General features: G+C 47.7%; 1 protein-coding gene across 2 annotated transcripts; it reads left to right on the top strand.

Annotated features, from left to right (window-relative positions):
• The first annotated feature begins 28,447 nt into the window (after positions 1 to 28,447).
• Ssuh2 (ssu-2 homolog) lies at positions 28,448 to 48,728 on the top strand. 2 transcript variants are annotated; one of them, XM_050148499.1, is made up of 12 exons: positions 28,448 to 28,530; positions 32,364 to 32,462; positions 32,908 to 32,989; positions 34,792 to 34,921; positions 36,063 to 36,123; positions 37,106 to 37,230; positions 38,553 to 38,615; positions 40,366 to 40,451; positions 41,540 to 41,632; positions 42,299 to 42,404; positions 43,113 to 43,223; positions 47,667 to 48,728. In XM_050148499.1, the coding sequence occupies exons 1-12, from the start codon at positions 28,470 to 28,472 to the stop codon at positions 47,811 to 47,813; spliced, it is 1,164 nt and encodes a 387-aa protein (XP_050004456.1). In that variant the 5' UTR covers positions 28,448 to 28,469; the 3' UTR covers positions 47,814 to 48,728. The 2 variants fall into 2 exon arrangements, with proteins under 2 accessions (XP_050004456.1, XP_050004455.1); XM_050148498.1 differs by having other exon boundaries at positions 34,789 to 34,921.
• Positions 48,729 to 66,615: the final 17,887 nt, after the last annotated feature.

Raw genomic sequence — 66,615 nt, 5'->3', positions numbered from 1 at the left:
CACAAAAAAAAAAAAAAAAAAAAAAAAAAAAAAAAAAAAAACTACGAGGAAACTTATTAATTATGAAAGTTAAGACTACAATTTAGGCTTCTCACATTAGCTCCTATAACAAATTAACCCATTTATATTAATCTACGTTTTGCCTCATGATTTTCTATCTCTTTTCCATCTTGCACCTCCTGTTCCCTCTCTGTTTTCTCTGGTGTCTCTGGTGTCTCTCTCGTGCTCCTTGATTCATTTCTCTTCTTCTCTCTCTCTCACCTGGAAGTCCTACCTAACCTCTTTCTGCCTATTGGACATTCTGATTTTTATTAAACCATTCAATAGGCACCTTGCCAAAGACACACCTTTACAGTGTACGAAAAGATTATTCTACCACATTTCACCCCTTTTGTCTATATAAGAAAGGTTTTTAACTCAAACACAGTAAAGCTATATACGAAGAAATCCCTTGTGGGTCACCTGTGTATCTTCACAGCAGCCTAGCTCTCTGTCCTTCACTAGCTGTGATACAGTGCTGTGTGGTATCAGATAATTATAACTTCACTCTGCTATGCCACATGCTCCCTGTGTGCTAATACTCCGTCGAACACTTTGTATGCAGGCTGCCTCTCTGAGCCTCATTCCTCATAAAACCAGAATAATCATGTTGTTTGTTTCAGAGTGTCCTTGTGCAGACAGCAAGCCTCTGGAGAGCAGAGTTGAGACAGTCCAAGTCTACAACAGAACTCCCTTTTAGTTCCGGCCAGCTGAACCACTGTGGATAGCAGCTACCTAACTTTCTGTGCTCTGAACACTTGAGGCAGGCCTGTGGGTGTGAGGCTGGAAATACAGTTGACGACTCATTCAAAATGTGCCATTCTGTCTTCCTTTTCAGTGCTTATGTAAAACACACAATTTTTCGTTTTTGTCAATTCCTTACAAAGAAGGAGCTGTTCAACTCAGTGGCTGCTTCATAAACACAGACTAAATCTAATTCATAGCCTATCTTTGGAATGTTGATTAGGTGTATCTGGAGAACAGTCCAGGCCCACCTGCAGCAGCTGTGAGAGCCTGCCTCACACGGATGGTGTTAGCTGCTTATGCAACAGAGCTGGGAGAATGAGCGCTGTCACGTCAATGACCTTGTCACAGCCCAAATCCATTCTCCTGCCAAAAACACACACACACTTGTGCATACGGTATACACACTGTGTCTTTGCTTTGCTTTAGTTTGGATCTGGAATGTTCTCCAGAAGCTTGGCTTGTTCAAGGCTTTGTTCCCAACCTTTAGTGATATTGGCAGGTGGTAGAAACGAGGTGGCGTCTACCGAGAAAGGTGAATCATTAGGAGTGTGCCCTCGGAGGGGACGCTGGCCTGCCTGTTTCTCTCCTTCCCACTTGTCTTTCACTCTCTATCTCTCTATTTCTCTGTCTCTCTTTCTCTCTGTCAAGTAGTGACCATTTTATTTGTCTAGACTCCCCTCCCCAAAGCAACAGGCCGTCCATGGGCTGCAACATGAGCAAAGGTCAGCTTTTTCCTCTTTTGAGGTTTGCCTCTCTCAGGTGTTTCGTCACCAGGACTGGGAGTTAATTATCATGTGTCATATTTATATTTGTCTGTTAAATGATCTGTGCAATTTATCAGTTTAGAATAGAGTTTTTTTTCAAATGCCAAACACATTCAGGCATTCTATTTTTTTAAATTTTCCATTAGATACATTTATAAGGAATATTATGACAATTTAATACCTGTATATAATCTGTGGTGATCAAATCAAAGTAGTTGTCATTCCCAGCTCTTAATTATTTCTTCATGTTTAAAGACTTTAAACTCCTCTAGTTGGTCCATAGTTTTGCTACAAATGACAGGACATCATTCCTCTTATGAATGAATAACATTTCATGGAGTAATTATGCCACATTTTCTTTGTCTACAGACTGATGAATGTATAGTCTGATCTCACATCTTGAATACTGCACATATTGCCGTAATATTCAGCAACAAGTGGATGTCTCTTTAGGAATCTGATGTCATTTCCTGTGGATGTACATCCAGGACTGGCACAGCTGGATCAGGTAGCAATCCTGTTCCTACCTTTTCAAGGAGTCTTTGTCCTTCACAATGGTTACACTAATCGGCATCCTCACCATTCATAAGACTTTCCTACCTTCACCTCACATCCTCACGTGCATTTGCTTTCTGCCCTTTTCTAAAATGCCAACTGACCAGGATGAGAGAATGTCTCAAGGTTCAATTGCAGCTCAAAGGCAAACATTTTTCATGCAGTTATCGATCAGTTCTATGTGTGTTGGTTGATTTTTATCAACTTGACACAAACCTCAACGTGTCTGAGAGGTGGGAATCTTAACTGAGACAATGCCTCTGTCAGACTGGCCCGCAAACAATGTGTAGGTCATTTTCTTGATTAGTGATTGAGGCAGGAGGGCTCAGCCCACTGTAGACATTGTCACCCCTGGGAAGATGTTCTTGGATGATATAAGAAACATGGCTGAGCAAGCCAAGAGGGGGAAGCCAGTGAGCAGTGTTGCTCTGAGGTTTCTGCTTCATTTACTGCCTTGAGTCCCTGCACCAACTTCCCTTGGTGATGGAGTATGACCCGAGTGAGGGCTGTAAGCTGAAATAAACTCTTTTGCCCCAAATTACTTTTGGTCATGGGTGCTTTATCACAGCAATAGAAACCGCAACTTTAAAGATGTATTTTTCTTTTGAGCAATCTAGTCAGACTATTTGCCCATTAAAAATGGATTTTTTTTAAAAAAAAACTTTTTTTGTACAGTGTGGCTATCAGTGTTTGTTCTATTATAGAGAGGTTTGTTGGCTTTATGAGATCACACTTGTCTCTTTTTGCTTGTGCCCAATGTGCTTTTCAGAGTCCTGTCTAGAATGCCATTATCACTCCTGGTGTCTCAATGTGTTCCCTGTTTCCATAGAGCCATTGCAGAGTGTCAGGTCAGACATTCAGACTTTGGACTCACTTTGAGTTGAAAGCTGTACAGAGTGGAAGAGGTATGAATCCACTCTTCTGCGTGTGGAGCTGTTCCTCCATTTGCGTCTGTCTGTTGTCTTCTCATGACTTAGTGGAGTGAGGTGCCAGATTCAGGGTAAGGGTGTTACACCGGTGACACACATGGTGGTGATGCTGGCCCTGATCACGTGGTGCAGATCCTGTCTGTCCGCTTACCTGTTGTCAAGCGTCTGGTTCCTCTTTTGTAAACAATAAATAACAGAGAAGGTAATTCTTCGAAACTATCAAGTAGCATCTCTCCCCTAAACTTTCACCGCTGAGTTGAGTCATGTTTGGTGGCTCCCGCAGCAGATATCTGTGTAGCGCTCTTGGAGGGGTTCCCAGTTTGCCTCGTTTCTCCCCCATTTGTTAATTGAAGTTTTTCTACAGAGAGGTCTTATCATGCCTCTCCCAGTTATTATCTATTCAATCTTTTTAATGTGTGTATGGCTTACGATTATTTATTTTATTCTCTGGGTTATACTCCATTATTAGTACTACTTGTTTTATTGCTCGGGCTGTTCCACTTTTGGCCACTGGGGGCTCTTTCAGGTTGGTCCTTGGGTCCTGTAGATGTAATATTTCTTTCGTAGTTTAAAAACACAATAAAGTACAGATCACTAAAATTGTTGCTTGCCCTTTATTAGGTTGGACTGGTATTTTCCTTTTACTACATTTATTTGTTTGCTTGTTTTTTTAGTGTGTGTGTATGTGTGTGTGATGTGGGAGTGTCATATATCAATCTGTTGATTTCATTGGTTAAGCAATAAAGAAACTGCTTGGCCCTGATAGGTTAAAACATAGGTGGGAGGAGTAAACAGAACAGAATGCTGGGAGGAAGAGGAAGTGAGCTCAGAGACGCCATGCTCCGCTCTTCCTGGCACACGCGATAGCTCTGCTCTCTGAAGCAGACACAATGAACTCCGACCCGGGATGGATGTAGGCTAGAATCTTCCTGGTAAGCGCACCTCATGGTGCTACATAGATGATTAGAAATGGGTTAAGAGGTTGAAACTAATGGGCTAAGCAGTGTTTAAATGAATACAGTTTGTGTGTTGTTATTTCAGGGCATAAGCTAGCCAGGCGGCCGGGGTGCTGGGGACGCAGCCCCGCTGCTCATATTACAACATGTGTGTGTGTGTACACATGTGCCAGGGGCCAGAGGACAATTTCTGAGAATCAGTCCTCTCTTCCAATATGTGAGTCACAGGGATTAAACACAGTCCAATAGCAATTGCTGAGGCACCTTGTCTGCTCCTAGTAATTCTTAATTCTTTTTTTTTTTTTGGAGAGTGTATTATTATTCCAACAACTTGAGTTTATCTGAGTTGCAAAAACTTTTAAAAGATAGTCTGCAGTTCCTGCCCTCCTTTCCTCCTTTCCTCTCTTTAATGACGTGCACTTTTTTTTTTGTGTATGAGGCTGATAAAGCTGGAAGAGTGAATGAAGAATCCACCCAGCTCATGGAAACAGTCTGAAAAAGTATTTTTTTTATCAGAAAAGTAATGAGAACTTGATGCTGCTGAGGAGATTTGTAAAGTCCGTGAACCTGTGTACTGCCAAAACTTCAACCTGGGGAGCGGGAATTATAAATTCAGAGCTTGTGGATCTCATTTTGCAGCTAAGGGCTGAAAAGATGGTTTTATGGAAAATATCACATTTCAAGGTTCATTTATCACCCGTGTGGGAAAATTGTGCTCATGGCTTTTGTTTATGCCTGCTGCACTGAAGGAGCAGCTGTGTCCCCAGAGCCCTGGAACCCACACCTGCCGATACTCTGAAGCACTGTCAAAATCTTTGGAATAATGAGCTCAAGGGGGGTGGGGGACTGGGTGGCTTCTAAGTCTGTCTGAGCAATGCTGGGTTCAAGATCAACACTTTGTGGGGAAAAAAACTAAGGAAAGATTTTAGGTGTCTTTTGACAGCAGTGGAGTGAAGAACATCCCTGGCAGAACCCTGTTCCTGTAGAGGTCATGTGTGGGAACCCCAGCCTCTTGATCCTGGATACTCGGGTGTTATTACCAGAAGAGCTCTGAACCTGGCTGGAGTCACTCTAATTCTGGAATGTCTGGGTGTTTAAGTCTGTGCCTTCTGGGGCTGGAGAGATGGCTCAGCAGTTCAGAGCATGCTCTGCTCTTGCGGATAACCAGACTTCAGTTCCCAGTACCCACAGACAGCTTGTCACTGCCTGTAGCTCCAGCTCTATGGGATCCCACCCAATTCTGCTGCCTTCCAAGGGCACTAAACCCATGTGCACAAACCCACACTCATACACAGTCATCACTTTGTGCCTGTTGGTCTAACATTTGTATATGATCGTAATTATTCCAGAAATTTTGTGTCGGTGTTGAACATATGTAACCCGTTTTCCTTGTCACTTTTTCCAGAGACAATATAGCAGGGTGACTCTTCTCACGCACTTACACTGAACTAGGTGTGAGAAGTAACATACAGGTGATTTAAAACTCAGCCTTTTGTGCCGTGAGTCACCACTCCGCAGACCTGAATGAGGGGGTTGTGAAAAATTGGGCAGCAGTGAAAGGTTTCTGAATGCTCAATGACCCAACTTAATCTGGAATCAAATGGGTAATAAGTTCCGGTTGCTTCTGGTGGGACTTGCTCATGTTGCATCATGAGACTCCATTGCACCTTGGTTCTGACCACACAGCATGTGCACTTTGTGTTTGGCATGCCACACATATATAGCACCAACAATAGCGCCTGATAACTTGGCTCAGAACTAAGACCATCATATGTCAAGAATTGCGGTGTTCTTACTGGACATACAAGCATTTTTCTCCTTATAAAAACATGATGGCTTAATCATAGAAAATATTTTAAAAATTCATGTCTGAGTCATTGGCTTGATTTCATAAAACATCACCAATTACATGAACTTTTGCTTAGGATTTGGCCAGAATTTCCAACAATTTCAATGGACTGCTACCCATGTCTGTCATTCAATACTAACACATTTGGTTTTGGTTGTTTTGGGTGAGAAACCACTCCCATATGCGCATGTGCTTGAAGACTTGGTTCCCAGTGGGTGAGGTTTCCTAAAAGAGATTATTGACTGAGGGTGCTCATACCCTTGCTTTCCTCCAGGACAATCCTGGGACTGTTGTTCACCATCACAGAGAGAAGTGACTTCTGGGAATTTGGATCACATGACTTCAGGACCTGGGCCTGAAGCCCCTGCAAAGCAGCTCCCATGGTGGGTGGGTGGGTGAGTCACCCTGCTTCACTTTCTGTCTTTATTTTCACTCTTCCACGTGGCTCCCAAACCCCTCACAGCTCTATTTTCTTCAAGTGTCTGCTGCTGGGGATCTTCACCCAGGAGAGCTGCTCTCCTGAGCAGAGCATTTGAAACTTCACATGCAGTGACCATGAGATTGTGACACGCGACCATCTCTTCCGTTTCTCAGAGTTGCATAGGGCGAGGAATTACAAGCCACCTTTAGCCATAGCTGCACTGCATGAGTTATAGACACGCACTGGCATTTAGAGTTGGTAATGTTTATGCTCCCTCTCCCAGTAATCCTGAGATGTGAGTGTGCTTCCAAGAGTTCCTAGGGTGGAATTGCCATCTCACAATGCGGCAGTATTGGGAGGGGGCCTAGTGAGAGAGAGGTATGGAGATCACGGAGCCTGAGGCCTGATGATCAGACCTGGTGGAGGTTCATCTCAATCCCTACAGGAATGCCTTCTCTTGCTTCCTGCTTCCGTTGTGTTATGAAGTAGCGCCTGTGCCCCTGCAGATGTGACTGCATACTCTTGTGTAACCATGACCCAACTAAACTTCTTTCTTTATAAATTTTGCAGCCTGGGGCATTGTGTCATAGCAGCCACAAACTACGTCAGTGTCTTGGCTGCAAAGCACGTTTGATTTCTTGTAGGGAATTCCTTCACATTTGCCCTCCTTCTTGGGCAGTTTCCTCAAAGGTTTTCTTAGAGTGAGGCCTGACCTAATCAAGAAAATGATAATAAGATTCACTTTTTAAAAGATTAGAAAAAACTTTAATACCAAAGATGTTGTAAATAACAAATAAAATAACTGAAACTAACCAGACCCTAAGACTATGCATCTCAGAGAACTTCTCTACAGTTAGAGTGGCCGTGTGGAAGGGAAGTCATGGAGTGTCACACTGGATGTTATACTTTCATGATCAACAAACACACACCCACAACAAAAATGAAAAGTCTATAACAGCGCTAGAACTGGGAACCAATTTGCTGTACAGACTGGGGAGGGTGGGGCGGGTAAGTAATTTATATTTAGATCTCCTGAATATAAAGAAGCATTTCCTGTTTGTTTCTCCTTTGTGTCGCCACAGAACAAACCACCAGCAGCCTCAATGTTGAAGGTGAATTCCGAGATACTTCCATTAAAGAAAGATTTAATTGTATTAGTTTTATTTATGTGTTTCTTTATCTCTCACCCCGCCCCTGTGTGTGTGTGTGTGTGCGCGCGCGCACGCGCACGCTTGTGCACGCGCATGTGTACCACATGTGTGCCGGTGCCTGTGGAGGCCAGATGAGGGTGGAACTGGAGTTAGAGGTGGTTGTGAGCTGCCTGGTATGGGTGCTGGGAACTGAACTCAGGTCATCTGGAAGAACGTCTCTCAGCTCTTCTCCCTCCCCCAGCCTCTCAGTGACCACGCTGACCAAAGAGAACAAACCCTGCTGCACAAGAAATCCCATCTCTCTTGCGGGGAGAGCAAGTGCTTTTCAATCGCCACAGCCTTGCGTTTCCTTACCTGGTGACATTTTGTCTGGATTTTCCCAGCGACATTAAAGGAGGCAGGTGTTGTTTGTTTGGTTTGGGCCCAGTGATTCAGGGAGCACTCTTTGTGATCTCTATAGTCTTTCCCAGATCATATGGTCTCTGATAATGAGATTCATTTCTTTTCTTATTTAGGATTCATCTCTGAGTCAGACTGTCCCTTCCCTAATTAAGGAGACTGGGCTAACTGTGTTCAATTTTGGTTTCTCTAACAGACTTTGATTTCAGCAGACTGTGCTACTATGGATCCTTGGGATGGAGAAATGATACATGACCCACCACCCTTTGCAGCCAGGCATTTTGATCTCTCCCATCCCTCCCTTCTTCTGTCCTTCATCCCCTGTTCCTTTCTTTATCTCTTGGTCATTTCATCTTTTACAATTTTGAGACACATTCTCGTGTATCTCAGGCTGGCCTCTAGCTTGCTATGCTGCATGGGATGACTTTGAACTCCTGATCTTCTTGCCTCTGCTGAGTGCTGAGTGCTGGGCTTTGGGTTTAGTTGCACATCACATATTCCTGGTTTATGTAGTACTGAGGATCAAACCCAGGGCCTTGTGCATGTTAAGTAAACCATTACCAATGAAGTTACATCCCCAGCCTTCATTTTTCTTATGCTTCCTCTTCTTTTTTTCCATTCTTTTGTGGCATCTGAAACACACTGGCTCTGAATAGTCACAATCAGCTTCTCTTTTTTTGATGCTCTGCTCCAGAGTATGGATGTGCACAGTGCCCCTTGCATGGCACCCCGCTCAGTAAACACTGCATTCACCTGGACCAGGAGTCTTCGCTGAAAGTCTTTAAGCCCTTCAATGAGAAGCTGTACTTTAGAGTTAAAAAAAAATCAAAAAATCCCTCCATTTATAACCAAGGAAAAACCATATTTCTTTCTTGGGTAGAAAGCAAATTTCTTATTTGTTCCAGTAAAATAAAGAAAACAAAATTTTTAGATGATGTACTATTAAGTTAAAGATATTAATAAGTTGGTATGATTTTATCATTGGCACCATGTAGGTCCTCAGTGGTACTCCTGGAAAATTCTGATCTTGAGACCCTTTGTGAGGAAAGGATGGCTTTGGATTGAGATAGCCTCCCAATCAGTGACTTCCCAGCACCCCCTGGTGGACAGCACTGCTTGTATTCCATCATGGAATTCTTGGCCTTGCCTGAATTGGAAATAGCATTCCCAGCCAGATACCACCAGACCCGTCTGGGACAGGCGGTTCTCACCGATGCCCTATTCCAACCACAACTCCTTAATTTTTTTCTGTGTTTTGTGTTTATTTCTCTCTCTCTGTTGTGTGTACATGAATCTTCATGGAATATATGCATTGTTCAGCAGTGTACATGTATGTGCAGGCCACAGGTCCACACAGGGATGTCTTTCCCTATCATGTTTCACCTTATTTTTCTCCCTCAATCTGGAGTTCATATTAACTGGTTAGGTTAGCTAGCCAGCAAGCCGCCCAGCATTGGGATCACAGCACATACCACCACACTGGATGTTTTCTTGGGTGCTGGAGGTCCCCATGATTGTGCGGCCATTTCTGCAGCCTGTTAGCTCCCACAGAGTCTCACTGAAGCTGTGAGTACAAAGACTGTAGGATGAAAGACTAAGCCTAGTGTTAGGAGTTTGGGTCCCATGCTGTTCCTGTACTTCTCCCAGTCTCTGCCCCCTGGAATGTCACCTGGCTGTTGAATGGGATGGTTGATGATCCCCAAGGCTCCTTGCAGCAGGGGCGTGTAGTGTTGTAAAACCTACCCTTTGGGGTTAGAGTTGGCTTGACATCTGTGCTTAGAACTTGAGACAAAATTGTCTTGCCTTTGTGAATTTCATTGTTAAACAGAGACAGTGCTTAACTGATGGTCCCTGTCCCTGGGGAAGATTAGGTAGGACTGAGCATGTAAATCCAGTCTTTGTGTTGGCATGTGAACTACTAAGCTAAGACACTGGAGAGGCTTCTTTCTTTCTTTCTTTCTTTCTTTCTTTCTTTCTTTCTTTCTTTCTTTCTTTCTTTCTTTCTTTCCTTCCTTCCTTCCTTCCTTCCTTCCTTCCTTCCTTCCTCTCTTTCTTTCTTTTTAGTGATGCTGCTTCTCAGAGAGCCTCCTCCATCTCTACCCCACAGCAGGAAGCAGGAATCATAGTCTGACAATGACCCTGATACTTATTTTCTATTTGGAAAGAAAGAATCCACAGTGACTCACTCATCTCGGTTTCTAGTGGACAATGATTAATCCCAACTGGAGCCTTGGGCCATATTCAGCCATGTGGATGTCACCTCATCCCTTCTATGACTTGGCATGGGGACCAGAGTCAGTGGTGCAGAAAATGACATCTGCCTATGTGGTCCATGCAGCTGGGGAGAAGGCGATGATGCCATCTGACTTCACATCTGGATTTCTGTTGGCCACCACTGAGCAGGGCAGGCCCTTCTGATCTGCACTCCCTTTCTGTCCTTCCCCATGTATGTTTTCTTTCCTTCTATTTTCTTTCTTTCTTCTCTGTCGCTCACATGCATAGTACTTGCTGTATGCTTGCTCAGTTACTCACAGGGGTGAACACAGAACACTTCCCTGACCACCTTATGTTAATGGCTCCTTCTATTGTCAGGGACAATAGTGTTACTGTGGGTGGTGGCAGCCTCTGGAAGGCAGACCTTAGGAGGGACTTCCCCTGGGTATCCTTCATTCTCACTGTTGATGCTGGGTTGTAGGAGGGCAGAGTTACCCATGGTGTCTTCCACCAAGTTCTGTCAGGAGGGCAGGGCCCCAGTGTCTTGTGAGGGAAGACACTCTCTGCTCTTTGTCCTACACGGTTCATAACAAACATCCTCGGGTGATGGTTTCAGACAGGGTAACCTCCAGTTAGGAAGCATTTGGGTTCCTGATGCTCAGCATTGCTTTCCAGCAGCATGAGGCACTGAACGTGCATTTGCTTCCTGGCCTTCTTCATGTGGTCCTATGGACTCAGGGAACCGGTGTCCAGATGCTGGTGATTTGGCTCCTGCTGTTTCCATGAGTGATAAAGTCCTCCATCTTGGATTGACGATATGTATTTACTTCCGGAAACTTGACTGGGAAACGTGTGAGCTTGCACTGGATGCAGTCACCCCTTCACAGGGCTGACAGGTTCTGTGACAGTGACTTAAGAGAGGAAGCTCCTCAGGCTTTTAAAGCTGTATCCACCAGCTTTAAACCCCTGTAAGATGACTTGGAGTAGAGGGAACGAAGGCAGAAAGGAAGTGAGGAAATACAGGTGCTAAAGAGACATGTACTTTCTGGGCAGGTAGGGAAAGGGAGGTTCCAAGTTTGGCTTGCAGATGCATGAGGCTTTGATGGATGGGAGCTTGGGCAAAGGGGGCCTGGAGAGAAGGAACAAAGTGCAGGCTCAGAAGTGCAAAAGGTGAAGGGTAAATTAAGTGGTTAGTCCAGGAACACCGGAGCCAGGGACTCATGGCTGGCTGGTCTGCACAGTGTGCTCTGCCCCTTCTTGAAACACCCTTCACCCTTCCAGCCCCGCTCATTGGCCTGGTTCCATTGCTGTCACTGGGATGTTCAATCAGAGAAACTCTTGGGAAGGCTGGAAGAAGGGGATGGTCAGAGTATTGATGGGTCAGAGCTGAGCTGTCTGTCACAGGACAGAAAGTCCCTGCTCCCTCCAGGGCCTCTCCCCTGCTCTCTTGCTTTGTAATAATTCTCTTTCACCATTCAGAGCCAACAGCTCCATTGTAACTAGACAGATAACCACACTGTGTTGTACCCCTCCTCTCCCTGTGGATACTGGCCCTAAGAAAGCAAATACTTTCAAAAGATAATTAAGTTTTATTTATTTATTTGTGTGCATGTATGCCCACACACATATAGGTGTTCCTGTGCATGCAGAGGCCAGAATAGGGAGTGGGGTCCCAAGAGTCAGACTTACAGTCAGTGGATGTGGGTTGCCCAGTGTGGGTGCTGGGAAGCAGACTTCAGCCCACTGTTAAAGCAGTAAAGACTGCTGAAACACTTCGTGATCGTGACTGGAGGGCAGCTTTACTTGCAGCAGGCTCCCGTCTGCCCCAGGCCCGATGGAGAGGAAGAGGAAAGGGAGTAAGCCAGACCTTCCGGGGCTGTCTTCAAGCCTGAAGACTGTTTCCTACTGTCACCTGTTAGCCTCCACTCTGTCATTAAGACCAAGTGCCAGTGTCACTTCTCCTGGGATGATACCTATGACCCCAGTACCTTTTCTTCCATACGGTTTATTGACAGTTGTAAAAATCACCCCCTTTTTTCTTGCCTCTGATGGCATGAATCTGCTTTTTATATGACTCTTTTCTCTGGACACAATGTGATAATCCCATTGACCCCTTGAGGTAGAAATAACCTTGACTCAGTAGCCATGGTAACAAAATAAAAAGGGCAGTGAAGTGGTAGCTAGGTCTATGGCAATGATAATGGGGCTGTCAAGACTCTCTAGAAAGAAGGAAGGAGAGAGTCACTGAACCCTCACTTGGGATTCCAGCCATGACTCCCTTGTACATGACAGCTGGAAGTTATCTTGGGAGATTCTGGAGTATATAGGAAGGTAGAAGACTCACTAAAGGTGAAGGGGGGAGCTTCATGTTGCAGCTTCCATGAGGTCTGTAAGAGAGTGAGGGTTGCAGTAATGTTTTAGGGTCACCCACCTTGCTCTAAGTAAACCCTCCATCTGTGCTCAACAAGCAAGATATTGGTTTATCAGGCTGGACTTGGTCCATCATTGATGCCCCATTCGGAGTAAAGAGTTGTTTGTTCAAGTCTTCCCAGGAAAAGTAAATGCAGCTGTTTGATCAACTTCTGTATCTCTTCACTGCAGAGAACTTGTGTGACAATGTAATATGCTGATGCATGGGTGAATAGCTCGTGAGTAGAGAGATGTATCCAATGCCCAGGGGACGTGGAGCAGGAAAGCTCTATGAATGGACACAGGAGCTTGAGCACAGCCATTGTCTCAGGAAGCATCAGGAAACATCAAACTGAGGTGACACAGCACAGACATCCACATCTCTGTCGCACAGGGTCATCTGTGTTAAGGTGTCCCATGTTTATGGACTCTGGATATGAAGGGAGATTGGATAGGAGAGAACTACTCTATTTTGGCCAAGGGGGTATTGAGGAAAACTTGCTGGAGGAGGGATGTTGTTGGGGACCAGCCTTGACAAAAACACCTCCTGCCAGGGTAGGGGCATGGGGAACAGAAATATAAATAAGAGTACAAAGACGTGAAAATCATAAAGCAGAAAACAGAATGGTACCAGGAGGGAGTTCCAGTGAATACCGAAATCTCCCACGTTTAATATTTTTATGCTTTTATACCACAATACAAAAAGGAGAAGAAGGCAACAAAAGACTTCTTTAACCTGATACAAAAGATGGCTTGAACAGTTAATTGCTTTAACACTTTGAGACATCAAGCCATTAGCAATCTGTTGTTTAGGCAGTAAAGCCACTTTAGACCAAGTATCCTGAAGGCAGCTGTTCCCCAGGTAACCTCATATTACAAAAGAAGGAGCAGAAGTATGCTTGCATGTCCTGACCATCTGCCAGGATGGAATGATATACTTGTGTGAGCCATCTTGATGTCAAAAGAACCAAGTAACCACATTCTGAGTCAGGATGTGGAACTACACTTGTCAACAATTCTGAGCATCCTCAAAATTCACTGACTATCAGACAAAGTAGAAATAGGCTCACATTTTTGGGCCTCCACAGGATGTATGGGTAGGGAGAGTTAGATGGGTGGAGAGGAGGTGGTAACAAAGGCTGAGGGGCCAATGGACCAGAGTAAGACCACATAGAGAAGCCCCAGCATGATGTATGGCGTAAGGAGTTTGTCAAAGGAGGTAGGAATTGGGGCAGCAGGATGCCAGTGAAAATATCTCAGGACAATTTGTTATTGTTATTGTTACTATGGCCACCATGGCCTTTGTGTGTTTTGTTTTACTTGCAGGAATATGACATTTGAGTGTCCCGTTGCGGGCATTGTCATCAGGGATTGTGGGGGACACAAGGACTTGTCAGCGCCAGACCTCTCTTTCCTTTCTTTTCTTTCTGGCCAGAGAGAATGAGATAGTGGGTTATTAATACCACACTTTGGGGGCCTGAGGTTGGGACTTGGCAGAGGCTTGTTTTTGCAGCCTAAAATAGCCCACCCTTTGCCTGTCCAGTGGGCATGCTGCCAGTCCAGTGGGTGTGTATCCAAGACGAACAAAGAAAAGCTATTTTTACCCTGGGGAGCCCAGGAATGCGTCACAGAGTCTCAGAGCCTGCCCTACCCACTCCACACCCAGACTAGTGACTAGTCCCTGTGGACATGGGTCCCCTAGAGGCATCAGTGGGTAGAGAGGCCACATGTCCTCCTCCTTGTCTCCCAGCTGGAGACTTGGAGAGTGTATAAGCTGCTCAGCAAGAAATAGTAAGGATTTAGTGTGATTCCCTCATATAACAAGGATAAAAGCTAGCCTGTAATAGCTGTGGCTCCTGCTCATAGATGCCAAGCTGTGTGTTGACCAACTACTTTCTCTTCTTTGCCTCTTATCCTGAAATGTCCCTATGAGGGACAATCCCACTTTCCATTTGTGAAGCTGAAGCTGGGTGAAGTTAAGCGACTTATCCAGGGTTACTCAGCTAGGTAGGGAGTGGTTTGACCACTTACTGCAGAGTTCATACCCTTCTTGCTACTTGTAGTGCTTGCCCTGAAGGGGGATGAAGCAAGGAGTTATTAGGAAGTCTCATAGCAAAAACCGTCACCATGGCCCTGACCTTGCCTCTTGAGGTTTCAGTGTGGCTAACTCATTATGGGGATGTCTAGGTTCCTGGCCACCTCCTGTTGACAGCTGAGAAGAGATAAGTAGAGCCTCCACAGTGTGAGGGTAACTGTAGGTAGTGCCAGTGTGCTCCAGGGTCAAGGGGTCACTGAACCCATTCTTTATGAGAAAGGGGAGCTAGGGTGCCAGGATCCTGCAGACCAGAAGCATGGAGCCTGCCCTTCCCTTGGTGGGATACACCAGGAAGACCATGATCTTTGCAGTTAATCTTTGTCTCTTCCTCCTCCCCATTTATCTAATCCCTGCTACGATTCAGTGCCTGCTCTAGCCATAGCCCCTCTAGGCTGCCACCCTACCTCTTCCCACTTAGCACACAAGGCCATCCTTCCATCTGGCCTTTGTCGTGACCTGTCTGTACAAGTGATGTTTCAGGGCTAGAGGTATTTTGTATGCCCATGAAGTAACTTTCTGATTGGGTTGAGAGCTTCTTGAGGATGGGTCTTAGTCTATGCTTCTCTGTGCCACTCTGGGTCTGTCTCATCAGTGCCTTCTTACTGCCCATAGGGGTAATTATCCACCCATAGATTTGCCCACCCATCTGTCTGTCCATCTATTCATCCATATAGTCATTCATCCACCCACTCACCCATCTATCCATCCTCTTACCTGTCTTTTCATCTGGCCATCGGTCTACCTATCCATCCATCCCTCCATTTGTCCATCTACCTATATACATCTATCCAGCTGTCTGTCTTCCTGGAAGTCCATTCATACATCCTTCCATCCACCCACTTCTCACACAGACATTGAGACTAGTGTGAGAGATGCAGAGGACCATTAGATACTTCCTTGGAGATTTAGATTCAAGAAAGGAATAGATACTTTAAAAAGGATGTCGCTATGACTTGAAGATGGCAAATTCTGTATAAGAGAAATTGGAGAACTTGGGGATGCCAAGAGGACACATACTTTAATCATGGCTCTACCATGGTCCTACTGGAAGACCTGGGTATGGTCATTTCCCTCCTGTGCCTTTGTCCTGACCTTTGAACCTCAGGATGTAGCAGAAGTTAAGTGAGCTATGTGTGAAACTTGTGGCCCTTCTCCTTCCTAACACAGTAAGGACCACATCTTCCTTGTTCTTTATGGCATTTCTATTGTAAGAGGAATGGAATGGCTGCCTCTCATCCTTCTTCAGCTAACCATGGCTTGGAGTCACCAAGGGGTCCAAGAATGGAAAGATGGACTGCTGGATCAATGATCCCTGGCTCAAGCTTAGTCAGAACCAGGGTTGCATCCATCTCCAGGCTCTTTGTTTTGGAGTTTGGGAAAGAGAGTTTCCAGAGGTCTCCCTTACCTGGCCTGGCCTCAGCCTCATCGTATAAACAGGCAAACTGAAGCTTGGAGAGAGTTTGAAATATCTGGAGCCGTGCTTAAAGTTTAGATCCAATGGCTCACCAGTTGCTTTTGCTGAGAGGCAGGGGTGAAGTTGCCAGAGAGTTCAACTGACTGCTTTCCACACCCCAGCCCAGTTTCCCAAAGGACACTGAACCCCACCAGTGTCTGAACATTGTTCGCAGCTCATGGATCTCATTCCTATTCCTTAGGCAACTTGAAATTATGCTTGACAAATAAAGGGAAGGGAAATAAATGCCGTGTTGTCCTGGGGTCTAGGGGACATAGAGGACTCCGCTCAGGCCAGCAAGGAGACAGAGGGGACACTCAGGGGAAGTCTGCAATGTGACTTTGGAAGGTCACGGGTCCTGGACAGCCCTCTTCTCATGCTATCTTGTTCCTGGGGAGACCGGATGGTTACAAATAAATACAGCAGGGAGTGGGGACCCTGGGGGCCACCTGTCCCTAGAGGTTGAAGTCTTTTCATGTGAACTCAAGCCTGAGTCACTTTGTGGTATGTGTTATGGTTGAATATCGCACTAGCCTGCTGGTTCCCTCTTTCCTTGACCATTGTTAAAGTGGAACACGTGGTGTTGAAAACCAGAACAATGCAGGTCCTTGTTTTCTAGCAGCAAGTCTTGTGTTTAATTGGAATAATATTCTTCTGAAACACAATTTCCCCTGTGCCAAGGTGGCACATGGGAAAAGAAGAAAGAGCATGGTGTGGGGGTGTTCTTGAAAATTCCCCACCACCCTGTGCTCGGAAAAGAACGGTGTACAATTGTGAAATCATAGTCTGTCTGCCTGGGCAGTCCCTGCTAACCAGAGCTGGGGCCTCTTGCTTCAAACCCACTGAGAGTTGTCTGGGAACTGAAGCTGAATGGTGAGGAGACCCAGTGATTAGGCGGCCTGGTTTGCTGTAAACAGGTGGAATGGAGGGAGTGGCCTTCACAGAAGCCTGCAGCTCCAAAGCCTATTAGAAACCATCTGCACACGTGCCTGGGGTCCCAAATGAAGACGTGTATTTAATTCTTGCATTTTCAATAGGATAGGACAGAGAAGGGTGTGTGCACCAGCCTGGCAGGGATGGAAATCAGGGCCTGTGCTTCTAGCCCTGTGTGCTTGATGGCTTTGAGGAGTCTGCCCAGTTAGCTAATCATACCCCACCTCCTTGCTCCCCAGGCACCAGCATCTGTCTGTAAAATAAGCCAGTTGTTTCTAACTTGTCTGCCCTAAGGAAAGACATATATGTTCATGGTTTATTAAAAATCATAACACTAATCAGAAATAATAGGAAACAAGGTGACTATCAATTAAGAAGAAAAGAGCTAAATACATCATGGCATGTTTCTAAGATAGGATACTATGGAGTCTTCAGAGTGAGTGGAAGCTGGGCATGGCTGCTCATGACTCCAATCTCAACACTTGGAAGGGTGGGTAGGAAGATGATCATGAATTCCATGTCAGGGCTACAGAGAGCACCAATCAACTAACTAGTGAAATCAACCAACCAGCCATCCAGTCAACCAAGCAGCTAACCAATGAACGAACGAACGAACCCAAACAACCAACCAAACAAACAAACAAACATACAACTAACTTGTCAGTCAGCCAACCAGCCAGCTAGCCAACCAATCAACCAACCAAATAATCAATTAATGAACCAACAAACCAATCAACCAACCAACCAACTAAACAAACAAACAAGTAACCTACTCACCAACTAGCAAACCAACTAACCAACCAAGCAAAACACCGAGCAACCAAATGAAACAAATAAAAAGAAAATGAGGTAAAGACATGATGGAAGATTCTCACATCATATTAGGTCAAGGGAGTCAATCCAGAATGTCCTGCTAGAGCTGAGTCTGTCTCCCAGTTCAAGCAGTGAAGCCCTAACCCTCAGGGTATTTGGAGATAGGGTCAATGGAAAGGATCCTGGTGAGAAGAGGCTATAAGGATGCTGCTCTTCTGCAGCTGTTTCTGTCTCTGTGTTTATGACTTTGTCTTGGTGTGTTTCTATCTCTGCTTGACTGGCGCACACAGCAGAAAGTTTCCCGCATGCCAGAACTTTGGTCCATACTAGGTCCATACTAGACCCCAATCCACACTGTTCCCTTAACTTCCACTGATCTTCAGAGCTATGAGAAAATCAGTTTCTATCTTAAAACTCCTGGTCTGAGGCCTGAGTAGACTGTGTGGATCTCTGCCCTGCGCCATCAACAGCATGAAAGTCAACAGTAGACAGATGTGTGCTGTGCACTGGAGTCAGCTGAAAATGTCCTTGGGTGGGTGGCAAGGCAGGCTTTGGGAAGAGGCTGGAGCCTGACCATGTCCTTTTCTGCATCTGAGTATGAGTGTAAAGAATCATCAAGTTGTATTCTTAGGATGCAGGTTGTTTTCAGAGCCTGTATTATATTATAATAAAATTTATAAAAATAAAAAGTCCCTTTATTTTAGGAAATGATAATTACATGTAAGAACTTTTATTGGGATCTAGCTCAGGACTTTATGTAAGTATGGGCTAAAGGTAAAATCTCTACTACAAAACCAACAATAAAATCAACAGACCTGTATATAATGCAATATAATATGTATATTATTATATATTATTCACACTGACATAGAAACATGTTCATAATATATTTTGATCTTTCAACAAATGATTCTGAGCAATATTTCTTATATGACCTCATTTGTGCTTTATAGAAGTTCTAATTTACATGCAAATCTGCACATGGATTTACATATGCATAGAAAGTGGGCCGTCAGAAGTACTGAGAACCAGATTTGAGTTGCAGGTCACTAACTCTCCATTTTGGCTCTTTGGTTTGTGTTACACATGCATGTGGATGTGTGTATATGTGGAGGTTGAGCTAAATGAATTCCTCAGTCCCTTCTCAGACCTATTGTGTCTGAGGCACTGAATTTGAATTTGGAGCTACTGACGGCTATTGTTTGAGGCAGAGTCTCACTAGGTAGCCTAGACCCTCCTGCTTCTGCTCCTGGAGTGCTGAGATTGTAGGAGCTGAATATTGAGCTAGCTCCAGAAGTGAGGTGTCATAGACCAGCATAGCCATGCAAGTAGCTGGTCCTCAGGAGGAGGAGAAAAAGTTTTCATCATAACCAGAGCAGGGATATCCGCTCCTCTGTCCCCGGGGGCATCAGTCAGCTCATATCCAAATAGAACAGCCCTGTGAAGAGGAGCCCACAGACAAAGGATTCACTTGCATTGCTCAAGGACATCAAAGAAGGCTTCTTAGAGAGGAGGGAACATTGAGAAGGTCCTGAAAAGATGAGTTTGATGGGAGTGAACAAAGGAGGCAGATACTCCAGGTGGGGAGACTGTATACTCAGGGCTTGGCTTGTGACTGAGACATGTCAGGGGCATGCAGGAGTGGAGTGTGAGCAAGTACTTGGGGGTTGAGGAAAGCATAAAGGGTAAGGCCAGGAAAGATGACAGGAAGCCATCGAGGATTTGCAATTTACAATTTGAATTATTCAGATTCTAGTGCAGAAAGACGAAGACTTTGATCTTTATTACTTTTTTTCTCTCTTATTTTCTTGTGTGTGTATGTATATGTGTGCGCATATGTGTACATGAACATGTACACATGTCTGTAGGTATAAAAGAGTCTTGGAAGGTAGGTAGGCTTCATAAACATCCGTGTTAGGCTGTGAGAAAAGTAGCTACCACAAAAACAATCTGTGGTTGGTTCTAAAAGATGGTAAATCATGTCCATTCTAGGTTCAGTGGATTCCCTGACTCTCATAAAGTTTCTGATGCCCTGGGGTGCAGGGGATAAAGGAAGCAGGTACCTCTATAGTGTCTGGCCTGGAACTCAGCACAGGAAGGAGAAATGGCTTTGAGGTATTCTCTGGTCTCTGAGTACAACTGTGATGGTTCAGTTGCTCTGATTCTCCTCTGGGATGAGCCACTTTTCTCCACCCTTTCCCGTCTTCCCCCTCACCAGGGATTTTGGAGTGCCTCTGCTGCTTAGAGAAACAGAGTGTGGGATAAGGAGGGTGAGACCAAGGTATAGTTGGCCATCTCCATGGAGACTGAGGATGCTGAAATGGGCTAGGGATTACTGGAAATGTCTGGTTCTTGGTGAGCTCTGTCTCATTCTCTGGCAAGATGGTAGGAAGATTCTTTTATGCCCTTTCTAGGCTCTTGGGTTAGGGATATCTTCATGGAACCCTAGCTGATGTTAGCTTACAGTTCCTGTCCCCACCAAGGTCCCTGAAAAGAAAAAAAAAAAACTCTTGTAACAACAAGTGGAAACACATGCAACTCCTAGTCCCCAGGACCTTCTCACCTCCCCTGGTGGTCTTGAGTCCTTTACGTCTGGAACAGCATGCTCAGGGCCAGGTATCCATGTCATGGAAGAAACTGAGCTTCAACTGGCTTCTCTCTGCCAGGTGATCAGGTAAAGTCCCTCCCTTTCTTAAGTGCCCAATAAGAAGGTAGGCTAGAGTTTTCCGAGGTCCCCAGAGGCCATGGTGAGTTACTTTCACACAGATATGACCAAAATACTGATTTTGAGACAGGAGATTTATTTTAGCCCATGGCGACAGACATTAAAGTCCATGATCTTTGGCTCTAGTGATTTGGGACCCCGTGGTAAGGAAAAAGAGCGCAGTAAGCACAGTGGCAGGGGCATGTGAAGTGTGTGTTCATCCCGTGACAGACAGGAAGCACACGGAGGAAATACAAGAAGGTGCCAGGCAGGATGCAGTCCTCAAGGACACACCCAGCCATTTGAGGCCCTCTTCCTGAAGTTTCTACCATCTTACAAAAATAGTGTCACCTTCTATGAGTGGGCAGACGTTCAGCCAAGCTTGTAGGAGGACACTTCATATTCCAACCATCCTGGTCCACAGCAGCAATGGTTCCCCAGGACAGACTTGAAGCTTTTATGCTGGAACCCTCCTGGGCAGACGCAAGACTGACGGGTGATGTCTGGGAAGGCTGATGGCGCCTTGCAAAGCAAATTGAATTTGAGTTTGGAAATTTCAGCAATCAAATAGACTGGCCTTTTAAAATTCTGAATTGGTTTTGGGGGAAAAAATGGATCTGATTAGTAGGAAGGGAGAGAGAAATGGAGGGACAGGGAGACGTGGGTGGAATGACGGCCAGGCGGCCTTCTGCTTTATGAGATTAGCCATTCTGGCTTGCTGGTGACGAGCACTCTGTCCTCTTTGCCAGCCATGAACCTCCACACGAGACTCTGTCCCATATTCTAGCCTAGGGAAGACAGGAGCCCGAGCTGTAGAAACTGGATCCAGTGGGTTTAGCTTGGAGTACTCAGGCTGAGCTTCTGCAGTGACCTGCTGGAAAGTGATGTGAGAAATGGCTGGGAATGGAACCAGAGCCACCATGCTTAGTTTCCAGACCACACAGGGCAGAGATTGTACTATTCCCAGGTGAGCATTGGCCAAGCCTCACTTCCCCTGCCTCTCTGCACACCGCAGCTCTGAGACCCCACTGCATGGTTGAAAATGACAGTCTCCAGAGACAGCAACTTAGGGATGCTTAGCACGACTGGAGGTTTTTCTTCTTTCCTTTGCTTATTGGAGGCACAAAGCTTGTCTTTGCAGAAGACAGCTCAGAAGTCCAGGGTGCTGAGAAGATACGACCCCTGTGTTATTATATTGAATATGTTCTTTGTTCGCTCATCAACGGACGTGTGGAGTGGCTGATGCTTGCTGGGTCCTCTTCAGGTTGCTAAATGTGCAGGAGGATGCTAAGTGGATAGGTTCAAAATCTGGTTCCCTTTCTTGTTTGTTTTTGTAGTTGCATCCAGATCATGGGGTATGAAGAGGTACTAGACAAAACAGCAGTGAGATAGATAAACGTGTTCTGTGAACAAAAGAGAGATGAAAAGGGGCGAGAGCTGGGGTAGTGGATGTTCGATTTAAACATGATGGAGTTTGAGGGCCTTCTGTGATATGAAATAAGCTAGAAATGGAAATACTGCAAACGCTGTCATTATGCAGATGCTAAATACATTGACTGTGTGTGTGTGTGTGTGTGTGTGTGAGAGAGAGAGAGAGAGAGAGAGAGAGAGAGAGAGAGAGAGAGGAAAGAAGGGAGGGAGGGATGTTCACGTAGTTGAGCTACGACTGGGACAAGTACTGAAATACCATTAAATGGGGGAGGGGATATTCTGTCTCTATAGTTCACAATAATATGTGTATTTTATAGTGATCTAGAAGAGAGCAGTTCAAAGGCTTGAAACCCAAAGAAATGAATGAAGAGGCACACCAGGATACAGCAGCTACATACAGGACACATACTGCATACATGTACCGAAATGTGTGTACCATAAATAGCCCGTACCATATGCTCCTATATATGTTGTATGCACTTTATAAATATGTACAAATGCTACCTACTGAAGTAAAATGAAACCACTGGGCTAAAAGAAATTTCAGGGAAAGTAGGGACAGCCACACTGGGCAGGTGACATCTGAATAATGATTTGCCTGAGGTGAGGGAGTACATTCTGAGTAGAGGGGTTGATATGTACAAAGGTCCTGTGACTGCAGTGTGCTTGCTGTGGCCCAGGAGCAGGGTGGAGGCAGTCAGGACTGAAGTCAAGAGTGGGAGAGAGATGAGGGCCGGGTTGCTATAGGGGAAGATGCAGCTTGTCCTTGAAGCCCTTGACAAAAGATTGACTTCCTTTTCCCAGAGGTGGCAGTCAGGCTGGGTGTGGGGCAGAACACAGTCACTGCGCCATTTCTAGTGCTCAGTGCTGGCCTGTGTGGAGCATGCAGAGCATGGCAGACCAGCGAGAAGACACCCCAGTGATCCAGGGGAGATGGGACACTGTTCCACTGTTACGAAGGGACACCATGACCACGGCAATTATTATATAAGAAACTATTTTGCTTACAGTTTCAGAGGGTCAGTGTATTACCATCATGACAGGGAACGAGGTAGCATGCACGGCACTGGAGCAGGAGCTGAGAGCTTCATCCTGATCTTCATCTCTAGCAGGTTGTTGTGAATGCTTAGATTAGAGCCACCTCTGGGGGACATTGCCCTTTAACTCTGTCCCAGGAGGGACATGGAGAAGTCTCTTTTCCTCCTGTGTGCTTAGGAGCCTATAACCTGGGCCTGCAGGATGTGCCTGGCTCCCTGGATCCAGAGAGGAGGCTGTTTAGGTGCAGTGTGGCAGGAATACCCCACTTAGTCCCATTTCTTATTTGCGTCAAAAGCATTTTCCTGCATGCCAGCCTTGGTCTGCCCTGGGCACCATGGTCTCCATGCGCCAGCCTGCAGATAAGCCAACAACAATGTTATCTGGATTCCAGGCCCAAGCAGAAATCACTTTCTGGACATTGTTGGCCTCTGCCAGGCTCTGGGTGGATCTAGGTTTAGATGGTTGCTGAAAGGGCACGGGGCAGAGCCTAGCACCCAGTAGGCACTCAGTAAATGCCCCTGGAATAAAACAGTGTGTGTAGAGATGAGGGGGAGTGGCCCAGTTACACCAGATCCCAGTGGTTCCAGCTGGGCTTTTTACTGTGTGATTGCGGGTAAGGCACCTGACCTCTCTGAACCTTTTATATGCCAAGAGGACTGAATGAGAATTTGTAAATTGCAAAGTACTATATAGACAGAAGTTAGCGAGGGATGGTGGCCATGCAGAAGAGCTACTCTGCACTAATGGTGAGAAAGTGCAGTCTTGCAGCTGTTGAAGAAGATGGCATATATAAAAAATTGACCCCCAGTTTCACTCCTGGGTACCCACCCTGGGGTATGGAAAGCAGGGTCTTAGAGAGCTGTGCTGTTCTCATGCCCATAGTAGATTGTTAAAGTAGCCCAAAAATGGAAGCAATGGAAGTGTCCGTCTGTGGGCAAAGGGGCAAATCACACAGCCCGTGCTCTCAGTGGAATATTAGTTGGGCTTCAAAACAAAGAAGTTCTGATATATGGATGGACTTTGCGACACACGCTAAGCGAACTAAGCCAGGCATAGAAGTTCAAGTAGCAGATGATCCTATGCATGTGAGGTCCTCAGAGTTCTCAAACACATAGAGTCAGAAAGTGAGGCCAGGATGGTTAGGGTTGGGGTAGTGGGAGTTAGGGCTCATAGTTTATAATCTCAGGTGTGTATGTGTGTGTGTGTACCCATGTGCATACACATGTGTGCGTGCATGTGTGTATGTGTGTGAGCTCACTGATTGGCTAGACTGGCTGCTCAGCAAGCTCTTCCTCTCTGTACTTCCCCAAGCTGGAATTAAAGGCATGCTCTGCCACGCCCAACTTTTCCTTGGGTGTTGGGGACTTGAACTCAGCTCCCCAGGCTTGCACAGCATGCACTTTGCCTTCCGAGACATCTCCCTACCCCCAGAGCATCAGTTTGATGCTAGATTGTACCCTTAAAAATGCCACAGTGGGAAATGCTACTTGTGTTTTTTAATGACATTTTTAAGTCCACAGCCACCATCTTCCTGTATAGTTTATTGTTAACAAGAATTGAGCCCTTCCCCTGTCACAGCTGAACCCTGAATAATGGAAATTCTGGGTAAATCCTCAAGTAGTGATGGGGGTCATGATAGGGTCAGAAGAGGTGAGGCAGAAAACCACATACCTTTGTTCGAAAGTCCTGGAATTGCTCAAATTTCACGCAGCCCTGGAGGAGATTCTCCGTGATTGCAAAATGACCCATTCTCAGCCCTGCTGTAAAGATGATTACATCTTGTTAGATCTGTGCCTTGGGGGTGGAAAGAGAGGATGGGCCCTGGGGCTGGAAGCTGGGGACCTCATTAAGCTCCTAGCTTTCTGTGAGTTTTCATCTGAGCTGAAGAAAGTCCTACTCAGAGGGAGTGAACCTCAGGAAAAAGCTTCATTCCACTGACTCACTTTGTTTGTTTTGAGGTGAGGTCTTTGCTTTGAAGCCCAGACCTGTATAGAACTGACTGTATAGATCAGGCTGTCCTTGGTCTTGTAGTGATCCTCCTACTTCAGTTTCTGGAGCAGTTAGAGACACTGTTAGTTAGTGTTTATTGATTATTGATGCGATCCTTTTAAGGAGGGAAAGATCAGTGAGTGTATTATACCAGTCGGGCTGTCTGCATTTAGTGGGTTTTAGTATAGATTGCTCAAGCTGGAATCAGTGGTGTCTTGTAAAACCATCTATGCTCGGGGTTCTGCCTATGTGGGCTTGGCCAGAGCTCCCCAGAAGGAGCTTGGATTCACATATTTGACACCTGATCACCTACAGAGAAATAAGAGTCCGGGACCACCCCCAAGGAAGTGGATTAAGTGAGAATTCCAAGCAGGTGTGGTGGCCACCCTTTGAATGGAGAAAGGCTTGTGGACTACCTGGAGAGGTTTTAGTTTCAGGGAGGAAGTGGGCAGGCAGGGGGTGGGGTGGGGTGGGGGCAACAGGCTAGCAAGCTCAGGCAGAAAGCAAAGTTGAACAGGCAAACCTGTGTTCACAAATGGGCTCCGAGCATGGTCTACGTGACTCTGAGGCCACACGTTGTGTTCTGCTACTGGATTAAGCCTTAAGCTTTAGTCAGCTGCTTTGCCATAACCCAAAAGCCTGGGGAGAGGAGACAACAGCCCCCTTCAGATTCTCTTCCACCAGCTTGTCTTGAGATTACTCTACAGCTTCTGTCCCAGGATGGTCTTTAAAATACACAAAGACACCTTTAGATGCACCCCCAACCCATGCTTCTAGGCATCCCCCTTCCCATCATATTAAAAAACAGCCACATGAGATGGTTTTTCGGCTGCCATTCCAGAGCTCATCCTGATCCTAATACTCCCTGCCACCATAGCATCCCATGAGATCCGTGGTCTGAGCAGAGGATACTACACAGAGTTGATTTCCACAGGAGCAAGGTGCTCAGATACTAGCCCGTGGAAGGAAGCAGCTCTTGAGGTTTCTTTCTCAGGGGCCCAGTGTGAGATGTCAGGAAGAGCTCAGCAGAGTCTGGGTACTTGACAGCTGTGGTGCTGGACCAGTGGCGGGGCCTGGGTCATGTGGAGGAGCTGCCTTAAACCCCAAGGGTGCAGAAGGAGGCAGATTCCCTGGTACCATGCTGGAAGTGATCTATTTTCCCACCCTGTCCACGTGGAGATGGTGGCAGGAGGTGGTACAGCTTTACCCTTACACTGGTCTGAGTTCTCACATGGGCAGTACTTGTCCTTGCTCTCAGCATAACAGCGACATGATGAAGGATGTGATTGATCCCAACTCACTCAGACATGCTACTGCAGCAAGATTAGAAGGTTCTATCGGCTCCCCCACCCGTGCATGGTAGGCAAGAGCTCTACCACTGAGACATATCCCCATTTGTCCATGTATTTTAAGAGCTTTTATGAATTCTTAAACTTGGTGAGGGCGGAGGATAGTAAAGGACTTGTCACTCTCGCTGTCCAGTGCTTCCTGGTTCCCAAGAGGCAGCAGCTACCATCAGTTTTGCAGCCTTGAGATTTCTGTCACTCCTAATACTCAGCTCTACTTAATATTCTGTTCCTTCCTGTTTGCTGCTGAAACCGCTCCCTATGGCTGCTTCTTTCAAATGCCAAAGGAGTTTAGGCAAGCATGGCTTGTGGTGGGGCACTGTAACTGTGCTAGGGCTGCGCTCTCATCGATCTGTCCGTCATCTGTATTCCTGTCCGTTGATCTACCATTTGTCAGGTTTAAACTCAGATGTGCTTGCACACATACGCAGAGACCACAAATCTCTGGTCATTATGTAGCCACTGATGGCACGTCCCCTGGCTTGGAATCATGCTCACTGAGTCGCCAATCTGCATTCCTTCTGCAGGGAGCTGTTCTTACTCCTCTATCTGCAGAGATACAACATTTAAAATTCTCCACAGCGAGGAACTTCAATGCTCCTACCCATTAAAAACCTACCTGTGAGAATTGAGTTGTCCGTATTTTTGTTCATTTGTTTGTTTTTGGGTTTCAAGACAGGTTTCTCTGTGTAGCCCTTGTTGTCCTGGAACTGGCTCTGTAGACCGGGCTGGCCTTGAACTCAGAGATCTGCCTGCCTCTGCCTTCCGAGTACTGGAATTAAAGGTATGTGCAAACATTGCCAGGCAAGTTGTCTGTTTTTTTTTTATGTCAAGTTTGGGTATCATTTTTGCTGCGGATCTCTGGCGTCCTCCTGAGGGTGACAGTGAGTAAGGAGGGAAAGGCAGCAGGGAGAGCCAAGGCAGCTCACACAGCACTGTGGCCACCCGAGGCAGGCTTTACAGAGTGACCAGGACCCTGGGAAGGAGTGGCATGAAACATCCCCACGAGTACCGGTGGGCAAGTCAGGTCCAGCCAGAGCAGCATGACCTTGGTTAGGGACCCTCCCAGGCCCAGAGGAAGCCTTGCCAAGGCCACAGGGAAGAATGGGACCAACTTTCAAGTCGTCTACATTTATCAGTGGGAGACCAACTTTGGTGGTCAATATTTAGACTCATCTGGAGGAGGAATGGCCTTCCAAGGGTGAGGGATGAAGAATTTTGGGACTCACTGCCAATGGCCTGTAAAGACTTTTCCAAGTCTATAGATGGCGCTAGAGAGATGGTGTAGTCAGTAAAGCACTTCTGTGTAAAAATGAAGATGAGTTCAATCCCCAGATGTCGCGGTGTGAGCTTGTAACTCTAGTGATGGTGAAATGGGAGGCAGAGAGAGCATCCCTGGCCAACCAGCCTAGCCTGCATGGTGACATTCTAGGCCGATGACAGACTGTCTCAAACAAAAAGTGGACAGTGTCTGAGGCTGTCCACCAGAGATGGTCCTTAGCCTTCACCACATTTGTGTATACACGTACATACATACATACATACATACATACATACATACAAACAAACAATCACCCACTCACCCACCCACCCACAAACTTACACAGACGTGTACAACTCAGACAGACCTGGGGCTCAGTTCAGTGCTAGGCTTTGCCTCAAATGCCTGCGGCCCTGGCTTCTAGCCCCAGAACACCTCCCCAAACAACCCCATAGGTAGGTAGAGTGGTATCAGGATGACCCACACACCCTAGGTGGGAACCCGGCTTTGACTGTGATGTACTGTGTGTTCTCCTGCTCCAAGCTTTCAAGGACACAAGAGACTGCTACCCAGACTTCAGAGATCCCAGCCAGTGCACCTATGTGATCTCTCCGATGAGGGGCAGTTTCCTGTGGTTGTCAGCCAGCTCCCTGTGCTTTTCTGCGGTGTAGAAGCCTGCCCCTGACCGGTGCATGGAGTGGCCTACTTGGGTTTGTGTCAGGCAGAAGAGGGTTCAAATCCTAGCTGGGAACAATGGCAGGATGTAAGCTCCCCACACAGAGTGCAGCAGGGACCCAGGTCTCTAGCTTGGCAAATTAAAGGCTCTTGTTGGACACTCAAGGAGCTGGGACATAGGGCAGGGCTCTGCTCTGACGGATGCGTGGCAGCTTTGCTTCTGCTGTGTGTAGAATGGTAACAATGGGCTGGGAGGGGCCCAGGGTAGTCCCTCAGATTGGAACCTCAGCCCTCAGGAATGCAGACTCTCACTTGGCTGGACGCTTTGACCATGGACAGGGATCCGAATGAGGATGACAGTGAGTAGAACCGCGGGTGGAATGGGTCACCTCTGCAGCCAGCCCTGGACAAGATCTGGCTCCACATCACTTGCCTTCCCTTAGCATCTGTCTTGACATCTCTTCCTTCCTTTTTTTCTTTGCTGGGGAAAGACAGATGGTGGCAGCCAATAGCCCCTCTATTATATCCTTTAGAGCAGTGGGCAGAACGCCACAGTTACCTCAAGGGCATCTCCCTTCCTATTATATACCCAGTCCACGTTTGTCTCTCTTTTCTCTAGGTGATAGTGACCCTCCCTCTCCCCCTAATCCAGCCAAACAGAAGCCTGACCCTCAGGATTTTTCTGTCTCATTCCTAGATGCAGCTAATGTACAACATTACTGCCCAAATCTTTACACACACCCTCTTGCCTGTCACAGTCCTGGTCACTCCAGTCTGTCATTAGCAAGATAGAAATACAATGGGACCGAAGGGCCGCTTAAAACCCAAGAAAGGAAACAAGTTTTAGAGGAAATAGACTATGTTTACATGAAAGAATGTTTGCTTCCTGACTTGGTACAGTCAATGCAGTGGTGGTCGGGGCAGCAGCAGGTGCAGAATTGGGGGATATGGTTCAAATCCTGGCTCTGAGTTAGATTGGGTGGTCTTGGACCAAGACACCTAATGTCTCCAAGCCTCCATTTCTCCATGTGTAAAAGGAAATTGGACCAGGAGGTCTGAATGTGGGGACCATGGGGTATGCGTACAGTGCCATTGAATTGCTTTCTAGGTCGGCATTGAGGGGCTTGCCACTTTTCTGGGAATCCTAGAGAAGTCTGTGAGCCAAGCATATCTCCATGGACCCTGGGACTGAAAGTCTCCTCATACCCAGTGACATCTTTTTTCTTTAAGCTGTGGCTCTTTAGCAGACTTGGAGTTTACAGATGGCACGTCCCTTCCCGCTGTTTAGGCTAGCAAGTCGGGTCTGGATTCAGATCCAAGCTCTGCCTCCAGATTGCTGGGTGACTCAGCTCAGCCCACTCGAACTCTCTGGACTTCATTTTTCAAGGCTATATGGTTTGAAACAGAGAGCCGAGGGACCTAAGAGCGGGGAAGGGGAGGGAGGGGGAGGTGATAGGAGAACTGGAAGAAGAGAGGTCTGAATGTCTCTTTAAAGCTTAAGCGACGATCCAGTCACACACACACACACACACACACACACACACACACACACACACTCATGCACACATGGGCTGCTTTGCACACCTAACACTCGCATGTGCCTATTGAATGCCTGCTCTTCTCAGTATTCTAGAGGAGCACCCATGCATGGAAGGGGATGAGAAGTGGCGTGTGATGTGATGGGCAGGTGTGCATTGAGATCCCGGTGCTCTGGAGAGAATACCACTGGGATCCCGTTAAGACAGAGAAGGTTCTGAGCCAGAGAGAATAGCATTGGGAAAGATAAAAGATGAGGGGGCTTCTCTCTTAACTGTGTTTTCCTCTCCAAGAACCATTCTTTTCATGCAAAAGAAAATTAGTTTGTGACTGGCAAGCAGACTCCACCTCTCCATCTGTCTTTGCAAGGCAAATCTTGGCAGCAGATTACTTGGGGACTTGGAGACAGATGCCTAGGCCCTGGGGACAAGGAGGCAGGGCTTGAGCTATGAGCACTTCTTTCTGCTCTGCCTGTGTGGAGTGGTGGCCTCAGGTTGAACCTCTGGGCCTCATTTTGCTGTTGCACGAGTGGGAAAATGCAGCAGTCGCGGCGTGGGGAGGCCACCTCTGTGTGAGCTTAGACAGTGCCATGTGCAACAGGGTGAGGTGCTCAGCCAGACAGGTGTCCCCAAACACCCTGATGCCCTGGGGACAGTGTGGCACAATGTAGGTGACCGCCATGGTTCTGCTGTGCTCCTCCCGACAGGAAATGTGCCCTTCTGGGGGTCAGCCTGGAGTCCTTTCTTGTTTGGGTGGAATGGGGGTATAAATTTAGCACTGAGGTACCGGGACAGCCCTAGAGGTCAGGGTGGCTCCAGGGTGATGGATGGGGCTTGAGTCACCCACCTTCCATTCTTCCCATCATCCCTGTCCCTTATTTGGTCTCTAGGAGGTCACTGCAGCCACATGGCCTTTCTCTGTCTTCCTTTCAAGGGACGGAGATTGGTGTCCTAGTTGACCCAAGGCTGCCTGATAGCCAGAACCATCCCAGGAGACAGAAGTGGCCTTTCCCGCTACACTTGACATTTTCCTTGTTGTTTTCTAGTTTAAAGGAACACGCATCAAGATCAGCCCAGGGAGAGAGTGGCTTTTATATGCCAGGCTCAGGGCCCTGAGGCTGTCACACATGGTCCCATTATGTGGGCGTCAGTTTCAATCTCTGTGACACCTGGGAAGGCATGACATGCTGGAGAGCCCAGGACCATAGCCACACACAGCCATGATGGCCCTTGATCCCTTTGACTCTGGACTGGCATATACTCAGCCCTGACTTTAATATTTACTGAGCTCTTGGGAACTACATTGGATGGACACATATGAATGGTGGCTCAGAAAAAAACCCATTCCAGCCTTCACCTTCCTGACCCTCTGAGGGCCCTTCCCTGAAGGTGAATATTTTCATGAACTGGCTTGTGAGGGTCCAAGGAAGGTGACAAGATACAGCTTAGCAGCCAACCCGGATGCCCACTTCACTCCCTACAAAACACTGGAGTGGGACAAAGCCATACTTATTTGGCAAGGTGCGGCTGCTTTCATGCCAGCGGTGACACCCAGTAAGCGAGACTGGGATTGTTAAGCCTATGGAGTCCAAACACCCCTCACCTACCTCTTTACAGAAGACAGTGGCTGACTCTGGCTGCTAAGCATTTTAAATAAGTGAACTCATTCAAAGCAAAACCTTTAGAAGAACTTGGGATCCTGCCACTTCGTATCACTGCCACCCTCTTCCCACTGAGGAGGGCACTCCCTCTAGCTACAAACCCACCCCTTGAAAAGAAGGATTAGAGATACAGGTAGGTTGTCTCACTATTAGAGAAGAGCCTTGCTAACTTGGAGGGTGTCAGGGAGGAGTATCGGTCTTTATGACATTCTCTTTTTCTTCCATCACTGTCCCCAGCCACATGTTGCAATCTTCAGCAACCCTAAGCCCTCCCTTTCTGGAGAACCTGGCTGCTCTCCTGGAGAGCGATACTGTAGTCGGAGGCTGCTTGTTCGTTTCCCAGTCACCCAAACTCCCGAAATAATCACACAGAAACTATATTATTTAAATCGCTGCTTGGCCAATCACTTAAGCATATTGCTAGCTAGTTAACCCATTATTATTATTTTATATTTTACCATAAGGCTCGTGGCCTACTGGCAAGGTTCTAGCTGGCAGCTTGCACCTTTCTCCTCTGGCAGCTCCATGACTTCTCCTTGACTCCTCCTACTCTCTCTCTATCTCTTCTAGCCTGGCTATATTCTGTCAAACCACTGGCCGAAAGCATCTTCTTTATTCATTAACCAATAAAAGCAACACCTATACAGAAGGACTTCTCACACCACGAGACCTGGTTAGCATTCTGCTCACCACTTATATTAGCCTAGAAGGAATGGGCCATAAGATCTAATTTTGGTACAAGTAACAATCTAGAGGGTTCTATGATATTTGTCCTACAGTGGGGATCAGACTTGTGTGTGGTGGGGAAGCTCTCTATCACTAAGTCATACCCTTAGCCTATTCCAGGGTTTGGAAGAGGCGCCTTCCCCAAAGAATGAGGTGTTTTGTGTGTACCCACCCTTGGTTTTCAGCTTCCCCTGAAGTTGCTGCAGATTCTGCCCCATCTCCTTGGCTGCTACAAAGTTTGGCACTGTCCTCTTGGTGTCTTTATGGCAGGTGTGGCTGACCTCAGTTTTGAGGCTGAGAGTCCTGTGGCGCCCCCTGATGAGCTCCTGGAAGGACTGCCCAGCTATGACTGGCTTCTTCAAGGGCGCGGTGAGTCAGAGTGGTCATGGTTTCTACAGCTTCTTTCAGGGGCTCTTGCTGGTTGGGGGGGTAGATAGGTCAGTGCTGAGATAGCTCTCATTTCTCCTAGGGTATTGAGAAGTGTGGGGAGTGGGATTTGATAGAGAGTAGGCAGTGTTCTGTGACGCTGAACCTTCTGCTACCCAAATGATGCTGGTCTTAAAATTCCTATTCTGTTTGCTGGAGCCAGCTCTTTCTACTACTCTTCTTCTCTCCACCTCTTCTTCCTCCTCCTCCTCCCCTCCCCCTCTTCCTCCTCCTCTTCTTCCTTTCTCTTTAATAGCACAAGCTGGCCTTAGAACTCACTCTGTAGCCCAGGCTAACCTTGAACTAGCACCAGGCCAGCCTTTTCTTTTCACTGCATCAACACGTGTTCTTCTAAGCTGGGGTAATGTCTTCCCTCCCTCTTCTCTAGGAGGACAGGTCTTCTTTCCATCCCTAGAGTCCCTGGGAAGGTCCCAGGAGCCTGCATCTTGGTCCTCAGTCCTGGAGCATAGGTGAGTCTCAGTGCATTTCCACAGGCTCCTGTTGCCCCATGGGAACTCTCTTTGGAATGCTCTGACCCTGCCTCCACCATTGAAATACCCTCTGGTGATACACTCCATTCCAGACTCACTGAACCAGATCTCCCTGGGGATATGGCCTGGGAATCTTCAGCTGTTGGGTTCTTCAGCAGTGGAAACCACAGACAGTATCAGGGCTTTGCAAACTCTGGCCTCTGGGTCGAACCCAGCCCCTAGGCTGTTTTCTGTGAGTCCTGTGATACTGGAATCCAGCCACAGTCATTTGTGTGTATATTGTCCATGGTGCCTTTGCCCTGCCACTGCGGAGCTCAGTAGACCCATGCCTGTCTGGCTCATGCTGCTTAAATATCGACTCTGGTTCTCTGTTGCTGAAGTCCTCCACCCCATCCTCCCAATCTCTATCTTGGCGGCGGCGGGGCGGGGGGGGGCGATGTACACCCTTTTTGTTTCGAGAAAACTTGTCACAGAGCTCTGGGTTCCAGCCAGCTCTGTGCCAAAGGGATGTGGTGAAGCCCCCTCCCAAATGCACCTTGCGGCTCAGCATGTGGCCTGCCTAAAGGAGTCTTCCAGAGTCCCTGCCACTCTGTGTGCGTACACTTCTGTTCTGTATCTGCTTCCCGGTCCTAGCATGAACCCATGTGACACTGAGTGGCTAGCTCCGTTGCTCACTTGGGACCCTATACCAGGCCTGGCTGTGCTGGGAGTGGTGAGATTTAGGAATAGGGAGAAAATGGTTTTCCAGGCATCGGGGAGGCTGTGCATGTGGGGAAGGAGGGAGGTAAAGGACAGAAGGCTCCTTACCGAGGTGTTTTGGGGAAAGACATTAGTAAGGAGGTGCCTGGATCTCAGTGAGAAAGCTTTACCAGAGAAGGGACTGGAGAGGACCCACTCCATCACACTCAGGCTGTGGCCTGAGGACCAGCCCTCAGTTAGTTATCTTGTATGCTCACAGCTCTTCTGACAAAGATCCGGATCCCTGAGGGAGGGGACCTCATTTAGTCTGTTTCTACCTCCGTAGGACGAAGTAGCATCATCTCTAGACCTCAGTTTTCCACACCTGTAGACGCAGGGCCATTCATCTACTACCGTTTAGAGATGAGATAGCCTGGAGGCTCTTGTGCCAGAGACTTCATCTCCCGCTTTCCCCCTCACTGAAGGGCTTTGAGTAGTGATGGATCCTGAGAGCACCAGCCTTGTCATTGGTTTTACCCCTTGCGAGCACAGCTGCATGGACTTTTGGGAGGCGGTGGAAACTGTTGAGGGTGGACCTTATTGGAGGAAGCAGGTCCCTGGCTCCTTCCTGTTCTCTCTGCTTCTTGTCCTCCAGGGCAGCTTCTGTGAACCTCCATAGGTTCCCACCATGTCACTCTGCCTTACTGTGAGCTCAGAAGCATGGAGCCAAGTGACCATGGAGACTGTCAGCCCTAACTCATTTGTGACCATGGAAACTGTCAGCCCTTTCTCATCATCTTTCCTCCCTTTAAGTTGGTTTTCTCAGGAGATTTTTTTTTAAATTCACAATTTAGCCTCTTTCCTAAGCCCCATACTTGGGCTACTGTGGGTTTTAGGCCTTCAAGAATGTCCTACTTACCCTGAGCACCCTGTCACATGGTCCCCTTGGCTAGATGTCTCCTGCACTGATTCCTTAGCACAGTCAGGCCTTGGATTCGTTGCTCTTCGGGCTTGAGTGTTATTGCCCTACACGCTAAGGGACCAGTTGTGGCGAGCCCACAGGCCCCTCCCAGACCTCTGCTCCTTTGTCCTCTTTCCAGCAGAGTCCCTGTGGTGACTGAGGAGGTGGCCCGGGAGGCCCTGGTCAGCTTCGTGAACTCTCAGTGTTGCTACAGCAGTGCGGCTGCTGGCAACATCATCATCCAGGAGCTGAGACAGCAAACTCTCTGCAGGGTAGGGAGGCCATACCCGGGGGCCTGGGGACACTGAGCCATGGGGGCATTGGTCCTGGGGGTGCATGCAAACAGTCTCTTCTACAACTTCCCGATTTTGTATCTAATAATCAGAACATAGGAATCTCATCATGATGGACAAGTTCACGTGCACTAGGTATTGCGAAAAGCAGATAAGACCATGTCAGACACCCCCTCCCTCCGTGAACTGTCCATCACAATGTAGAGTTGTCCACAGAGTCCAGAGCCAGTACTGGGGATTAGAAGAGGCTGAGATGCTTGACCAAACACCTATGGTTAGATGTGGTAGATCTAGGGTTCAATGTCAGGTTTGTCAACCAGATGCCTAGGCCTTCTTGCACTCTTCCATGAGGCACACACTGATAAGAGACCTTCTACTCCCCTGACCCTGGCTAGACTCTGTGTCTTCCAAGTCATGCCAGTGCCTTGGAATTGGGGAAATCTCACCTCTGACCTTCAAGACCATAGATGGTGCTTCGGTCTCCTGCACATGCAGAACCCTGGGACAGAATCTGAGGGTATACTTGCTAGTGTCAAACTTTTACTCCAAGAAGACACATGAGACTGTCTTCTTGACTCATGAGAGTGGATAGGTCCTGGATGTAGAGAAAGAAGGGACCAGCTTGCAGCCCTGTGATCTAGGCAAAGAGCTGACCTCTCTAAGCCTCTATTTTCTCCAACGGGGGGGGGAGAAATATAGAAATAGAGAGAGAAATAGAGTGTGAGAGAGAAATAGAGAGAGAAATAGAGAGAAAGAAAGAGAGAGAGAGAGAGAGAGAGAGAGAGAGAGAGAGAGAGACCCAAGGTCCCTTCTCACCCTAGGTTTGTGTATAAGGATTAAGGAGAAGGACCTTGTCATGAGTCAGGGAGTGCTTGAACAGGGAACCTGCAGCCTCCATGGACCATGGACTAGTACTGCCCTGTACAGGATTTGTCCTGCAGACGGTTTCCATGTGGAACTTCTTGGGGAGTTGCGATTGCACTGGGTCCTGGCAGGGGTAGTCACACTTTTGTTCCCAGCAACCCGTGTGGGTGGAAGCACCATCCTTTTGCAGCACAGTGCTATCACCAGGAATGGCTGGCGCGGCTCGTGATGCACTCACTGGTGTTCTCGTCTGTAGTATCGCCTGGAGACCTTCAGCGAATCCCGGGGCAGCGAGTGGACATTTCAGCCCGTCACCAGTGAGTGAACTGTCTCGACTCGGTTTGCTTGGAAGGGACAAGGCTGGGCCTGGGGGACCATCTCAGGACTTGGCTCAGTCACTAAAGCTGAATCTGATGTTTGTCTTTGTGTGTGTGTGTGTGTGTGTGTGTGTGTGTGTCTCAGTTTCCCCACTTACTATAAAACAGTGGGATGCCTTTTATCTTAGTGACTCCCCAGTGCTGACCCTGGAAGGTGATTCTGCCTGGGAAGTAGTTTGCAAGAGGCCAAGGAAAGCCTTGCATTTGACTTTGACTGCGAAGACAGCATTGGGCTTGGACATCCACCTAACACCCCTAAATTTCTAAACCTTCCAATTCCTCACCTACTTGCTCTCCCACCTTGCACTCGGCAGTGCTCTAGAGGCGTCTCTCTTTTGTTCTCTGCTGTCCATATCTAGTCCATTCTTCAAAACCCAACCTGGTGTCACCTTCTCTAGGAAACCTTCCAGGATTTCTTCTTCCTCTTCTCTCCCAAGCAGAATGCATGAGCCTTTTGAGTTTTCCAGGCCCTTTATGTATGTTTTCAGTGTGAGAGCATGCTGTCTGGAAGAGAAGGATGGGGACAGGACTAGAGGGTACGGTAGCGATGGTTCCTGCTCATTGGTCCTTCAGTGTTCCCATCCTGTGCAGACATCTTATACACAAGCTTCACTTTAATTGTCTCTGTAATCCTACATGCTAGGTGCCCATTATTTATCCCCATGCTAGAGATGAGATGATTAAATTCCAGAGAGATTAAATCACTCTCCTAGGGTTACACAGCTGGGAAGCAGAGGAGCCAGGATTCAAACCCAGGTCCAAAGTGCTTAACCTCAGAGGGCAAGGGACCCTTGTACCCACTCTTCTGCAGCCCGAGCTCATAATGTGCACACCAAAGAGGGGGAGTCATGCTGTTGGGTGTAAACACAAAGTTTATGCATGGTGTCTTTTGCGGTCCTCACGATGACCCCTTCTGTGTCAGACCACTCGGTGGATGGACCGCAGAGAGGTGCCTCTCCCAGACTCTGGGACATGAAGGTCCAGGTGCCTCCGATGTTTCAGGAAGACACCAGAAAGTTCCAAGTGCCTCACTCCTCTCTGGTCAAGGTAACAGCTGATTGGGTCATTCGTATTGCTCGCTAAGTCTGTTTCTCACCTTCTCCGTGCTTCAGCAGACTTGCTCCCAAGGCCAGCCTGGTAGACCATGCCTGTGGTAAAAATAAAACCCAACTTAAGAACAGCATGTATCTTAGGGAGGCGACAGGGCCGTCACCAGCTGGAAATAGCAAGTGACAACATTCCTAGGGCAACTGTGTGCATGCATGCTTCCCCGCTTGGTTTTTGCTTGAAAGTAAGGTAAGTAGTGGAGGACTCAATGAAATTAACACGAGCTCAAATCTGAACCGCAGTGGGTAAATGACTTGCTGAGCAAGCATAGGGCCTGAGTTTTTATCCTTAGCACATAGGTAAAAAGCTGGGTGTGGGGGCTTGCACTTGTAACCCCATCATTGGGAACCAGAGACAGGAGGACCTCTGAGGTTCCCTGGCCATCCAGCCCGACCAGAGTGGTGAGCTGGAGGCTCAGAGAGAGACCTTGTCTCAAAAAGTAAGGAGGGCAGTGACCGAAGCAGACACTAAAAGACCTCTGGCCTCCATGTGAGCTGTGTAAACACAAGCGTACAATCCACCCTTCCCACTTCACTGAGCTTTTCCTTGGATGTCGGTAGGAGAACAGTTTTGATGTCTGCTGTCTAGAAATCTGTCTTAGCAGGAAGTGTGGAAACCTGGTGTTTGACTGACACCCTCATTCTCTTCTTATCTGACAATTGGCTGTTTTCTCATTAACACTTGATTTAAGAATGTAATTTGACTCCTTGAGTCCTCAAAGTAACCAGACACAGAGGAGCTGAAGAGGGTCACGAAAGCATTTCTCTCGTTTCTGGACAACACAGAAACTATTTCCATTTAGCGACAGAGTCTAGCAGCTAGCTCCTTGCCTTTCACAAAAGCATTGTCCCTTTCATGTGTTCCCAAGGCCCACGTGAGTGGGTTACTGAGGCAAGACAGCCTTTGTGGTTTAGTCTGACAGGAAACTAGAGTGTGAGCTAGCTGAGGGCTCACAGCATCCGCATCTTAGCACACGAGCAAGCCTGAGCTGGGCCGGGATGTTCTAACCTGAGACCTTGGGTTGGCATTCAAGGCTGCTTTGTGTCTCCAGCTACTTGGAAGGGTCTTTCCCCCTGATATTTCCCATGGTAGTCTAGGGTTGGGAGAACGAAGCCGTTCAGGATTTCCTGTCCTCCTTTCTCCCAAGCAGAATGCATGAGTCTTTTGAGTTTTCCAGGCCCTTTGCGCTTACCTTCAGTATGAGAACATGCTGTCTGGTCCTGCTTAGGGACCTCCACTCACGGAGCACTCTTCCCTTTCAGGAATGCCACAAATGCCACGGGCGTGGCCGCTATAAGTGCAGCGGCTGCCACGGGGCTGGCATGGTGAGTCATGGGTGGGCCCTAAGAGTAAGTGATCCTGTGTGGGTGTCGGGGTGGACTTAGGGATGGCGGGGCAGGGTCTAGAGGCTCCCTGCACCAGGTGTCACCCCAGTGAATCATCTTCCCTTTCTAAGTCTCCGGTTTCCCATCTGTGACTGGGAGAGTCAGAATGGGTGCCTCCGGCAACCCCCACTCACACTTTGATGGTGCAGTTTAGGAATTTCTCCTCTTCCTCATCACAGGCATTAAGGATCTGCATAGGGCTGTGCCCTGTCAGAGAATGGGTCCTAGGGCCATGCTAAAATGCCTTTCCAAGGAATGATGAAAACAACATCTGTCCCTTTTCCCAAGGTCCCAACCACATACGCAGGCACAATTCCACCTGAGCTTATTCTGGAGAGCCAATGAGTGCTTTGAGGTTCTGAGGGTTGCTTATAAAGGTGTGGATGAGCCGGGCGGTGGTGGCGCACGCCTTTAATCCCAGCACTTGGGAGGCAGAGGCAGGTGGATCTTTGTGAGTTCGAGGCCAGCCTGGCTCCAAAGCTACAGAGAAATCCTGTCTCGAAAAACCAAAAAAAAAAAAAAAAAAAAAAAAAAAGGTGTGGATGTGCCTCCCTCAGCCTGCTGGCTCTGAAATGCCTTAGTCAGCAGGTGGTAACTGTCAGCGTAGCTGGAGTCCCCCTTGCCAGACCTAGATACTCTAGCGCTCCCTTGAGGCAGAATTGAGTATAACAGAATTGAATATAACAGAATTGAGTATAACAGAATTGAGTATAACAGGCAGTGAGTGACGGGAACTGAGGTGAGAATCTTGTGACCCTCCCCACCCCTCTGTGAGGGGGTGTAAAATGTCAACAATCTCAGTTTGGATGAACTTTTTGCAAAGGGGGTACAACTGAACGCCCCAAGATGGTGGATGGTTGCTTGACTGTGAGGCCAGTCACTTGAGACAGAGCCCTCTGTGGAGGACAGCCATGAGCTCAGGGAAGTGGACAAAGAGAGGTGAAGTTCAGAAGGCTTGGGAGGTGAGGTAGAAGGGGCTAGGGTTTTCTGCCCAGGCTGCTGCAGCACAGCAAGACATCCTGGGTTTACAGAGGCCAGACCGCTGGCTCTGGAGGCTAGAAGTTCAAGCCAAGGCTCCCTATTTGGGTCTGCTCATCAGACACATATTGATCGCTTGCTGTACCACCATGCCTCTCTCTCCATCCAGACGCCTGCTGGGCCTTCATCTCTCACCTGCTCATGATGGGTCCCAGTGGGCTGCCCCTGGCTTTTCTTTCCTCTCCGTATGTGTTCTCCTGCCATTTGCCTCCTGGGGCCTCTGCAATCCACCCCTCCTTGTGATCTTTTTGTTCTTTCCTCCTGGCTGGCTCCTTTCCTCCTCTCCCTTCTCCCTGAACTTGCTTTGAACGTCAGGAGTCCACCCCTGGGTACTTTCCTAAAAATGACCTGCCATCACCCTGGTCTTCAGCCTCTATGCTCCTGGCTCCTTCCAGACACTTGGTTGGAGGCAGGTCTTGGGGCTTTGGAGTAGGGTCAAATCAGAGAAAAGAAGCAGGGATCTATGGACATGAAGTCTTGGAACCCTGTGCCCGGCATGGTGTAAACTCACCAATCCTCAAGCCACAAACCACAAACCCAGGGGAGGAAGAGACCTGGGTCAGGGTCACAGGGCTGGGTTGGAAGCTGGTCCCAGGCTGGCCTGGGCCCTGTTTCTGGGAGAGACTTCTTCTGAGTCTGGGTGTGTCCACAGGTGAGGTGTTCATCCTGCAGTGGTACCAAGCGAAAAGCCAGGCAGCCCCGGAGATGCCATATGTGTTCGGGATCTGGCAGGCGCAGGTAGGAGTGTGTTTGCAGTGGGTGGGGGGAGGCTCTCTGTTCTTAGGTTTCTTTCTGGTCACTGTGCAGCTGAAAAAGCCATGGGTCACTGACCCTCTCACCACTGTACCGCCAGAGTCTGTGGCTATTGGGTGCTCTTGGACTTCGTGTGTGGGTGAGCTTGTTTCAGGGCCTGGCATTAGGAAATCATCAGGGCAGGTGTGAGGAGATGGGGCGTGGAGAGGCACTCAAGAAACACCAGCGGGAAGGGCCAGTTTAAACTCTGAGCCCAGGCTCTGGGCGAAGCATTCTTTATATAACTCAGAGCAAGGCCTAGCTGGAGGAGCTGCTTAGCAAGTCGGTGGACAGACTAAGCAACCCAGAACATTCCATCTCTGCCCTTGGGGCTTTGCATATAGTGGGCTGTGATGTCTTGGAACTCATGTCCTCTCAATATGTATAAACTGTAGAAGGGAAACAGAAAACTACAAGGAGAGAAAATGTTTAAAATTAGATTAGTTAATGGCTGAGCCTCACTGGCCAAGGTTTCCTGGACCTTCTACCATGACTAGTGAAGAATGTGTTTGGGTTAGAACATTCATTTATTTCATGTTTTAAGTATAGAAACCCAGTTCAAATTGGCTGTGGCAAAAGAGAACATTTATAGTACAGTCTAAGAAGATATTTCTGTCATGGTATCAGGTCTGGCTAGATCCAGGTGCTTAAATAGTGTCACCAAACTGGAGTGGTCAGGGGACCAGATTAAGTACCTCACTGGGAAGGGACATTCTTCTGAAGAGTTCCCAAAACATTCTAAGGTGGTTCTCCTCGTATTGACTTGGGTCCATGTTTGTTTTGGCTTGGTTGCCAGACAGATGGAATGAGGTAACTAGCCGGGCCGAGACCCCAAGCTGGCCACAGAGGGTGGGGACAAAAAGCCACGGAACCAAGTGGCCTGGGCATGCGGGGGATAGACTCCTAAGGGGATACCCTAGCCCAGCTGTCAGAGGAGGGAGAGGGTGACGGTGGGCAGGTATATGTCTTCTATTGGAGAGGGTTAGGAGCAGGGGCCTCTGGAGACACAGGAATACTGCTTACTGTGACCACAGGTGCAGCACCTGCTCTGGGAGGGGGAACAAGACATGTGCCACCTGCAAGGGGGAGAGGAAGCTGGAGCACTTTGTCCAACTGGTCATCATGTGGTAAGTGACACTCAGGGGCCAGGCCTGGAGGAGGTGGGGGGGGTTGTTGTGGATACAGAGAACCTCCTCCTCTTGGGGGCTTCTCCCTGGTCCAGGAGGGAGCAGCGGTTGCGGGATAGAATGCAGGGTGGCTCTGGCTCTGAGCTTACTTTTATTCTCATTTTCCAACTTTGTGTGAGTGTGAGCATGCTCAGATGTGGAAGTGCGTGTGTACACGTGAAGGCACTTGGGTACTGCGGCCCTCATGTAGGAGTCGCTTCTCTTTCCGCCATATTAGATCCTGATATTAAACTCAGTTTGCCAGGCTTGGCAGCAAGCGCCTTCACCCCCTGAGCTATCGTCCTGGCTCTAGCTTTGAGTTTACATTGTCATCATCACCTGCTGGGGCAGCAGCCATGGGGCCCATGAACGATGTCCGGGATAAAACCGTGTGCATGTATCCCCAAGGTCAGCCATGGATGTTCTTCTATTACGAAGTCCATGTTCTGTCCCTGGCCGGGATAAATGCTAGGCAATCAAAGGTACATGGGGACCGACTCCTTGCAGGCCAAGGCCTTGAGCTTAGAGAGGCTGTCCACTAGCTCCAGCCCCCATTTACCACCCCGCTTAGGTGTGATGATCAGTGATTTGAAGGTGGGGTCGATTCCCTTTCGTTCCCTCCTCCAGGAAGAACAGCCTGTTTGAGTTTGTGTCCCCACACCACCTCCACTGCCCCGGGGAGCTGCTTGCCAAAGCCAGAGGAGAAAACCTCTTCAGGGACGAGAATGCCACGGTAAGAAGGTGCAAGGAAGTTGGCATCCTGAAGACTAGCTGGAGCATCTGACACTCTGCGGGCTTCAGGGCAGATGTGTATGGTGGGGACAGAGCTGCCCAGACAGAGATGAGGCCCTGGGTGACTGTGAATGGAGTCTGGTGTCAGGGCCACGAGGTCATCGGCCTCCTACCCAGGCGGGTGGGATGCTGAGAGGATGTGGGAAAGGGCACCGGGTTGCCTGTGTTATGAGCTAAAGGAGGAGCTGTAAGGGAGGCGGGGCTTGTCTCCACGTGAGAGACGATCTCGAGTCAATGCTGAACGAAGCTGCTAACCTGCTGCTTGGGGTTCTGCGCAGTTCATTTTGTGTCCCCGAGACACACAGTGGGAAGCTTCAGTATTGGTGTGATACATGACCCATGTGCTTTAGTCCCGGCTTTATCTCGCTCAGCACACAGTAGGACCCCAGAAAGGGTCTTTTGGAAAACATGAGCTGCAGGTGGGAGTGTAGAATCTCTGCACCCCTCCCCTTTGCCCTGGACACCCTGAGCCAATAAACTGGTGCATGAGGTCTTAAGAGTTTCCCTCCGCTTGCTGCATGGCCTCGGAGCCTTTCCCCCATCACCCTCTGGGCCTACTCTTCTGCCTAGTGGAGTTGTCCCTGGGATCTTCCATAGCCCATGTGGGGGTGCTCTGAAAGAGAAAGTGAGGTGCTCTGTCTCTCCCCAGGTGTACCCCATTGTGGACTTTCCCCTGCGGGATATCTCTCTGGCCTCCCAGAGGGGCATTGAGGAGCACAGTACCGCTCTGGCCTCCCGGAGTGCGCGCATCCTTCAGCAGGTGAGGCAGGGAGAACTGAGGAGTGAGGATGAGGGCTTCGCTTGGGGCTGCTTCTCTGGTCACACAAAAGAGAGGGGGATGAGGCTTTACCTGAAGGAGTGAGGGTAAGGGAGATCAAGGGCTTGGGAAATGCACAGCCCAAGAAACTTCAGGGTCGAGGCAGTGTGTTGGAGTTGGAGGCCAGCATATCATACTGAAGAGGCAGGAGGGACCATCAGTCACTGGGAGAGAGGACTGGGGATTCATTCACAGGAAATGAGCCCTAGTGTGATTCTAACTCCCTCATATTCAGAGAGCGGGAAGGAAGAAACCCAGTCAGTACCCAGATCTTAGGCCGGTGCACTGGTGCATTTGGGAAGTTCCTCTGGTGGCCACTAGATGGCAGTGGAATCACCATCTCTGCAGCATGGGCAAGCTGGGACATCCGAGGGGCAGCTGGGGCATCCTGGGACAGCTGGGCACCCTGGGCAGCTGGGGCATCCTGGGGAAGCTGGAACATTCTAGGGGCAGCTGGGGCATCCCGGTTCAGTTGGGGCATCCTGAGGAAGCCGCTTCATATGTCTTCATGGCTGGTTTCTTCCCTGACTGCTGCTGTGGGCTAAGGGTTTCAGGTGCTACCCTGTGGCACAACCTGCTTTCGTTTCTGTCTTTCCCAATGAGCCCCACTTCCTGTTCTCTGCATATCTCTCCTGCTGGAAGGAAGGAGACAGAAAGCAAACATGCACGCTTTAAAATGAACTGAGACCACCTGGGATCTGGAAGGGGACTTAAATGAGCTTCAGGCACTGCAAACTCCATTGCCTCCCAGGGCCAGGTGGTCACCTGGGTGGCCCTCTGAAGATTCAGTCTCTACTCAGCTCTGTGTCTGCACATAGCAGGGAGCTCTCAGACTGTCTAGCATCCAGGCATCTACATGGAACCTTCCAGCTTTTCAACAAAGAATCTGAGCCAATAGTCTCTGTGGTGTCCCCTGGTCCAATCTGAGCCCCTGGGTTATTCTTATAAATGCAAGCCCAGAGACTGGAAAGAATTCCTTAGGATCAGCAGTTCTTTTGTTAGATATTCTGGAAGTTAGTATAGGCTTTTGGGGATCCGGGATGGGGGACTTGGGACCTTGTCAGTGTCTGAAAAGTCATGGGTTGGTTCTTATCTCAGGTTGGGCTCTTCAGAGCAGCCCTCAGAAATGCATGTATGAGTGTCATTTACTGAGGAAAGGATGCTTGAAGGATAGGGGAAGAGCTGAGAGGGAAGCCAAGGCAGCCTCAGTCTGATCCCAGTCTGATACCCGAGTGGCTCCGAGCTTCAGTCATGCCCCAGTGCCAGGAGGCTGGGCTGATGCCTTCTTGGCACCATCTGCCCTGGACATGGAAGGTAGACTCTATAGCCCTCAGAGTTCTCTGCAGAGAACTGGGCTACAGGGATCGGTTCTCGGATCTGGGGTGGGTGCAGCAGCGGGCTGTCAGGAAATGGGACTGGGCGGGCACGGATCACCCACTGGTCTCCCGGGGCTTTGGCACTGGGTAGAGTGCCATGGTGGCTACCTGAGTAAACCACAGTCTGGGCTTGGCCACTTGTTCCCCGTATGTGAACTAACGAGATGAGGGATTGGTAAAAGCAGCAAAAGATTTGCTCGCTGCAGCACGCTGGGAAGAGGCACGCATGGAGAAATCTAGCGACTCCCCAGCTCCAGGTCTGCCTTTGGAACCCCGACAGGCTTGAGTCCTGGTCAAGGCGTGGTCCCACCCATCACTAACCCACCTCTTCTGCAAGGTGCCTGACCCCCTGTGTGACTCCTTGGGATCTTGTCAATAGTCTGCCATGGAGGGACACGAGTGTCTGGCCAACATAGCTCTACTCCTGCTGTGACAATCTGGCTTGAGTAAAGGAGTCCCAGATGGGCCATTACCTTGGGCATGGCAGGAGGCTTTAGGAATACTTGGGCTTGAGGGACAACATGACTCGAGCAGCTTGCAAACACTGGTCACTGTGGGGACCATTATACTCACAGAGTGGCCAGTGTGAGTCCTTTCACAACATGCTGAACTAAATGATACTGTATACGAGTGACTGGTGCGGCCTCTAAAGCCTTCCTCCCATGACAAGCTAACCTCAAGCAACATAATCCACCGTGGAAAATCCTGGAGCTGGAAAGAGCAAGGCAGGAGATGTGCACATTAAAAAACGTATTTTTATTTTTAAGGGGACAGAATGTGTGAGGTCACATCTGGGATCCTCTTTTCTAACTGGCCTTTGGTCCTGATTTGATCCCGATTGAGCCAGAGCCAGTGATCTGTGACAGTGTTTTATTCTTGTTATAGAAGATGGGGGAGTGGAATCTAGTCATGAGGAGGTGGCAGCCACCACAGTGAGCATGGTTCCAGCAGCTGCAAGTGGATAGCTAGAATCCTCTCCATTGTGGAGTACAGCCAAGAAGCACACACACAAGCAGTCAATTACAAGAGGACCGTCTTCTGAAGGGCTGAGGGCTTGGGTGGTTTATGGGCTTAAATCCAGATCTTCTGAGCACACAGTGGATAGAGGCGGGGATGCTGCTGCTTCTTGTAGAAAGGTCTAGAAGCCAAAGTGTTCCTGATCTTCTGCCCAGGCCTCTGAGCAGCAGTCTTGGCTCCTAATTTTGTGGGTCTGTTAGTCCTTATTTACAAGGCTTTGCATATCAATTTTGGTGGGAGTGTTTCGCCTTCTGCCTTTGATTTCCAAAATGATCATTTGTGCCATTGCTTTTGGCTGATGGATATGAGTTAGCTTTCTGATCTCATTTGAAACCCCAACTTTGAAAGACTTTTGACCTCATTTCACATATAAGGAAGTCAAGGTCTAGAAAAATGGAGCTCAGCACCACACAGTAAGGGTCATGGAAGTTTCTAACCCTGTTCCTGGGCAGTGTCCTACGCTCCTAGGTCCTCCTCCAGGGCTCTGCTCTGCCCCAGTATTCCCTGGGGACTCAAGGGCAGTTAGAAGAGAAATCTTAGCAACCATCTGATGGTTTCTGATGGGAAGGCTTTCAGCGAGTGAGGAAGGTTTGGTCCATAGCTTTCATACCATTTTCTTGGGTGTGGGATCCTATGCCCGAGAGTGGGGTGTGGAACCAACATGAGCCAAAGGCACAGGGCAGACCACAGAAATGTCCCAGGGACATGCTACTTTAACATCTGGAGAAGCCACAACTGTATACCAGCTATGGGTTGACCTTGCCAACAGCCAAATAGTACCAGGAACTAAAGGTGACAGGGACCTTCTCCCTCCACCCCAGGAGCCCCACTTCCTTCTTCAGCAGAGCTGAAGGATTTGAACTAACTACTCAGAGAAGGGGCTGGAGTTGAGGTTCTGAGGCTGACTCTGTGGAAGATAGAGAGTTCTGCTCACTCTTCTGGGTGCAGGGAAGGGGAGCTGTTTAGGAAGAGGTGGATGCTGGGAGGATATCTGAGCTTGACGTGGGGACTGCTAAGGTTAGGGGCCCAGGCTTGCAGTGTTTGATGTTCAGGACCCGAAGTCTCACAAACCTCTTGTTTTCCTATGTGCCGAAAGGAGAGCATTTGAGAAAGATTCCTCTGAGGCTATGCTGACACACAACTGTGGTGGCGGCGGAGGGACATCTGGCCAGATAAGCCTCACAGAATCCACCAAATGCTGGCATTTCTCTGACATTTTATCTTAAAACCAAAATCAAAATCAATAAGCCACTTGAGACATTTCTCTGCTGGTTTGGATATGAAAGTATCGAAAACAACTTTGTTCTTCAGCCTCATCCAGTAGCTCACGGAGACATTTATGCTTCTGGAAATGTCTTGGGGCTTTCTTGAGGTCCCCTGGGGATACCCATGCCTCACTTCTAATATCACACACTGACTGAAGATAAGACAGTTTTCCCAGGACGTAGACTGTGGGAAGGAACAGTGATGGGCAGTTAGCTGTGAACTTGACACATCTGGATCACCTGGGAAGAGTCTCTCCCAATGAGATTTTGTTTAGATCAGGTTGTCCTGTGGGCATGGTTGTGGGGAATTGTCTTGGATTGTTTCCATTGAGATGATAAGACCCATCCACTGTGGGCAGCGCCATTCCGTAGGTTTGAGTCCTGGGCTGTGTGAGTGTGGAGACAGATGACAAACAGGAAAAGGCATGCATTCCTTAGCTATTTCAAGTTCCTGCATCAGCTCCCCTCTGAGATGAGATGGACAGTAACGTGGAGTTAGGAGCCCAAATAAACCCTTTCTCCCCCGAGTTGCTTTTGGTCTGGATATTTATCACAGTGCCGGAAATAGGACTAGCATAGGAGCGCAGCGGGAGATGAATCCAGATGGTCAGCTCCGGACATCCTGTGCACCCAGCACGTTACCCCACAAGCCTGGGGAAGCTGATGCTGCTTCGTAAGCAAATGAGTGACTTGAGTGTGACTCTGTGTTTGGTCGTTTGTTTCCTCAGCGCCAGACCATCGAGCTGATCCCCATCACAGAAGTTCACTACTGGTACCAAGGAAAGACTTCTGTCTACTACATCTATGGCACCGACCACCAGGTGTACGTGGCTGACTACCCCAAGCGATACTGCTGTGGATGCACGATCCTCTGATGGACAGAGTTGTCCCCAGAGTCCACCGGTTACATTTGACAAGGGGACAGCGGTGTTCTTTAAGTGTAGTTATGTTGGTGGATGTTGGACAACCCCTTGCAAACTCCAGAAGTCTTTCTGAACAATTGGTTAATCATCTGTCCAGACTCCACCCCTGATGCGGCTCGGCTGGTGGGGCCCATGTTTAACTTACAAAAATTCTCCTAAGCAAGTTCCTGTAGAATAATGAAGAGAAGTAACATAAATGGTGGGGGCTCTGCCTCCCCCCAATCTAATACCCCAGTTGTATGTGGGGTCTTGTATTGCTGATCCCTATTTTAGACTGGATTCTGCTATGAGCCTTGGGGCATACTCAACTGTATAGAAGTGTTGAAATGTAATTACAGGTTGACTTCCGCCCAGCACTTTTGCTTTCTGTCCTCTGGGCTGGAAACACTGCTTTAGCCACTGCTGAAATTCAACACTGAAATAGTTCCATTGTACCAATGCCAGGTCTTAGGCTTCCCTTTGAGGTTAGAAGGCTGTGGCAGTTCAAAGATGGGCGCTCTAGTTATCCGAAGGCCACTTCCATCTGGAGCTGCCCACCAGGCTACCTCCATCCAGTCTGGGTTTCCTCACAACACGGAAGCTCTATGGTGGCTGTCTTTCATGGGTACCGTGATGGCTGATGTTGACTGTGAACTTATCAGGATCTAGAATCACCCAGCCGCCAAACCTTTGGGCATGTCTATGAGAGAGTTTCTAGATTAGATAAACTGAGGCGACGATGTCACCCATCTTGACGGTGAATAGCTCCATTTCATGGACTGGGGTCTTGGACTGAATTAAGAAGGGGAAAGTGAGCTGAGCACCAGCGTTCATCTCCTTCTGCTTCTGGAGCACAGACGCAATGTAACCAGCTGCCTCATGCTCCTACTGCCGCGCCTTCCTCACCGTGACAGACTGCACCCTTGAACTGCGAGGAAAAAATACAATAAACTCTTCCTTCCTTAGGTTGCGTTTGTCAGGCATTTTGTTGCAGAGGACATGAAAAGTCAACAGTATGTGTGCTCAATTGAAAAATAGAGGTCTCTCTCCAAAGTTCAGAAGCCCAAAACGAAAACACACCTGTGTTGGAAGGGTGGGGTCTAGCTGACCCCTGTGGTGAGCTCACGGGATGGGTTTCACGGAATGTTTTAGTTTTGAGTAGATGTGGTTTGGGATCAGAAGATGTGAACTGGGTCCTACTGTTGGAGCTGGGCAGGCAGAGGGAGCTCCCTCTAGACCCAAATGCTGGCTCAGCTTTGGAGAGGTGTTCCTGGATCCGGAAGGCCACCATGATCCTGACTGTGAGGAACCAGAGGATTTTCATCTTATGATACCTGTCCTTGAGTTAGAACAGGTGCTTAGCAGAAACACTGGCCTCTGCACCTGTTTCCCTATAGGCCGCCTAGAACTCCCACTTGAAGTGTATCTTACCTGTACCATTTGTCTCGCCCTACCCTTCAGGACAGGGCCCCGGAGGGCGATGGGGGAGACAGGGATGCAGAGTGTTTGTGCCATCTCTGCTACTGTTCGAGCCCTGGATTTCCCCAGGCCTGTTTGGCTATTTCTTTATTTCCTGGACTGGGCGAGTCATACCTTGCAAGGTCTGGATGGGCATCCTGGTAGGGCTGACGAGAGCAGCACTGTTAACAGTGGGCTAGGTAAAGCCTCGTCTCCAGCTCTTTCAGCATTGGGACTGCGAAGCCAAGCAGGAACTGGGCTGGGTAGTCAAGGCGATGGGAACCTGGTGGCTGAGTTGAGACTAAATCAAGTGCTCTCCACATCCAGACTTTGGCTCTTGCTCTGGCTGCCTGTTGCCAAGTCTGTGGGCTCTACAAGGCTGGAGGGACACACTCTTATGCTGAAGGGTATTAGGGCACGGGCAGCAGCTGCTCTCTAGGGACAGAGTCTTGCGGTGGCCCGGGAAAGAGAGAAGTCTCCAGGGCAGATCTCACCTCTTCTGGAGCACCACCGTACTCTAGTGTGGCAAGCTATTGGCATTTGGTGGGTGAAGGGCAAGCAAGCAAAACTTCAGTTGCTAATCCCTTGGCAAAGCCATACATATGTCATACAGCTTTACATTATACGTATTCCACTGGTGTTGAAGTTCAGTATAAGTAAACACAGAAAGCTCACCAGCTATTTCTTCACAGAATACTCATTTTCCCATAGTGCTCAGCTCTGTTCTCTTGAGTTGCCCCTTACCTTGTTTGAAATACCAGATCTTTCACCTCATTTCAAATATGTGCTCATATATGGGCACAGCTGTGCTTATTCCTGCACCCTCTGTTATGCCTGAGCACTTGCATGCTGAAATGCATGTATTTTTATAAAGGGATTTCTTCTAATCTCTCCTTTGCTATCAACATTGGATGTAAGTGGGCTATTGTGTTATTTTTTTTTCCTCCTTGCTCTGATCAGATACCGGACAAGCTGCAGCTTCAGGGAAGAGAGAGTTATTCTGGCTCCCTGTTTGAGGGATACAGTCCACCACAGTGGGGAAGCAGAGAAACTGTGTTGGAAGCAGAGGCCACTCTAGCCTACAAGGTCCATCCTTGATACCCACTTCTTCCAGCAAGAACCCATATCCTGCAAGGTCCTACAACCTCCAAAACCAGCATCCCCAGCTGGGGACCAATGATTCAGGCACATAAGCTGTTGGCACAGGCTCATCCATACTGGCCATGAGTGTGTGTGTGTGTGTGTGTGTGTGTGTGTGTGTGTGTCTTTGGGGGTGAGAAGGAAACATTAGCTGTTTAAGGCTAATATTCAATGACTCAACTATGCTATTGGTGTAANACACACAAGAGACACACACAAAAACATAGACACAGACAGACAGATACATATACACACACACAGAGAAACAGAAACACAGACACAGACAGACAGAAACACACACAGACACACACAGAAACAGAGACACAGACAGACAAACAGAAATGTACACAGACACACACAGGAACATAGACACAGACAGACGCACACAGACACGTACAGAAACACAGACACAGACAGACAGACACACAGGCAGACACACAGAAACATAGACAGACAGACACTACACACACAAACACACACATACACACACGGGAGGAGAGAGAGAGACAGGGGGTTTAGCTTGTTTTCTAGGTCTTGGTACCCAGCATATGGTGTGGTCAGTAGATGTTTCCTCCTTAGACCCCTTTGGAAAACCCTCAGAAAAAAGCCCCTAGAAGTCTCTCCTTGATGACTCCAAATCTTCTCAAGTTGACAATGAAGACCAACTTTCACAAACAGGCACACACAGGCTGATAAAACAGATCCCATGGGTAGGGAACACCCTGTCTTCTATTGCCCTTGAACCTTCAGGTCCAGGAGCCCAGCTGAACGCATCTAGGCTGGAATCCCTTGGGACCTCACTGTTTCCAGGACAGCTTTGTGAATCAGGAAGATGGACTGTGACTAAATCCTCCACAAGGCCTTCCTGCACGGTCTTTTTTGGCTGTTCCGTTTTGAGAGAATCCAGTTGTTGGCACAGGCTCATTTTCGGCTTGTGACAAATGGGGAGAGCCTGACTGTGGGGGTCTCTGGAGGGCTGACAGCTTCACTGTAGTCTGTCTGGAGCAGAGAGCCGGGTGCATCCAGATGTGGGTCCTCTAGCAGGTTCTCCAGCTGGGCGCTGTCCGTGTTTCTACAAGTTCAATCCCTTTCCCATATCACCTGACAGGACTGAATCCTCCAGCTGAAAGAAAGATTGATTTGGGGATCGGAGAGGCTGTGCTAACTTTTGTGGCCAAACTTAATCTCTGTGCTTTTGGTTACTTTAGTTTCTATATCATGATCAGAAAGTAAGACAAGAAGTTATGGTGGCTGGGATACAGGTTGGGAAGCAGCATATATAGTGTGGCCTTTTGACCTTATACTGCTCTACTTACCTGCTCTGTATGTCCTTGGTGGTCCCCATAAGTATTGGGGCTGGTGGGGTGTTGAGGCCATTGTGTGCGTGACGCTGATGCGCACTCAGACTCCTAGATGTTCTTAGCCATGGAGAGTGGCATGTGAGGTCAGAACTAAAGGGAGAGGTCATCAAGCACATGGTGTCTAGGTACAGACTGGGGTTTCTAAAAGACTATCAAAATACCAGGATCTCTCTGGGTGGGTGTCAAGCAGTTCGTCATAATGAAGCGCTGTCGCCCCCTGGTGGATCTTATTTCTAGACATTTGTGGTGACAGCTGTTGAAATTCTGTAGAGTTGCCCAGTGTCCTCATTTATTTTTAGTTTGCAATAAGGTCAGGAGATTAGTTAAAATTTTTGAGCTTTTACACATACATTCTTTGAATTTATTTTTTGACAATTTCATATATGTATGCAATGTATCTTTGATCTTAATATATTTGCCCCAATCGCCACAGATACCCCCAAAACACCCCTGCCACTTTTGGGTCCTCTCTTCTTTGTGTGTGTGTGAGTGTACATGTGTGTATGTGTGTGTGTGTGTGAGAGACTTGCTGAGTTCGGTTAGTGCTGCTTGCTGGGATGTTGACTGATTTAGTTGGCCTGCTGCTGTGAGTTTGAGATTCCAATGGCCTTGTCATGTCCAGAAGACAGCATTTTAGTCCAGGCTGACCTTGAACTTGTACTGCCTCTACCTCTTCAGCGTACCCGACCAGCTGCAGTACCACAACTGGCTTCGTAGGTATCAAAATATCAACTCTCAGCTTGGCAGGGCTTTGTGTGACTATGTAACAAAACACTGGAGGCAACTAACTCCTTCGGAAAGAGATAAGGTTTATTTATATTTCAGTTGGGAGATTCAAAGTTCAAGACTGGGTAGGAGGTGAGTGTTGTGTTGATTTGGAATATGGGGGAGGGAGTAGACTTATGGCTTCAAAATAAGCAGAAGGAAGAAGAAAGCAAAGTCCCACAATCCCCTTCAAGGAAATACTTCTAATGACTTGAGAACCTCTCACTAGGGCCTATCTCCCTAGGTCCTCATCCTCCGTGTAGCGTCACCTTGTGGGCCAAACTTTCGGTGCTGGCCTTATGTAGCAATTACACAGCATTAAGCCTCAGTGCAGGCTCCCCACGGGCAGGCCTCTCTAAGCCTCCGTTTTTCCTTTCTTTTTCCTTCCTCGACAGTTCCGTAAATTCTTACAGTGAATGCCAATTGTTTTCACTTCCGCTCTCACCTCCCCTCTTTCACAGAAGCCACTCTTCCCCTTTTTGCTTTCATCTCCGTCTTGTGTGTGAGTTTAGCTAGAGTTTCTTGCCGGAGTTGGGGTGGAACCTTGCTGATTGACTGGCAGCGTAACAAGTGGCTGCTCCACTGAGACAGATGAGTCTTCCTCCTCCAGCAACTATCAACTATTAAGAGTCCCTTAGGGAGGGACAGAGTCTCATGATCCCCCTTCCTATCCATGATGATATGGCCAGTTCTATGCAGGTTTTGTGTGGTAACTATGGAAGTTGTGAGCTCCTGAGTGCGATGGCCAGAAGACACAGCTTTTGCCCACCAGGAGGCAGCAGATGCACACACATGAGCCCTGCTTGTCTTCTGATCCCAGTGATTAAACAAGGCAAGTTTACTGTACCCCCAGTTTCTGCAGCTGCCAAGTGCCCCTCGGACTGTTTTGTAAAGGTGACACTTCATGCTTTGCGATGCCACCTGACTTCAGGGACTGTGCCATCCCCATTTCACAGAACAGAAGGAGGTTGAAGCCTAGAGAGTTTGAAAAACATCAACCCAATGCTTGGTGATGAAGCTTGGGTGGGAGACCCGTGTGTCTGCCTTGGGGTCATCAGGAACAGGAGAAGTAGCGATTGTTAGCAGACCTTGGCTGGAAGCTACTGACTGGAAGTGGACTGGTCTTAATGGAGGGAAGTTTTGGGTTTGCTGTACCTTGTCAAAGTTGACTTTGCCTCTTGACAGCATAGACTGGACCCACCCAAGGGTAGAATACTAACTCTGACCTTCTGTTTTTCTAATTGCCTAGACAAAATAAGAGGACTAATGACATCCTGTATGGAGGTTCTTGTCTGCCATCCATGGAACACGCTTACAATATCATATAGTATGTAGAGTGCTCACGTACAACAAGCTTGATCCCTGGCTGGTGGATCTATTCTGGAAGGTTATAAAAGCTTTGAAAAGTATGTCCAGGTTAGCAGAAGTCTGTATGTAGGTCTTCAAATGCTACACTGGGCCCCTGGTTCCCATTTCCCATCACACACACACATACACACACACACACACACACACACACACACACACACTCCTGGTCTGCAGTGATGGGAACAACCTCTGCCACATGCTCCCACCACCACGGCCTGAAATGCTCTGGCATGTCTTCCTCGCCATGGTGGACTGACACCCTCTCAACAGTGAGCTTAAATTCCTTCCTTCAGGTGCTGTATGTGACAGCAATGCAAAACCAACTTGCATAGTTAGTTCTCCTGGGAAAATGTAGATGTTATGTCATGCAGGAGAGAGGGACACAGACAGCTAAACAACCAGGTGACCAGGCTAGCATTTGTACACTTTAGAGTCTGGTGTACTATCTTTCACCAGAAGGCAGTAAGTCTGCATTGGTTCAAGGTCACAGACAAACTTGGTAAGACACCACCAGGCTGGGGGAGTTTATGGGCCAGAGACATTTTGTCTACACTGGCTGGAATCCTGCCTGAAGCTGCTCAGGAATATCAGGGCCTCAGCTTCCCTATCTTACCAAGGTCTATACCATCTGCCAGTGATCAGCATGTGCCTAGAAGTAGGATGCCGAGAAAGATAGACGCTGATGTTTCTAAGGGATAGAGTGTTCTCTTCCTCGGTGCAGAATGTAGTGTGTGTATACTTGTATGCATGTGCACGCTGTGTACATGTGTGGCACCAAAGGTTATTATTGTGTATCTTCTCTGGTCTTACTTTTTTGAGACAGTCTCTCACTGTGCTCATAACTCAGTTGGTTAGATGGGCAGCCTAGAGAGCTTGGGGATCTATCTGCCTGGCTCTGCTTCCCCTAGTGTTGAGTTTCTAGGTTCTCAACCATTTTGGACTTCTTACATGGATGTTGGAAATAGGACTTGTGTGGCAAGCACTTGACCAACCAAGCCCCTTCTTCAGCCCCAGAATACACTCGAGGCCAGCCAGGCTGTGGAAGCCAGTGTGACCTCCCATAAGGCATTGGTGTATAGATGCGGGCAGGTGGCTTGGAGTCTGTGGCTGCTTGTGGACACGAGGGAATCCAAACTCTCACTGGGAAACAGATCCCATCTGATTATAGAAACATGAAAATCCTCCTGGCTCCAAGCATCCGCTTATTTTTCTCATTCCTCCGGCTTGGCTCAGAGAGCGTTCTCTCAAAGGAAGATCTGCTCAGTGGCTGCCCCTCACAGTGACAGCAAAGCCACCTTGGCTCTGCCCTGGAGCTCCTCTCTGTAAACGGAGCCAATGATCCACAAAGGGATGGGATTTGTAATGACAGACACATGCCTATCCAGGCCAATTAGGGAAAATTATCATTGCGACACTCCCCAGCAGGGGTTTGCAGATAATAAGGGTTTTAAGCAGTGCAATATGAATGACAGACATGTAAAATGAGACGAGAAAGCTGCTTACCAGATGGCCTCCTGGGAGGGCATTGCACAGTCAAGAGAGATGTTGGGGCGACCCCTTGGAATAGAGGGCAGGATGTTTTCTAAATGGCTCTGCATAATTAGAGAAGGAAAAGCTCAAAGTAAGAAGGGAGCTGACTTAAGGAAAAGGGAATGCTTCCAGGAAGGAGGCTGAGGAGGAATCAGATGGTGTCCTTGAGAAGAACTCAGGGTGCTGGGTGCTGGGAGCTGTCGGCAGAAACTATCGAGGGATTCTCACAAGCATAGGGGACTGGATATCTTCTAGTTATACCTCCCCATCAGCCCTTTCATTCTTGTTTTGCTTTGTTTTTCAGTTTTCTGTGTACACTGAAGATATTCTCCTTGGGCTTCCCTTTCTTTTGACTTCCTCTAGGTTTGGCCAATGAACAGAGTCTTTTGGGTTTAGCCAATGAACAGCCTCCTTTGGGTTAAACCAATGGGAAGTTTTCTTTGAATTTGATCAATAAGAAACTTCCTTTGCATTCGACCAATGAGATGCTTTCTTTGCCTTTGATTCAAATACTTCATTTGAGTTTGGTTGGCAAAGCATCTTGTTGGTCTGGCAAACAAGATGGCTGCACACTGAAATTTTGTATCTCTTCCGCCAAATTCATAGCTGATGCCCTAACTTCAAATATGGTGGATTAAGGTATCAGGAGGTGACATCTATGAGAAGTAACTAAGGAGGATGAAGATGTGTGCCCTGTATGGAATTTATCAGTGATTCTCTTCATGGTCTTGGCTCTACTCCAGGTCCTGGCTCTACCTCTGGCTCCTGCTCCCACCTAAAAACCGTTCTTCCATTGGTCTCCAAGGCAAAGCCAATGTTTGTTAGTAATCATGTATGATGTGGGAGAGTTTCTCTGGCTCCAAGTGCAGTATATGCTTGCTTTCAGCTTTCCAGATGTTTCCCCCCTCTGGGGCCCATTTCACCATTCTTGGGAAAGTGACTTGAGGCCCAATAAGTGCTGGAGAATTTTGACAGCTTGATGGTGTGTTGGTGTCAAGCACTTAGCAACGCCACTGCACCTTGAGTTCATACATCTGCTCCACACTTCCTCCAAGCGATGTCTGAGCACCTGGCTCCCTTTGGCGGAGAATGTACAAAATATTTAGGGAGGATTTTGTGATGTGTAGATGAAATGAAAAGTGGGCACACACTAGATGGGTATCATATAAACAAGAATCCAGTCTTTCTGAGTCTCAGTGTTCTCCTGCATGTTGGTTAATTTTGAGAAAGTTTCTAGGAACTTTTCTCACTGAGTAGAGATTGAGTGGATACTCATATGTTCTAGTGGGTACAAATATATCCCAAATGGATGTCCACAGCACTGTATATGTGCTGTGTGGTGAATTCCTGTTCTTACCTGTTTAATTTTCAACTTTCTTCTGCTTATATCAGGGCTTGGAACATACTTAATAAATCATCAGTGGTTGCTGTTGAAACCCAGGGCTTCTCGCTGGCTCAGCAGTTAAGCACCTGCCTGTCATGCTCACATGCAGGGTTCTGGGTTCTCTCGAGAAAGTTTTCTTTCTGTCATGGCCCTGGCATCTCATGATCTATTACAGTTAGGTGTAGCTCATTTTGATGTTAAATCCAACATATGGTTATGATCTGAAGAAATTTAATTTGGTATTTACAGTGTCTGTGGAGCATGGTTCCTTTTCTTGAGCACAGGACAGTTCAAGTTGCTGGATGTGACCATCCTACAGGGAAAGCCTGAGGGAGAAGAGGCTGCTGTGTTTTATACTTGGTGATTGTGGAACCATAAGTAAAGAGATTTGGACCCCGAGTGATGCATTCTTTATTTTGTCTATGGTTAGAAAGCAGAGAAAGCCTTTGGAAATGAGCGTTCTGGAAATTCTTTCCATTCTCAAGTAGAGGGGTGGAGAGTATGCATGATCCAGACCTCATGCACTTGGGGCATCCGAGCACCTGCTAGGATATTGAAGGGCGGCCCAGAACTGCTGATGTCCTCCGAGTGTGACTATTCATTCCCTCACTTTCATATTTATTTACCATTCCTCTGACCAGAAAATGAGTCAGGAGTACTTGCTACTGTGCCCCCATGGTATCATTATGCTCCCACACTTCAATTCAAGGGTACTCCACAGGGTCCTTCTGTTGAATTGTCTGCATTTGGAGTTTTTCCCTCATCAGTTCACTCAGAATCATCTCTGTTGATGTCTATAGAAAAATCCCACAGGTGCAAGGAGTTGTTATATATATCGTTTGGATGGTGGGGTACCTTTAAAAATTTTTGGTAGACAAGTAAAGTGCCAGGACATATTAAAGCACTGTGCAGACAATGCTGGTGGCTTAGAGATGATGGCTTTGTTTCCATGGGAATAAAGGGAGGCACGCAGGCTGGTTAGGTAGTACTGAGGCCCAGAGAAGAAAGGCTAAGCTGGGTCACTGGCTGTTGGGCACCAGCCTCAGCAAAAAAATACCACTTGCCAGGGTAGGGGTGTGGGGAACCTAAAATAAAGAGTATGAAGATGTGACAATAACAAACCAGAAAAATAGAGAATAGTACTAGGAGGGAGTTCCAGTGAATACTGAAATCCCCTGAGTTTAATTTTCTGTATGCTTTTATACACCAATACAAAAGAGGAAAGAAGGCAACAAAAGACTTCTTTAACATGATACAAAGGACAACCTGAAAAGTTAATTGCTTTAACACTTTGAGACATCAAGTCATTAGCATTCTGTTGTTTAGGCAGTGAAGCCACTCTAGACCAAGTACCCTAAAGGAAGTCATTCCCCAGGTAACCTCACAATACGAAAGAAGGAGCAGAAGTATGCTTGCATGTCCTGACCATCTGTCAGGATGGAGTGGATCTACTTGTATGAGCCATCTTAATGCCAAAAGAACCAAGTAATCACATCCTGAGTCAGGAGGTGTAGGTCTGATTATTGTCAACAATTTGGAGCAACCTCCAAATTCTCTGACTATTAGACAAGGCAGAAATAGGCTCACATTTTTGGGCCTCCACCATTGGCTAAACCAATGACAAAGAAGTGCAATAGATGAACTTAAGATCCAGCCATAGACCTGGCTCCACTGCCTACTTCACTTGGACAAGTCACTGAACCTAAGGCTGCATCGTCATCTGTGACTGGAAGACAGAACCTCTGCCTGTATGGTGTCCGCTGAAATGACTGGAGAGATGTTAAGCACAGCATCTGCCTCTTGGTGTTGGGTAAATATGACTAACTATTGGTGGTAATAGTAATGAAAATAAAAATATATTGTTGTTGTTGGTGGTGCTGATAGTTATGATCATGATGATAGCGACTATGATGATGATGAAAATGTGATGGTGATGATGATTAGAGGTGATGGTGATGATGGTGACAATGGATTATGATGATGATGAGAAGTTGATGGTAAATGTGGTAATGTAGACACAACGGATAATAATGATGGTGTTGATGATAATGATAAGGCAACAGTGATAATGCTATAGTGAGAGTGGTACTGAGGGCTGTCGTAGGATGGTAATGATACTGATGTTAGTGAGAATGATGCCACTGATAGTAATGATGGTGGTGATGGTGAGGATGGTGATGGAGGTGTTGGGAGTATGTTAGTGATGGTGGTGATAGCAAGAATGGAGATGAGGCTGATGCTGATGCTGATGGCGGTTTTGGAGGTCTGAATAAGGATTGCCCCAATAGGCTCATATATTTGAATGGTTGGTCACCAGAGAGTGGCTCTATTAGAAGCTATAGCCTTGTTGCAGTAGGTGTGGCTTTGTTGGAGGAAGTGTATCTCTGGGGGTTGACTTTGAGATTTTCAGAAGCTCAAGCCAGGTCCAGTGGCTTTCTCTCTTCCTTATGCCTGTGGATCAGGATGTAGAATTCTCAAGTTCCCTCTCTAGCACCATGTCTGCCTGCATGCCACCATGCTGATAATGGACCAAACCTATGAAAGTAGAAGAAAGCCCCAATTAAATATTCTCCCTTATAAGAGTTGTTGTGGTCATGGAGTCTCTTCACAACAATAGAAACCATATTTTAGTTAACTCATACTAGATAGCAATAGAAACCATATTTTAGTTAACGCATACTAGATAGGCAGTAAACACAGACTATATTAAAGCAAGACCCCTACACAGTCATCAGGATCTGGAGAGAAGAGAAGATGCAACGTGGTAGATTTGTCTAATGCTCAGATTTTAGACCCCTCAACCCCATTTCCCGGGGGCCAGTTATTCTTACCATGCTCACTGTACAGTCTGCTCCGAAGACAGACTGTGGTATCATTCACCATGGATCTGCACTACTCAAGACCCATGGGAACTGACATTGACAGGTGGACCCAGGTAAAAATTAGCCTGTAACTCATCAGCTTGGACTCGTCTGCCTGGCTTCTGCAGGCAACTGAAGGGCAGACACTTGTCAGACAAGGCTTCTATTTAGAGAAGGCATGCATGTGAGCGGCTGGGTGTATGCTGGACCAGGCTCTGTTCAGGGCCATTCCAGTTCCCCCAAGCAGGCTTGCTGTGGCTGTCACTGTAGCCTGGGCATAGTAACCAAGCACAGGGATCATCAAAGGATGAGAATATCTTCCATTTCTAGAGGCTTCCAGGTTCTTCCTACCAAGGATGCTAACGAGGCAGCTGGTCTCCAGGAAGAGATGATAAGGATCAGCATTCTGTATGTGGTGTGTGTATGTGCTTTGTGTGTATGTGTGGGGTGTACACAAGCATGCCTCACTTTTGTTTTTGTTTGTTTTTAAGGAACAGCATTTTTGCCACATCTGTTAATGAGCAGTGTCCTCATTTCCTGTCCTGCTCAGTAGTGACTTTCCCAGATGCTTACCAGGAAGACTCATAAGCATGTGTAATTATGAATGCCAACATTTACCTTTACTTTAAAAAAAATCAAACCTTTTCTATTCTCTAAAGTTTGCATTAGGGGTGATGCTCTGAATACCCACAGCATGTCCTCTTCTAATTTTGAGCTACAGTTCCAAACACACACCAGTGAGGCTTTTCAGTACAGTGCACCTCTTGGCTCCAGTGCTATATCCCATCGGTCGCTGTTAAGTTGTTTCAGCTCTTACAACATGCCTGCTTGACACTTTGTTTACTTATTCTGTGGAGTTGCATCATTTAATTGCAAGTACTTCAGAACAAATGAAGTTGAAGCCCAATATTCTGATCCTCTAATCCATCTCAAGTTGCTTTATTTATTTGAGGATCTGGACATAGTCCACTCATTTTATTTCTCCCCCCATGTTTTCATCTTTTTGTTCTCATATTCCTTCTGTGTACATTTCCCCCAGAAGGGGACATTTGGGGAGGAGGCAACAGTGTTCTTCCTACTCGCCTCCTTTAAGCTTACACATTGTGTGTTTCTTCCCCTATAGGAATTTTCATTCTTATCACATTGTACCATGTAAAAGAGAGGTCCCAGAGATGAGGGAACAGAGAATGAAGGGTTCAGGGGACGACTTGGTGCTTCTGTGACAATGCTGAGAACGTGAGTGTGGAAGGAGACCTGGTTCCCAGCTTCAGCTTTGCTGTGACACTTTTCTGGGGGAGACATAAGCACATGACTGTTCACCCCAGAGAGGGAATGGAAGGCCAGCCAAAGCAACGATATCACCAAGGTCCAGTTTGGTGAACCAGCCAGTTTATGGAGATTAATTTGAGGAGTATGGATAAGGGGTCGTTTACAGGAGAACATATAGCTCAAAGGTAGCCACATCAGAAAAGATCCATCCCAGTTTGGAGACACTCAGAGAAGCTGGAAATCTGAAGCACATTGCAGGATTTGCAGACAGCTATGCAAGCTGAGGAGTTTCTTTTTTCATAGCCCTTATATAACTTTGAACGAGGAACCTGGTGAATTTCAGGGACTTCCTGAGATTTGTGAGTTTACAGTTCAGCAGGTTGAAGAGCCTCTTTTTCATTTTATGTATATACTCTTGAATGGAGGGACCTGGGAAATTTCACGGACTTCCTGAGATTCATGAGTTTGCAGTTTAGCAGGTTGAAGAGTCTCTTTTTCATTATACATATATAACCTTGAAGGAGGGGCCTGCTGGATTTCAGGGACTTCCTGAGATTTGTAAGTTTTTTTTTTCTTCCTGAGTCTTAAGGGGCTTTCCCTTTAGAATTTTCTGAATCTTATCAGCCTTCCATTCAGGATGGAAGACTTCAGTTCAGAGGAAATTACCATTTAGTACTGCTGTTCCATGACCCCAGCCAAGCCACACAACCTCTCTGGGCTCTGATGTCCTCAGACACCACAGGAGGAGAGGTTGTTAGTCCTTTTCTCCTACCTGTCATAATGGAGACTACTGCCTCTCATGTGTCCACAACTTGCTAAGTGAGCAGAGCAGGTAGGTACATTCTGGAAGCCCTTGTGCTATGAGGTCCTGCTGTTCAACCTGGTTCAAAACTCAGGCACAGACCTGCCCGCCTCTATTTTGTGTTCCGTCTCCTACTCAGGTTTGGGTTTGGCTGTCATCCCCAACTTTGCAGGACTCCTTGAAGAGGCAGTTTCTACAGCTTTTAGCAGAGAGAGAAATGGCCAGGGATAGTGCAGGCCACTGACCCGTGTCTTAACTAAGTGTCCCCTTTCTGGATCCTAGTGCTCAGTTCTATTTTGGTTATATTTCGGCATAAAATACCTTGCTGGAGCACAGGCACATGGAGACAAAAGTCCATAATCTGCCATAAGAATGGTAATTTGGAGAAACATGGCCCTTCATGGAGATTACCATGTAGGTGGCATGGCCTTAATTATTTTGAGTATTTCCTCAAACTGTTGTCCCTGGGCTCCAGCTGATGTGAGGCCCTGAGGACTAAGTGGAGGAAAAGGAGACTGTGGACATCAGGCCTTGAAAGTGTGTGGCCTCCCTACTTTAGCCAGAGAATCGAGACAAGGGTGCTTTTAGTCAGCTGCTCCAGAGGCATACTTGTCTCAGGGCTCCAAGGAAAAGACTCCGTTCCTGAGGGCAGAGACCCTGGGGAGGTGGTCTTGGCTAGCTTAGACCTACCGGAGGACTCATTAGAGATAGTTAACTGCCTATCTTTGATTCCTCACAGGGCAGCTCGGTCTCTCTGAGGAAAACCTGTCATTAGGAGATATGGGCTACCTGTTAGCATCAGTCGTTCTTCCTCAGAGGCCAGATCTGCCTCCATGTCACCTGCACAGCTCCGGTTTCACCCTGTGGCACTAGGCAGAACGAGTTTCAATCTCTCTTCTTTTCTGACAGCGTTCCAGATAGATGAAGGAAGCTCTGCTGCCCCACTGAGCAGTTTCCCAGGTTAAACATAACTCTTTCCACTGTCACTCACATGGCGTGGCTCCAGTTCCCTTTCTCCCACTGTTCTCAGAATTTTCCGATCCTTAAAGCTCGAGGGTTTCCAACCTATAATCTACAGTCCCAGAGAGGCTAGATAACAAGGAGGGTCCAAAAAGGGATGCGTTGATTTCCCTGGGAAGGAGAAATAGAAGAAATCTCCTGGATAAACCGGGGGCATGGGTGGGAGAATAGGAACTTGAGGGAGCAGGCTGGGTGAGCTGGGTATGGGAGGTGGGTTGGGGCAGGATGGAGAGGGAGAGTAATGGAAGAGACGTCTAGATAAGGGTGCTCATTTTGGGGAAAGGGAGAAACCTGGTACCAGGGAATCCTCCATGAATCCACAGGATGATCTCCTAGCAGTAGTGGGGAGGGTGCCTGAACTGGCCATCTACTGGAATCAGATTGGTGACTACCCTGATTGTCATCAGAGAGCCTTGTTCCAGTAACTGACTGAAACAGATGCAGAGATCCACAGCCAAGCTCTGGCCCGAGCTCCTGGTATCCTGATGAAGAAAGGGAAGAGGGATTGCACAAGTCAGGGAAGGTCAAGGTCATGATGGGGAACCCACAGAGACAGCTGATCTGAGCTTGTGGGAGTTCACCGACTCTGGACCAACAGCTAGGGAGCCTGCATAGGACTGATCCAGGTAGGCCCTCTGCACACGCGCGACAGTCGTATAGCTTGGACTGTTTGTGGGACACTAACAATGGAAGCAGGACCTGTCTCTGGCACTTGAGCTGGCTCTTGGGAACCCAATCCCCAAGGCGGGTTGCCTTTCCCAACTTTGATGCAGGGGGAGGAGCTTGGTCTTGCCTCAGCTTGATGTGCCATGCTGTGTTGATTCCCATGGGAGGCCTGCCCCATTCTCAATGGAGATGGAGGAGGAGTAGGTGGGGGTAGAACAGAGTTAGGGAGAGGGAATGGAAGGAGAGGAAAGATGGGAAACTGTGGTCAATATGTAAAATAAATAAGAAAATAATAAAAAATTAAAAAATAAATAGCTCGAGGGCTTCTGCTGCAAATAGGAGACCAGTGTGACCACACCATTCTTACGTTCCCTTATCTCCTATCCTAGCAGGCATTCCATAACCTGCACACTCCAAACCTGCCTGTCCCCCTGCCTTTTCTCACACACGCTGTTATCAAGCTGTGCCACCAAGCCTCGGACAGGCAGCTATGAGCCATGCACAGAGATTGCCACTACCTGCCCCATTGGTTGTCTTGTTTCAGTCTGTCTGGATGTATTTTTTGGGGGGTCTTATCTCATTCAGTATTTGGTAGCCCCTCTCCACAACCATCTACCATGCCCATCCAATGGCACCCTGTGTCATTAATGGTCTGCCGTGTGGTGCTGAGTGTATGTGCCTCCTTCACATGAGCCATCCTGGAGCATATGTGTGGGGACAGTCGTCATCCAGCATGCTATAGTCAGAAATTCCAGTCTCATTTCATCACCCTATCACTGGTAGCAACTGTAGTCCTCTGTCCAGGAGCCCTGAGTGCTGTACCTTGTGGTGCTTCTAACTAGCCTGTGTGCATCTGAAATCCCTGCCACCTCCCAGTGTGTGCATCTGTAACCCCTGCCACCTCCTAGTGTGTGCACATCTGACCCCTGCCACCTCCTAGTGTGTGCATCTCTGACCCTGCCACCTCCTAGTGTGTGTATCTCTAACTCCTCCCGTCTCCTTGTTCGACAGATCTCCATTTCTCCCCAGAGGCAGAAAAGAGCCATCTCCAGTAATCAGTTCTGGGCCAGGCAATTGCCCAAGATGTCCTGGAGACTCAATGACAGGTATTTGAGATTTGTGACTGAGGTCCCCTGAAGGTGTAGTCTAGTGTGACAGGTGTCAGGAAAGGGGAGGACAATCATTCTTCACCTTATAGAGACTGAGATCACAGGTTTACAGATAAAGGGACAACAGGACTCATTTTGTGGCTTTCTTTCCTCTGCTTTCCTTTCTTTCTCTTCCTCCTCTTGACGGTTATTTTATTATCTGTCTCTGTGCTCATCATGGCTTTGGTACTTGGGGTCCCTATCCCATGATCTTGCCCCTATCCTTGGCTCACCAATCACCAGTGAAGCCAGTGTTAATCAGCATTCTCTGTGCCCATGTTAAGAGCTGGGTCCAAAGTGCACTCAGGGTCCCATGGAGCATTACCCCATAGTGTCCAAGACCCACTGGGCTGTGCCAGTGGATACATGTTGGTAGACAAATGACAATTTCTCAGCTTGACACTCACACTTGAAATAGAGTGAAATTCCTCTGGGAAGACTCAGATTCTTTTACTGTTCAGGAAATAAAAATCCATGATAGGTGACCTTGGAGTTAGTCTGAGGTTCAAGATGCTGTTGAATCGGAGAACAAATTGGAGCCTCTGAGGGCTCTACCAAGCACAGCTTGATGGAACACTGAGGGGCCAAGGGCAAGCTGAAGACTGAGCCACAGGTTATGGCTTGGACTGACCAGAGTGTAGACTAAGACATTGTAGCGTGTGGTCTTCCCTGGCTGTGTTTGCTTGTTTTCTTTGTTTGCCATCTTTTCTTAAGAGGAATTCTGAGCAGAGGGAGACTGTGACTGTATTTTTCAAGTCAAAACTGCCAGGCTTTCCCATTTTTGAAGTGCTGGGCTCCACAAAGTCAGGGTCAAGAGATGCATTTTCTTGGGGGGGTAGTGGTGGGCAGATGGGCCTTGTTCTGTCCATTGTGGTAGGGGATATATCAGGAAGCTATGGGGTGCTGAGATGGATTGCTCAGCGTGGCTTGCACAAGATGAATACTATAGAATACCTTTGGGGATTTTGTGACCTGGCCACTGGCTTCTATTGGCTCCTGTTCAGGGACCTGGGCAGAGGAACCCCCAAACAGGGAAGAAACAAAGTCCTTCCTACTCTGTTGTGGGAGCTGCGGGGCTGCATTCCGCCATCCAGCTCCCGCCACTGGCTAGCTTTACACCAGAAATAACAACACACAAACTGTATTCTTTTAAACACTGCTTGGCCCATTATATCTAGCCTCTTCTCAGCTAACTATCGCACCTGGACTAGCCCATTTCTAATAATGAGTGTAGTACCCCCAGGTGCGCTTACCGGGAAGATTCTAGCCTACGTCCATCCTGGGTCGGAGCTTCATCACGTGTACCTCAGAGAGCAGAGCTATCGAGTCTGAGCTCACTTCCTCTTCCTCCCAGCATTCTGTTCTGTTTACTCCACCCACCTATGTTCTAAGTTATGAGGCCAAGCAGTTTCTTTATTACTTAAACAATGAAATCAACAGATTGATATATGACACTCCCAATCACTACTCCTACTTCCTTTCCTTGTTTTCTAGGCCAAGATCTACCATCTCTACCTGGTCACTGTCCCTTCTAACTTTCTACTAGAACTCAGGACAACCTTGCTTGCTCATTCGAGGTCAACCTGCTTCTATGCTGATGATCGCTTCTCTCTTGGACAGGTCCCCTTCTCTTTGCTTGCCCCCCACTGTTGTGGTTTCATTGGGATTTCCTAACTCTGGATTCCTGTGATACAGCCAGCCCATGCCATTCCACACCAAGGTGAGTCAGCAGATCCCATCCTATTTATAGTCTCCTGTGTCCCTCAGACCTGGTGTCACATGGGCTGGCCTGGCAGTCTCAATAGACTTTGCTCCTTCTTGTCCTTTATTTTCTGCATACTTAAAGGCAATTATTCTCATCAACAGTATGAAGATATGGTGTCATTAGCAAATAACAGAGACGCATAGAAAGGGTGCGTTTATTCTGCTTCATTCAATGCTGACTCCTGATAACTTAGTTTGATTTATTCCATTTTTATTGTAGATTTAATTTTTAAAAGCTT

The sequence above is a fragment of the Alexandromys fortis genome, unplaced genomic scaffold, assembly GCF_014885135.2.
Source record: "Alexandromys fortis isolate MF-2015 unplaced genomic scaffold, M_Fortis_MF-2015_v1.1 scaffold_59, whole genome shotgun sequence".
NCBI classification, from domain to species: domain Eukaryota; kingdom Metazoa; phylum Chordata; class Mammalia; order Rodentia; family Cricetidae; genus Alexandromys; species Alexandromys fortis.
Note: the sequence above shows the minus strand (reverse complement) of the source record. Positions and strands in the feature narration are given on the sequence as shown.

Excerpts from the sequence above, each read along its gene's own strand:
- Ssuh2 (XM_050148498.1), top strand. The coding sequence starts at position 28,470 with ATGCAGACTCTCACTTGGCTGGACGCTTTGACCATGGACAGGGATCCG. Across the intron at positions 41,633-42,298 it reads GTCCAACTGGTCATCATGTG|GAAGAACAGCCTGTTTGAGT; the intron begins GTAAGTGACACT and ends TCCCTCCTCCAG. Across the intron at positions 43,224-47,666 it reads GTGCGCGCATCCTTCAGCAG|CGCCAGACCATCGAGCTGAT; the intron begins GTGAGGCAGGGA and ends TTGTTTCCTCAG.